A 60948-nucleotide genomic window follows, 5' to 3' on the forward strand; every position below is an offset into this window, starting at 1 on the left:
CTGACTGCCACCTGGCCATTTCGGGTTCCTCATGCTACTGAACCAACAGGAAAAGAAGAGTTACTCTGCTGGCTGGGGTGACTGATACTGATTACCAAAGGAAAATTGGGTTGCTGCCACTCAATGGGGACAGGGAGAATTATATCTGAAATACAGCATGCTTCTTAGTATTTTCATGTCCAATAGTAAAAGTTAATAGAAGATGACCATTTTCCCACCCCACTGCCAAAGCCATAACCAGTGATGATTCAGACCCTTTAGGCAAGATAGATTACCCCATCATATTAAAAAAAAAAATCAACCATCTTAGGTACTGGATGAAGACAAAGGAAATATGAAATAGAATATGGAAGAAGGAAGTTATAATTATCAGTTATGGCCTGATGACCACTTATGTGCTCGCTTATTATGTGAATGTGTGTGTATATATAATTGTATACATTACCATTTTATTCTTCTCTCTCTTTATTATTTGGAAGGATAAATTTATTCTTATAAATGTGGTTTTTAAGAAGCATATATTCAGATGAGATTGTGACTGAATTTGAGAAATAATGGATGCTGCTCAGAGATGGGTGCAATGACAGCTGGGACTTTACAAATCTGAATTTGGGGAGAAGGCAACACTGTCTTGGTTTATATGCAGAAAAGTTGCATTTTGAGGAGGAAACGAAGAGTTTTTTTATGATTATATCAAAGTTCAAGTTTTTGTAGAGTGGTGTTATGGATGCTGAATAGCCAAAGGTGGGCTGTATCAGTTATTAAGTTATTGTGTCTCAACTCCAAACCTTTTTTTTTTTTTTGAATGTAACAATAACTTTATTTTGCTTGGGGGAGTGGGCAGGTGTCCAGTCTGAGAGCTTCTGGAATTGTTTCTTGGTGCCAGTGGCCTTGGTAACCTTGAGTACAAGGATCCTAGAGCCAGGACTCTGAAAATCACAAATTTGCTTTTCTAGTTGACTCTGTTGATAGGAACACTAGATGGAGACTGCAAGGCTGAAAGAGGAACAAGGGGTTTACTCCTTGCTGTGTATTTCTTGAGGGTTTCCTGTCTGATTGTGGTTCCTGCGAGTATTACCCCAGAAAACTTCATCATAACATAGGCATTTTCTTCTTGTAGCAGCAGCTGAATCCAGTTTATAGTTTTTCTAAAATTTGCAGTATCAGCCTCATTTGGTCTCCCTTGGGGATGCCAGCAATAGCCAGCCAGTGCCCCTTCTGCAGAGATCTGGGTCCCAGTCCCCTGGGTCCCCTCTTCTGAACTCAGTTGTTTAACACTGGCTGAGCAATGCCTCCTACTAAGAGGTCTGAGTTTCAGTTCCTCAGGGCCTCTCTACTAACTTTTAATAATTTCAACCTTTTCTCTATGCATCCTCAGATCTTAACCATTGCAACTTCTATGATATTTCACAGTTACCTTTTAACCCTTTTTGTTACTGTGATGGTTAGTCTTATATGTCAACTTGATGAGTCTATAGTACCCAGTTATTTCATGAAATACTAATCTAGGTGTTGTTCTGGAGATATGCTGTAGATTTGGTGAACATCTATAATCAGTTGACTTTAAGTAGAGATTACCCACCATAATGTGGGTGGTCCTCATCCAATCAAGTTGAAAGACCTTGAGAGCAAAAACTGAGGTTTCCTGGAGGAAGAAAAAATTCTGTTTTAAGACTGCAACATTAGCTCTTGCCTGAGAATTATCAGCCTGCCAACCTGCCCCACAGATTTCAAACTTGCTAGCCCCCATAATGGTGTAAGTCAATTCGTTGAAATAAATCTATTTACATTGTAAATCAATTATATTTCAATAAAATAAATAAAACTAATAAAATCTATTTATATATTAAAAGATTTTGATTCTATTTCTATGGAGATTCCTGATTGATATAGTTACATATTTTTGTATCTTTAACTTTATATCTATTAACTTTGTATCTATTAGTCATGATTAGCAACATGATTCTGGGGATTGGAATCAACAAAATGCAAGCAGCACAATCTTATGTAAAACATAGTCTTAGCAAAAAAAATGACACCAAGGCAAATCATAAACATGTCTTAGAAGCATTCAGATAAAAAAGACACATTGAGTACAGAAGAACAAAGGTAAGGTTGATAGCAGATTTCTCATTGGAAACAATGCAAATGAAAAGACAGAGGGGCATTATCTTTAAAGTACTGAAAAATATCTGTCAATCTACAGGTCTACAACTAGTGAAAGTATCATTTTAAAATGAAGGTAAAGGGACTCCCCTTGTGGCGCAGTGGTTAAGAAACTACCTGCAAATGCAGGGGACATGGGTTCAATCCTTTGTCCGGGAAGGTCCCACATGCCGCAGAACAACTAAGCCTGTGCGCCACAACTACTGAGCCTGCATCTAGAGCCCGCAAGCCACAACTAATGAGCCCAGGTGCCACAACTACTGAAGCCCACATGCTTAGAGCCTGTGCTCCACAACAAGAGAAGCCACTGCAATGAGAAGCCTGTGCACCACAACGAAGAGTAGCCCCCACTTGCCGCAACTAGAAAAAGCCTGTACGCAGCAACAAAGCCCCAACACAGCCAAAAATAAATAAATAAATAAATTTAAAATAAAATGAAGGTAAAATAAAGACTTTTTTAGGTATACAAAAGTTGAAAAAATTCATTGCCAGGAGGACCACACTACAAGAAATGTTAAAGAAAATTCTTTGGCAGAAGAAAAATGATACTAGAGGGGAATCTGAATGCACACAAAGGATTAAAGAGCACTGGAAATGCTACTACATGAATAAATTATCAGATTTTTTTCCTTTAAAAATATCTTTAAAATAATAACTGTTTAAAAAATAGAAATAATGTATTTTGCAGTTTATAAAATAAGTATGGGTAAAATATGACAAAAATAGCATAAAGGCTGGGAGGGGAGAAATGGATGTGCACTATTGTAAGGTTTTATACTTAACTTGAGGTAGTATAATATGATTTGGAGGTAGACTGTGATGAGTTAAAGATGTCTACTAAACCCTAAGGCAACCACTAAAATAACAAAGCAAGGAGTTATATGTAATAAGCCAACAAAGAAGATAAAATGGAATCATTATCATCGTCGTCATCATCATCATCATCATCATCATCATCACAAACTCAATGAATTCAAAAAAAGTTAGAAAAAAAGGGGGAGGGAAGCTTTAAAAAACAGATGGTACAAATAGAAAACAAACAGCCAGAGGGTAGACTTAAACCTAACCATATCAATAATCACATTAAATGGCTTAAATACCTTAATTAAAAGCAGAACTCATCAGATTGGATTAAAAAATAAGATTGAACTGTGTGCTGCTGTCTATAAGAAAAACACTTTAAAGGCAAAAAATAAGTTAAAAGTAAAAGAATACAGGAAATGCCAAAAGATATACCATGCTAACACTAGTCAAAAGTAAACTGGCGATTACACACACATACATGTTTTCTGATCACAATGGAATTAAATTAGAAATCAATAGGAGAAAAATATTTGGAAAATCCCCAAATATATGGAAACTAAATAATACACTTCTAAATTTGTGGAATGCTACTAAAGGAATACTTAGGGGTAATTTATAGCACCAAATGCCTGTATTAGAAAAGAATTTCCTCGATCTGCTAAAGGGCAACTATGGAAAACCTATAGCTAACATCATACTTACTGGAGAAAGACTGAATACTCTCTCCCTAATATCAGGAGCAATACAAGGATATTCACTCTCACCACTTGTATTTAACATTGTATTTGAGATCCTAGCTCCACTGCAATCAGGCAAAATAAATAAATACATATGTAAACAAACAAATGAAAGACATCCAGATTTAAAAGGAAGGAATAAAACTATCTTTATTCAGAGTCTACATAGAAAATTTTATAGAATCTACAAAAAGTGGAAATAGTAGGTGAGTCAAGCAAGGTTGCAAAATACCAAATTAATATACAAAAAATTGGTTGTGTTTCTAAATTCAAATTTCAATTACATTTCGATATATAGAAATGAACAATCAGAAATCAAAATTGAAAAGTGCTACTTACAATAGCATAAAAATGTGAAATACCTAAGCTTAAGTTTGATAAAAGATATGAAACATTGTTCAGTGAAAAGTACAAAACATTGTTCAGAGAAATTAAAGAAGACCTAAATAAATGGAAAGATGTACCTTATTCATGTGTCAGAAGACTCAGTGTTGTTAATATAGCAATTCTCCCCAAATTGATCTATAGATTCAATAAATACTGATCAAAATTCCAACAGGCTTGTTTGTTGAAATTGACAAGCTTATTCTGAAATTCACGCAGAAATTCAAAGGACTGAGAATAGCCAAAGCAACTTTGAAAAAGAAGAATACATTCACAGGGCTAACACTTGCTGATTTCAAGGCATATTACAAAGCTATAGTAATCACGATAGTGTATAAAGATAAATAGATCAGTGAAAGAGAATAGACCTGCACACATCTGGATAACTGATTTTTGACAAAGATGTAAAGGTATTCAGTGAAGAAGGGATAGTCTTTCTGCAAATGGTGCTGTAACAACTGGATATCCATAGTTAAAAAAAGTGAAACTTGATCCTTACCACACACCATATACAAAAATGGATCATAGGTTTAAATGTACAACTTAAAATTATAAGACTTCTAGAAGAAAACATGAGAAAAAATCTTTGTGACCTTGGTTTATGGAAAAGATTCCATAGATATCACACCAAATGCACAATCCATAGAAGAGCAAGTTGATAAATTGGACTTGTTGACCTGAAACAAATAGACCACCAGATATTTCTCCAGCAAAGATGGTTTTAATTGGGATCAGCAGAGAATTGCAATTCTAGGTGTGCAACAGTGGAGAGCCACAGGCAAGTCCCTACATGGAGAGGGAAGGAGACCACTTTCTAGGGAGGAAAAGGAAGTTGAGAGGGCTGTAGTAAACAGAGTCCATGGCTTATCATTGGCTGAGTCCTTGCCTGGAAAGAAGAGTCTTCTTTCTTCCTGTTGGGCTCTGTTATCATCACAGGGCATGGGAGCTCCCGCCTCTGGACTCCCAACTCTTTTTAATTGAGGTTTCTGTTTTATTAATCTTTTACAGACTTCACCAGTATAAAAAATTTCGCTCTTTAGAAGTCACTGTTAAAATAATGTAAAGACAAGCCACAGAATGGGAGAAAATATTTTCAAAGTATGTACCTGATAAAAGACTTGCATTCAGAAAATAGAAAGTACTCTCTAAACTTTGTAATAAGAAACAAACAATTCAATTAAAAAAATGGGCAAAATATTTGAACAAACACTTCACCACAAATGTTATACTGGATGGCAAATAAACAATGGAAAGATGTTCAACATCGTGAGTCCTATGGGAAATGCAAATTAAAATGTGACAATAACAAAACAGAAGCCGACTCATAGATCTAGAGAACAAACTAGCGGTTACCAGAGGGGAGAGGGAAGGGGGAAGGGCAATACAGAGGTAGGGGATTAAGAGGTACAAACTCTTAGGTATAAAATAAGCTACAAAGATATATTGTACAATGCAGGAATATAGCCAATATTTTATAATAACTGTAAATGGAGTATAATCTTTAAAAATTGTGAATCACTATATTGCATACCTATAACTTATATAATATTGTACATCAACTATACTTCAATTAAAAAAACTGACATCTTCAACCACACACACACACACACACACACAAAACCCCACAATGAAGTACTACTACATTGGAATTTGTTAGAATGGCTAAAATTTTAAAAGACTGGCCTACTGAGTTTTGGTGAGGATTCTCATTGGTGGGAATGCAAAATGGTGCAACCACTTTGGAAAACAGTCTGGCAGTTTCTTAAATAACTAAACAGACATCTACCACATGATCCAACCTTTTCACTATAAGGCATCTACTCAAGAGAAAAGAAAGCATGTGTCAATACAAAATCTTCTGCACAAATAGCAGCTTTGTTTGCAATAGCTTGAAACTGGAAACAGCCCAACGTCCGTTAGAAGGTAAATGGATAAAGAAGTTGTGAGGACTTCCCTGGTGGCACAGTGGTTAAGAATCTGCCTGCCAATGCAGGGGACACGGGTTTGATCCTTGGTCCGGGAAGGTCCCATATGCCGCAGAGCAACTAAGCCCGTGCACCAAAACTACTGAGCCTGTGCTCTAGAGCCTGCGAGCCACAACTACTGAGCCTGTGTGCCACAGCAACTGAAGCCTGTGCACCTAGAACCCGTGCTTCACAACAAGAGAAGCCATCGCAATGAGATGCTCAGCCACAACAATGAGGAGTGGGCCCTGCTCGCCGCAACTAGAAAAAGCCCGCGTGCAGCAACGAAGACCCAATGCAGCCAAAAATAAATAAATCTATTAAAAAAAAAAAAAGAAATTGTGGCATCCATGGCTCAGTAGAAAAGAGAAATGAACTACTCATACATGTAACACCATGGATGAATCTCAGGGATGCATTACAGTGAGTTAAAGAGGTCAGACAAAACAGACTATATCCTATATGATGGTATTTATATAATATATTAGAAAAGCCAAACTAATCTATGCCATCAGAAAAGCAGACCAGTGGTTGTCTTGGCAGGAGTAGGAGTGGGGACATGAGTAAGAGGGGCAGGAGAGAAGGATTATAATGCAGCAGGATAAAACTTTTGGAGGTGCTGGATAAGTTCATAATCTTGATTGAAATGATGGTTTTATGAGTGTAGACATATATCAAAGCTTATCAAATTGTACACATTAGTCATAATAAAAAGGTCAACCAGTTCAGAAGTTCACAAAGAAAATGAGTGAAGATTTTCTCTTCCCTCCAGATTCGGCCTAGGTTTAGAGTTTAGCATGTCTTAACATCATCGAGACCTGGGCTGTCCAATTTGGTAACCACTAGTCACAAGTGGACAATCAAATTTAAATTAATTACAATTAAAAATTCATTTCCTCAGTGGCAACAGCCACATTTTAGGCCTCAGTAGCCATATGTGGCCAGTGGCCACCATATTGGTCAGTGCAGATTATAGAACATTCTGCCATCAGAGAAGGTTCTCTTTCCTAGACTCTGTAGGGATTTGGGGGTTGCCATAGTTTTACAAACAACTTTGCAAACAACTTAGATCTTTGCTGGCTGTTTATTGAGCAATTAATTTGTACCAGAAACTACCCTTTAAATGAATTATCTTTAATTCTTACAAGGAAAGACTAAGGCTTAGAGAGGTTTAAATAAGTTTCCCGAGGCTCATAGTTACTAACTGTTATAGCTAAAACATAAACCTATATCTCTCTAAGCCCAAAGCCTGCACTCTTAGGTGATTCTCATATATCCTATGGTTAGGCCACCTTTTAAATTCTATACTTGTGAAATTTTCTTTTTAGATTCAAACATGGAGACTTATATTGTCCCTCCAGATGGGCAAAATATCTTAGGATCCTCATTCTGTCACTTCATATGCCCACTAGCCTTCCAAGTTTCATGTCTTTAGCAACTTTGATAAGTATGGTCTCCTAAACTATATTTAACCAAGTGATTGTTAAAAATCAGTGACAGGATAAGGGAAAGGGTGGAGGTCCATGGCCAGCTATTAGAATACCCCATTTAGGTTGACATCACTTTATCAGTCTGTACCCTTTGAGCTATTAGCATGCTACCCCATTCTTGTCCATATATCCAGATTCTGGGGTTGTGCTCTGTATTTGGAGCCTAAAGACCCTTTAGCACCATCTAAAATTATATACTGATATTTATTGGCTGATATAATTGCTTTCAGATGTTGGCAAACAATGTATGCTTCTAACCAAACATGGGGCCTGGGAGGATCAAGATACCGATACCTAATGGTGATGCTTCTCATTTTCCACTTAGCCCTCCTTTTCCTCCTTGGGTACCCCCACCTTTAAAGTGATTGTTTTGATCATCTGTTGTCCAAAACAAACCATCTCAACACAGTGACTTTAAATAATAACAATCATTTATTTGCTCATGAATATGAAATTTGGGCATGCTTGGTGAGAATAGCCTTTATTCTATGTGGCAACAGCTGGGATGGCTTGAAGGACAGGGAGAGACTGGTGCAATAAGGCTCCTCTGACACAAGCTCATTAAGTATAAACTGTGAGGATCTAGTGATCTTGCTTCATGCCTTCTTGTGACCCTCCTTCCCACCCTGCTTTCAAACTCTGCCCATGTTGACCAACATGTGTTTCCTAGTACTTGCCATCCTCAGCCATCTCCAGGCCTCCATCTAGCATGCCTTTCTTTCTCTTTCCTTGGCTAACTCCTATGCATCCTTGAAGACTCAGCTAAGGGGTCACCTTCACCTGAAAGCCTTCTCTGATATCCTTTACCCCATACACTTTGATTTGCATTAAGTACCTCTCCACTGTGTTCCCACAGCACATATGTTCCCCTTTCAAGGCACTTCTGTGATTGATTGTCCTTTTATTTGCCTGTCTGTCCCACTAGACCCTTAGCTCTTTACAGGAAGGAACTGCCGTGTTTTTATATTGCCAGTGTGTGATGATAAAATAAATTTTCATATATTGAGGTACGGGGAAGTCATTCTGGCTTGTACTTGAGTTAACTTGAACTTTATGCTAACTAGAACAGCCTGATTGTGGTCTATCAAAAATATCTTGTACATCTGCTTTAATTATTAAAGAAGAGGACACACTGACCAGAAGTAAAGAATGTCCACGTTAAAAATAAAGATTAACAGAGGGCCCTGCTCGGTTTCAGGGCAATGAGACAAGGAATGTGGTGGTCTCTAGAAGGTCACAAGGAAACAGATTCTGCCCTAGAGCAGCCAGAAAGAATGCAGCCTTGCTGACACCTTGGTTTTAGCCCAACGAGATCGAGGGTGGACTTCTGACCTCTAGAATTGTGAGGGGAAAATACTTGAGAAATTGGGGATTTGCTCCATGCCCAGATTTATTCAGTTTTTGCACAAGAGCGTGAGAATCAACAAGGACCCTGGGCTTGAGGTAACCAACCTGCGTTTTGGGACCATACCCATGAGGCTGTTCCAGCCCAAGGTGGCCTCCCCCAGCTACTGGAGAAGCATCATCTTCTTCCATGAGGGCACCATATTAGGGAACCTGGAGAAAAAGCCACATTCACAGAAAGATAGACAAGATGAAAAGGCAGAGACCTATGTACCAGATGAAGAAACAAGATAAAAACCCAGAAAAACAACTAAATAAAGTGTAGATAGGCAACCTTCCAGAAAAAGAATTCAGAATAATGATAGTGAAGATGATCCAGGACCTCAGAAAAAGAATGGAGGCAAAGATCAAGAAGATGCAAGAAATGTTTAACAAAGACCTAGAAGAAGTAAAGAACACAGATGAACACAGATGAAACAATACAATAACTGAAATGAAAAATACAATAGAAGGAATCAATAGCAGAATAACTGGGGCAGAAGAACGGATAAGTGACCTAGAAGACAGAATGGTGGAATTCACTGCTGCAGAACAGAATAAAGAAATAAGAATGAAAGGAAATGAAAACAGCCTCAGAGACCTCTGGGACAACATTAAACGTAACAACATTCGCATTATAGGGGTCCCAGAAGGAGAAGAGAGAGAGAAAGGACCTGAGAAAATATTTGAAAAGATTATACTCGAAAACTTTCCTAACATGGGAAAGGAAATAGCCACCCAAGTCCAGGAAGCGCAGAGTCGCATACAGGATAAACCCAAGGAGAAACTTGCTGAGACACATAGTAATCAACTCGACAAAAATTAAAGACAAAGAAAAATTATTGAAAGCAGCAAGGGCAAAATGACAAATAACAGACAAGGGAACTCCCATAAGGTTAACAGCTGATTTCTCAGCAGAAAATCTCCAAGCCAGAAGGGAGAGGCATGACATATTTAAAGCGATGAAAGGGAAGAACCTACAACCAAGATTAATCTCCCCAGCAAGGATCTCATTCAGATCCGATGGAGAAATCAAAAGCTTTACAGACAAGCAAAAGCTAAGAGAACTCAGCACCACCAAACCATCTCTACAACAAATGGTAAAGGAACTTCTCTAAGTGGGAAACACAAGAAAAGAAAAGGACCTATAAAAACAAACCCAAAACAATTAAGAAAATTGTCATAGGAACATAGATATTGATAATTACCTTAAACATGAATGGATTAAATGCTCCAACCAAAAGACACAGGCTTGCTGAATGGATACAAAAACAAGACCCATATATATGCTGCCTACAAGAGACCCACTTCAGACCTAGAGACACGTAGAGACTGAAAGCAAGGGCATGGAAAAATATATTTCATGCAAATGGAAATCAAAAGAAAGCTGGAGTAGCAATACTCATATCAGATAAAATAGATTTTAAAATAAAGAATGTTACAAGACAAGGAAGGACACTACATAATGATAAGGGATCAATCCAAGAAGAAGATATAACAATTATAAATATATATGCACCCAACATAGGAGCACCTCAATACATAAGGCAACTGCTAACAGCTGTAAAAGGAAATTGACAGTAACACAATAAGAGTGGGGGACTTTAACACCTAACTTACACCAATGGACAGATCATCCAAACAGAAAATTAACAAGGAAACACAAGCTTTAAAGGACACAATAGACCAGATAGATTTAATTGATATTTATAGGACATTCCATCCAAAAACAGCAGATTACACTTTCTTCTCAAATGCTCATGGAACATTCTCTAGGATAGATCACATCTTGTGTCACAAATCAAGCCTCAGTAAATTTAAGAATATTGAAATCATATCAAGCATCGTTTCTTACCACAATGCTATGAGATTAGAAATCAATTACAGGGAATAAAATATAAAAACCACAGACACATGGAAGCTGAACAATACGTTACTAAATAACCAAGAGATCACTGAAGAAATCAAAGAGGAAATCAAAAAGTACCTAGAGACAAATGACAATGAAAACACGACGATCCAAAACCTATGGGATGCAGAAAAGCAGTTCTAAGAGGGAAGTTTATAGCAATACTCAAGAAACAAGAAACATCTCAAATAAACAATCTAACCTTACACATAATGGAACTAGAGAAAGAAGAACAAACAAAACCCAAAGTTAGCAGAAGGAAAGAAATCATCAAGAATAGGCAGAAATAAATGAAATAGAAACAAAGAAAACAATAGCAAAGATCAATAAAACTAAAAGCTGGTTCTTTGAGAAGATAAACAAAATTGATAAACCATTAGCCAGACTCATCAAGAAAAAGAGGGAGAGGACTCAAATCACTAAAATTAGAAATGAAAAAGGAGAAGTTACAACAGACATCGCAGAAATACAAAGCATCCTAAGAGACTACTACAAGCACCTCTATGCCAATAAAATGGACAACCTGGAAAAAATGGACAAATTCTTCGAAAGGTATAACCTTCCAAGACTGAACCAGGAAGAAATAGAAAATATGAAAAGACCAATAACAAGTAATGAAATTGAAATGTGATAAAAAATTTGAAAAGACCAATCACAAGTAATGAAATTGAAACTGTGATTAAAAATCTTCCAACAAACAAAAGTCCAGGACCAGTTGGCTTCACAGGTGAATTCTATCAAACATTTAGAGAAGAGCTAACACACATCCTTCTCAAACTCTTCCAAAAAACTGCAGAGGAAGGAACACTCCCAAACTGATTCTATGAGGCCATCATCACCCTGATACCAAAACCAGACAAAGATACTACAGAAAAAGAAAATTACAGACCAATATCACTGATGAATATAGATGCAAAAATCCTCAACAAAATACTAGCAAACAGAATCCAACAACACATTAAAAGGATCATACACCATGATCAAGTGGGATTTATCCCAGGGATGCAAGGATTCTTCAATATACGCAAATCAATCATTGTGATACACCATATTAACAAATTGAAGAATAAAAACCATATGATCATCTCAATAGATGCAGAAAAAGCTTTTGACAAAATTCAACACCCATTTATGATAAGAACTCTCCAGAAAGTGGGCATAGAGGAAAGCTACCTCAACATAATAAAGGCCATATATGACAAACCCACAGCAAATATCATTCTCAATGGTGAAAAACTGAAAGCATTTCCTCTAAGATCAGGAATGAGACAAGGATGTCCAGTCTCACCACTATTGTTCAACATAGTTTTGGAAGTCCTAGCCATGGCAATCAGAGAAGAAAAAGAAATAAAAGGAATACAAATCAGAAAAGAAGAAGTAAAATGGTCACTTTTTGCAGATGACATGATACTCTACATAGAGAATCCTAAAGATGCCACCAGGTAACCACTAGAGCTAATGAATGAATTTGGTAAAGTTGCAGGATACAAAATTAATGCACAGAAATCTCTTGCATTCCTATACACTAATGATGAAAAATCTGAAAGAGAAATTAAGGAAACATTCCCATTTACCATTGCAACAAAAAGAATAAAATACCTAGGGATAAACCTACCTAGGGTGACAAAAGACCTGTATGCAGAAAACTATAAGACACTGATGAAAGAAATTAAAGATGATACCAACAGATGGAGAGATATACCATGTTCTTGGATTGGAAGAATCAATATTGTGAAAATGACTATACTGCCCAAAGCAATCTACAGATTCAATGCAATCCCTATCAAATTACCAATGGCATTTTTTACAGAACTAGAACAAAAAAATCTTAAAATTTGTATGGAGACACAAAAGACCCCAAATAGCCAAAGCAGTTTTGAGGGAAAAAATCGGAGCTGGAGGAATCAGACTCCCTGACTTCAGACTATACTACAAAGCTACAGTAATCTAGACAATATGGTACTGGCACAAAAACAGAAATATAGATTGATGGAACAAGATAGAAAGCCCAGAGATAAATCCACGTACCTATGGTCAACTAATCCATGAGAAAGGAGGCAAGGATATACAATGGAGAAAAGACAGTCTCTTCAATAAGTTGTGCTGGGAAAACTGAACAGCTACATGTAAAAGAATGAAATTAGAACACTCCCTAATGCCATACCCAAAAATAAACTCAAAATGGATTAGAGACCTAAATGTAAGACCAGACACTATAAAACTCTTAGAGGAAAACATAGGGAGAACACTCTTTGACATAAATCACAGCAAGGTCTTTTTTGATCCACCTCCTAGAGTAATGGAAATAAAAAAAAAAAAACAAATAGGACCTAATGAAACTAAAAAGCTTTTGCACAGGAAAGGAAATCATAAACAAGACAAAAAGACAACCCTCAGAATGGGAGAAAATATTTGCAAATGAATCAACAAAGGATTAATCTCCAAAATATATAAACAGCTCATGCAGTTCAACATTAAAAAAACAAACAACCCAATCCAAAAATGGGCAGAAGACCTAAATAGACATTTCTCCAAAGAAAACATACAGGGACTTCCCTGGTGGCACAGTGGTTAGGACTCTGTGCTCCCAATGCAGAGTGCCCGGGCTCGCTCCCTGGTCAGGGAACTAGATCTCACATGCATGCTGCAACTAAGAGTTCGCATGCCACAACTAAGGACCCTGCCTGCTGCAACCAAGACCTGGTGCAACCAAATAAATAAGTAAATAAATTTTTTTAAAAAAAAGAAGACATACAGATGGCCAAGAAGCACATGAAAAGTTGCTCAGCATCACTAATTATTAGAGAAATGCAAATCAAAACTACAGTGAGGTATCATGTCACACCAGTTAGAATGGGCATCATCAGAAGATCTACAATCAACAAATGCTGGAGAGGGTGTGGAGAAAAGGGAACCCTCTTGCACTGTTGGTGGGAATGTGAATTGGTTCAGCCACTATGGAGAACAGTATGGAGGTTCCTTAAAAAACTAAAAATAGAATTACCATATGACCCAGTAATCCCACTACTGGGCATATACCCAGAGAAACCCATAATTCAAAAAGACACGTGCACCACAATGTTCATTGCAGCATTATTTATAATAGCCAGGTCATGCAAGCAACCTAAATGCCCAACGACAGACGAATGGTTAAAGAAGTTGTGGTACATATATACAATGGAATATTACTCAGCCATAAAAAGGAACGAAATTGGGTCATTTGTAGAGATGTGGATGAATCTAGAGACTGTCAGACAGAGTGAAGTAAGTCAGAAAGAGAAAAACAAATATCGGATGTTAATGCATATATGTGGAACCTAGAAAAATGGTACAGATGAACTGGTGTGCAGGGCAGAAATAGAGACACAGATGTAGAGAACAAATGTATGGACACCAAGGGGGGAAAGTGGCAGGGGTGGTGGTAGTGGTGTGATGATTTGGGAGATTGGGATTGACATATATACACTAATATGTATAAAATGGATAACTAATAAGAACCTGCTGTATAAAAAATAAATCAAATAAATTTCAAAAATTCAAAAAAAAGAATGCTGCATAGGAAATTATTAGGTCAACTAAAAAATTGGCATATGGTTGTTTACTTGGATAAAAATATTGTATCAACATTAAATTTCCTGAAGTTGAAAACTCTACTGTGTAAACATAAGAGAATATTATTATTTAGAGGAAATGCTCACTGAAATATTTGGGGGTGAAGGGCTTTATGCAAGTAACTTACTCTTGAATCATTCAGAAAAATGTTATGTATATATATTATTTGTGTGTGTGTGTGTGTGTGTGTGTGTGTGTGAATACATGTCGATCTAGATGTATATGGAAGAGAAACAGCAAACAATAAAGCAAATAGAGTTAAGTAAATAAATAAATAAAAATAGTAAAGACTAAATGCCTCCCTTCCTGGGATGCCAATGCTGGTACTCCTTTAACAGCAAGACTCCCTTCCCAGGTGCCAAGGCCATACTGACTTGCTGTGTATGTGCCGATCTGTTTTTTTGTTACCTTGAAAGAATGTACCCATGATTTGTTTGATGTTCTTTGTTCTGACAAGATATAAAACTGCTAAAAACCAGGTTCCTCCAGAGCAGTTCCTCAGAGTTATCTGAGAGGCTGTCTTCCAGACCATAATACTCAGTTTGCCTCAAATAAAACTCTTTTCAATTCCTATTATAGATTGTTTACTGATATTTTTGTCGACAGTGGGCTATAGTAGATATTTCCCAGCTCAGTATGTTGAATCAATGAATGATGTGATGATAAAGCAGATTTTGTAAGTTAAAATGATGTTGTCAGAATACCAGATTAGCAACAGGACCCAGCACCTGTAAAGGGCCTCAGTGAAGCAGGTTCTCCTGGAGCCAAGATTAAATGAGTTCAAGTACGTAAAGCCTTTTAGAGCAGTTGCCTCACACTTAGTGTTTGCTGCTGCTATTATTACTGCTACTGCAACAACCATGACTTCTTCAGCTTTCAGAGGGAGAGCTGTCCTTGTCAGAAGTTCTTTTTGCTCTCACATCAGGCTTTTCCCGTGAACAGGGCCTTGGATGACACCACTGGCCCCCTCCCAGCTGCTCCTCCCCCACCCCCAGCCCCCCAGTCCCAGGCTCTGGGAGTTCCCTGAGGCTAGAATTCCCGAAAGAGGAATCCTGTGGAAGAGGAAGTATGTTCAGGGCTAACAGAGTCTGGGTGTGTCTTCCTTTGGCAAGAGCTTAATGCCTGCTTCTGTGCCATCACTTCTCCCCTGTTGGCTTCTGTTACAACAGGTGGACACAGGTATTGCCACTTGCCAGGTGTTTCTGAGCTCCCCCAGGCCTGGCGGAGATAAGGAGAGGCAGAAAGAAGGAATTGAGTGACAGGCTCCTCTGGTATTTGCCTCCTTGGGATCCTCATCCACCTCCCCTTTGCCCTGGGAACCTGGGGTCGTTTGGGGGAAGCTGGCGGGAAAGTGCGCCCATGGCAATGAAAGCTAATTGCACTTGGGGAGAAGGCTTGGTCTGCACCTTAATTTGGGCGAGGTGCCCAGGCTCTTCAAGTTCCCTCAGGCCTTGCTCTTGCCCTGCCTTTCTGAGGTGGCTGGAAGCTGAAAAGTCCCAGATTTTTTCTCATCATGTCCCTTCCGTACCCTGCCTGGAATTTGCGGGAACTTGAGCTTGGCAGTTTTAGCCAGAACTGTGATTAATAATCGGTGCTGGGAAAACTGGGGTTCTGAGTAAACTTGAAAATTTTGTGGGGAGGGGAGAAGGGAAATTTCCAAGATTCCCCTGAAAGGAGGAGACAGGGCAGGGTCCCTGGGAAGAGGCTTGAGAGCAGTGGGGCACTGAGGAGGACTCATGCGGAACACTCAGGACAAAAGGGCTGAAAAGCGAGAGATGTAAGGATGGCAGGCCCTTGAAGAGCCACAGCTTGGGGTGAAGATAGGGCGGGACTCCTGGGGGAGGACATTGGAGTCTCGTGGATGATCTGCAGGAAAGGATGGATTTCCTCCATCAATTTTTTCTGGTGCTCCTCCACCATGTTTCCAATTAAATCTCACTTCTGTCAGGAGGCATTCCTTGATTGTGCACCAGGTTAGGCCCCCGTACAGCTTCCCACAAGGCAGCACTGTTATAACCCTTGCCCCAGCCCAGAGTCAGATTCTGTGGTCCAGACCCCATGTCCTCCCTTCCTAGCTCTATGGCCTTGTCCAAGCATTCAAGCTCTTTTTACCTAAATGTTCTCAATCTGTAATGTGGCTGAATATGGGGCCTCTTCACAGGGTTGTAAGATGAGATGAAATAACACATTGGAAGGGTTTAGCACAGAGGCCAGCTCTTGAATGGTAAGGGTGATGTAGTGACCATGGCTGGTTGATGGCTTGTCTTCCCTACTCCTCCGAGGCCTGTGGGGCAGGACTGTTTGTGTTGTCCACCATCGTATCCCCAGAACCGAGCACAGTGCCTGGCAAGTTGTAAGAGCCCAGTGAGTATTTGGTGAGTGAATGTACCAGTGACTAAGGTGAACTGGAGTTAGGGTCCTTGTGGGATTAGGGCCTAGGTTTACCTAGGCTGTGTGTACCCCCAGAGTATTGTTCTCTAGTGAGCCCAATTTAAAGAAGACACCAAGGTTATTCTTGGATAGAATAACTACAAGTGACCATTTTCCTTTTCTTCTATTTCTCTGTGGTCTCTACAATTTTTCGGTACCAAAACAAGGATGACTTTTCCAATGGTTAAAAAAGAGAAAATTCTATTGAGCAAACACTCTGCACTGTCTGGAACGGAGATGTGACAGCAGGATAAGAATGGGAAGGTGATGCAGGGGATGGCTTGTGTTTCTGTTCTCCTTCCCATCAGCCTTCTCAGCCCTCCAAGGCCCCTTGGGGAAGCGGGGGGGTCTTACAGCTTGATTCCTGCCCAGGGAATTCTCAAAGCACAAAGCCATGGGGATGAGGTTCCTGCTTTTCTTTTCTTAAGAAGGATACAACTGAAACAAGTTTGAGCTCTAATAGGATTTCCATGTTCTCAGAGGGAAAGAACATTCTCAGTCCTGAAGTCTTGTGATGCCAAGAAGTGATCATGAGTGTGTGTGGTGAGGGGTGAAACATCTTCCCCAGGGCTCACCCTGGCACTGCCTCTTAATATCAACAGAGTATTTGTCTCCAGAGGCCTGGGGCCCCCAGGTTGGGGAAAGGGCTAGCAGCTGCTCCATGGAGGAGGGGAGGAAAGTGGTCTTGAAGAAAGAGGCCTAGACTAAGAGCCAAGGTGCTTAGGTTGGAGTTCAAACTCTACCTGGCTGTGTGATCCTCTAGTCACTGAGCCTCAGGTTCCCCATCTGGAAAAAAGAGATGAGGACATCTCTCTACTTACATGGAGTTTTGAGTATAAAGTGATACCGAATGTGGAAATGCTTTGGAGAGCATGGAATGATGGACAGATGCTATTTGTGAATAGGAGGATTATTATTATTATTATTATTTTGCAGTACACGGGCCTCTCACTGCTGTGGCCTCTCCCGTTGCAGAGCACAGGCTCCAGACGCACAGGCTCAGCGGCCATGGCTCACGGGCCCAGCCGCTCCACGGCACGTGGGATCTTCCCGGACCGGGGCACGAACCCGCGTCCCCTGCATCGGCAGGCGGACTCTCAACCACTGCGCCACCAGGGAAGCCCCAAATGGGAGGATTATTGATGGAGAAGAGGAAAGCATAGTGAGTTATGTTCCTATTGCTTGCATTTTCAGATTTAAAAGCACTTATTGAGTTTCCCCCTTCAGCTAGGAGTTGTCCTATATATCATATTGTCAGTCTTCAATTGCCCCATCTTACCGATGAGAAAACTGAGGCTATTCAAAGACAGCCATATCTTACCCAATGTCACAAGTCTAGTAAGCGGCAGAACCAGAGCTCAGATCCAGCTCTTCTTTCTCAGTCCAACTCGTGGTGACCAACTTGTCTCGGTTTGCCCAGGATTTTCTGTCTTTAAGACTGAAAGTCCTGTGTCCCAGGCAACTCCTTTGTCCCAGGCAAACTGGGATGGTTGGTCACTCTAAGACCAGGGCTCATTCCATAAGTCAGCATCATTGGCTTTGCCAAGCGTGGTGGAGGCTGTAGAGCTAAGAAGAGTCCGAAGTTATTCTCCCCGGCTTCTTCCTAAGGAAGAAATGGCTCCAGCCCCCAGCCATGGGCAGATCCTTCTACAGGCAAGACTATCATGAACAAACCCAACAGAAAGACTGGGTGGGCAGCTCCCGTCTAGCATCAGATCAGTTTCTCTTTCTGTGACTTCCATCACTGAGCAGATTGTAACCTGCTCTTAGGTAAACAGGTAGAGAGAAAAGGCACTTCTTCCGTTCTAGATGAGCATCCCTCCCTGTTGTGCTCATCAGCCCTCACACATGCATACAGCATATGATTTGTAATGCAGGCAGGCAGGCAGAAAGTATCACCCCCATTTCTCCAGATGAGGAAACTGAGGTCCAGAGAGGTTGTCCTGTCCAAAGTTATACAGCCATCAAGTGTCAAAACTAGACCCAAATCCAAGTCTTTTAAAGTTTTAAATTTAGAGTTCACGGACTCCTGAAGGTCTGTAGATGGGCATCAGAGGAAAAGTTTGTGTGTATGTGTATCTTGGCGGAGGGAGGGGGGATCTCATATATTTCACCAGTTTCTCAAAGAAATGAATTAGACATCTTGGATCTATAGTTTGTGTGTGATTAACTTTTTTCTGTGTTTAAAGATTGACTTTGTTACAAGAAAAGCTTTAAGGATGGCAAGTTACTCTGGTACTTAAAATGTGCTTAAGTGTTACTGTGTTTCAAGTGCACAAGGCAAAAATGATTAATTTTACTTTGACACAGCTGGTGAAATTGAATTTTTTCTCTCTTCCTATTTGAAAATTCTTCACTGTCTATAAAATGTCATGTTCAGAATTTTTTCTTCTGTTACCACATTTTATTTAATTTCTCAGCATAGATGCACACACCAAAAGAAAAAAAGGCCTATATAGTTCATCTCTTCAATAGCCAGGGTTTCCTGCCTCCAATCTGTCCTGGGGTCTGGTTGTTTTGGACACTGAGAGAGAAGCATGCAAACACTTTGGGCCTGGCTTCTCTGATTTTTCTATGGAAGCGCTTCACTTAAGGGACCCAGAAAAATAGTGTTTCTGTGGTACAAATCCACAGGTCCCTTCCCACCAGGTTCCCAGCCTAGCAGGCAAGCTGTTCATGTTGAACTTACCAAAACCCCATGCGGGTGGATGTGGGGAAACACCAAAGAACCATGCAATTGTCTCTGTCTTTGGGAGGTCCCATTCCCTCTCATTCATTCATTCATTCATTCACTTAAGAAACGTTTATGGAGTGCCTACTACATGCTACATTTTGGAGGTAAACTAGTGAACAAGACAGAGAAGATCACTGCTATCATGGAGTTTATATCCAAGCAAGAACTTGACCTCAGTTTCTCAAATTAAAAAGAGTCATCTGGTCACTAACTTGAACATGCTCTCTGATGGGGAGATACCATCTCAGTCCTTCTCAAGTTTCAAGTCTTTTGGGAGAGAGATTTCAGGATGGCTCAACCAACCTAATGTGAAAGTGACCAGAGCACATAAGTCCCCAAGTGCTAAGGGGGGACCAAGGGGAAAGAGTGCAGGGAGGATGGTGAGAGAAATTCCTGGAGGAATTGAGTCTTGCTTTAAGTTTGGGCCTTAAGCTGAAAATCCTAGCTTACGTCTGAGACAAGCCACAGCTGGCTCCCACTCAGCATGCCAGATTGAATGAATCTGTATCTGAAATATGATGGAGATTTAGCCAACCTAGGGGAGAAAGTCCTCTAGGAAAGGAAATGTAAACAGAGCCTCTGGCTTTCTGAATGGACAGAATCCTAAGAGCTAGGATGATACCATGGCAGAGTTCTGCTGGTTGGGTTTCCTCCAGGAAACAATGTGAAAGCAAGATGCAGTTCTCGTGCCCGACCTGCTCTGACACCGCAAGTATTTCAGATCCATCAGCCTTCTTTCTGCTGCCCACTTAATATACCCGTGCAGCAAACCAACAGCCTCCAGCCCAATGTCCTCCTCCTCCCAGGTGTCTTGAGGTGAAGCTCTCCTCAGGAACCCCTTGGTTCCCAGTGCCCAAGGGAGCAGCTCTTTTCAGCTGACAGATCATTTTACCAGTAAGGGAAAAACCACATCCAGTTTCCACAGAATCACGGTTTCTGCTGACATGCCTGGATTTGTTGGTTGGGAAGGGCGCTCTCAAGCCAGACTCTGTACCATTTGTTGCTCTGCTTTTCCTTAGCTTCGAGAGAAGAGGTGTCTTTATTTCTGTAGGAGGAAGGTTTGAAATCAGAAGAGGCAACAAAGGGCATATGAATGAAAAGAGCACTGGACTGAGAGTTTGGGGATGTGGGTTCTGGTCCCCACTCCACAACTACTCAGCTTTGGGCAAGACACCTCTTCTCTTTGAGCCTCAGCTGGTTCCTCCTCTGTAAGTGAGAAGGCTGGACCAGCTCCTTCCTGTCTGGTAGATTGAAGTGGTTAAGGAAGAAGGTGCTAGAGTCGGGTTGCCTAGATTACATCCAGCTCTGCTGCTTACTCCCTGGGTACCCCCAAGCAAGGTTCTTCATAGCGCCTAAGTCTTAGCTTCCTTCTCTGAAACAATAGACACAAAAATATTACCCACTTCATGGAGCAGGTGTGAAGAGTAAAAGAGACAATGCATGTAAGTGCTTAATACAGTGCCGGGGCTGATCAATGTGCTCACGACTTCTTAGCTATTGCTGTCAGCCTTGTTCCTTCAGCCTATGAATGTTGAGTTTGTGACGATGAGTAACACTAGATAATGGAATGATAAAGAAACATAAAACGTTTGACCCTGATAGCATTCCTCTGATTCTTCCTGGAGCGAGTTGAGGCACAGGACAAGAGAGCAGGACTTTGCCTTTTCCCAATGGCTTTGGCCGCCCTCGGTGGACTTGGATTGAATGATGTGTTGCCTTGGAAGAGGAGCTCTGATGATATGTTTATGTTGGCAGGATGGGGAAGGGAACTGAACGTGTTTGTGTATGGTATTATAAAGAAACTAAATCTTTATCTTCTGTTGTAGTAAGCCAATAGCTCATTTCTAAAACGAAGAGTTCAGAAATAGCGGTAAATGCGTGTTCTGTAGAATTATGAAGCTAAATAGCAAAAGGGGAAGCTGAAGGTTGAAAGCTGTTGCCTACAGGGCGTAGGAATGGTGGACAGGGTGGACTGGGCAACGGCCTGCAGGTTTGCATCATATACATGCCTTCTGAAGTCACATACCTGGAAATCCTCAATTAAAAATAACATTAAATTAGAAAATACAGATAAATGCAATATACTATCCTAGGGTCTGTGGTCAGGGGGATTTATTGTTTAGCTAAGGAAGTTTATGTGTTCACATGTCATATGTTCTTGTAAAATTCATAAAAATAAGGTATATTCACCTTAATCAGTTAAGATCAGTGTTCGTTTCTACTCTGGCCTCCCCTCAGGTGACACTGGAGAGGCCACAATATCTAGGGGATCTGAGTAGGGAGCAGTTGACTTGGAGATGTGTTTGGCCCTTAGAGAGATGTATTTCTATGTCTTGTAATCACATCTGTGTGTGGTTAAGATATTGTTACCCAACCTGGTGTAAGAATCGCATCCAGGAATATCCCTTCCGCCCACTGTACTGACTTTTACTACTGGAAGTCTGTGGATATTGGAAGAGAAGCATGGAGCCAGAAGAAAATGAGTTGAAAATTCTTCCAGGCACCAGACATCTAAGGCTGTAAGCCAAAGATTTGGTTTTCATTAAAATCTAGTAAAAATGGAAACATTTACTCAATAATGCAATATATATGATTAGAAATGAATCACATACTTTCTTCTTTTCTGATGGGGATCTCGTGAAGCAGAATTTATCAGAACTTCTGTGTTTGTAGGGCACCAACCTATAGCATCTTTCATGCATGCCAACTATCAGTGACAAAAACCCAATTTTGAACAACCATACGTAAGGAAAGACTAACTTTTCTTTAATCCTCTTTATAGAAAATAACAGTTAAAAATCATTGTCATAGAAGAAGCAAAGAGTTGTCAGACTTCTGAAAGTGTTGGGCTATCTTTCCGGATTTTGTGGTGTTTTTGGTACTTGCCAGCTTTATAAGATTTGTCATTTTCCATGATTTATTTCTGATTCTAAATAATTATTCAGTTTTTTATTTTTTTTAACATCTTTATTGGAGTATAATTGCTTTACAATGGTGTGTTAGTTTCTGCTTTTTAACAAAGTGAATCAGCTATACATATACATATGTCACCAGATCTCTTAATTATTCACTTTTGTCCCTAATTTTCTGTTTTAAAATTCCTTTTCTTAAAGAGCTACGCATGAGCTACAGGCCCCATACAAGTTATGTCTGGCCATGGCTGGGGCTGAAGTCTGTAGAGGGTCCAGTGGAGAGTTGCCAGATTTAACAAATGAAAATACAGGATGCCCAGCTGACTGTGAATTTCAAATGGATAAGCACTAAAATGTGTTTATCTGCAATTCAAAGTTAACTGGGCATCTTGTATCCATTCAGCGGTAATAGGAAAGAAACAGGAGTAAATTCAACCAGGGTGGGGGTAAGAAGGTGGAGGGGAGGGGGAAGAGGGAAAGGAAGAGGGGAGAGACTTCACGAGAAAGTCACACTGGGCTAAGTCTCACAAGCTGGGTAGGCGTTTGCAAGGCAGAAGAGCAAAGGGAGTGCTTTCTAGGTGAGAAGAGGTAGTGAGGTATGGGGCTCATCAAGAGGGGTGAGGTTGGAGAGGTGGTCAAGGTCCAGGTTGTGATGGGTCTGGAGTGCCACAGGGAGCATCTTCCTTTACCCTGGAAGCCCCTGGGACCATGTTGGGAGTTTTAGGCTAGAGAACACTAAGATTAGGTTTTCATTTTAGGTAATCTGGCACCTGGGAGAGGATGGGTTGTCGAGAATGAGACCAGGTCAGTGATCCAGGAGAGGAATAGGGAGGCAGTGCTTAGACCCTTCCCATTACCCATCCCTGGCTCTCCCTCGCCAGTCTCCACAGGGGCTGTTTCATGGCATTTGAGCCACAGAACCCATTGACGTAAAGTGTCAAAGAGGATCTGAGGCTCTAGGCCACCAGGCTGTGACTTAGAGCCCTGAGGGTGAAAACGGAGAAGGAAAGGCCAGGTTGATGTAGCATAGGTGCCCAAGGCAAGTTTGTCTTTCCCTCCCCACCAGCACAGGGGCAGCCAGCTTGAATTTCCTCAGGTCATTAACTTCCTGGGTGAAGGCAAGTCAGAACAGCTTGGCTTGGGGGAGTTACATCACCTCCCCTGCTAAACAGGCTTGATGTTCCCCACAGATTTATGTTCCGTTCCACTGCACCTAGGCCTGAGATGGGAAGGCAACATGGGGTTAGAAAGGGCACTGAGCTGGAAGTCAGGACGTGGAGATTTGAGAACAGTATGCCGTGTCTTTGCTGTGTGATGGGAGGGCTGGTTCACGTCTCCATTTGTTCACGGCTTCAATGGGAACGTTGAACCGGTGCTCTCTGCTGTCTTTTCTGACTCTCATTTCTAAATGCCAAATAGAGGAGAAACATTTCATGTTTAAAGTCCCCGGAGGGGCTGGCCAAGAAGGAGGAGTAGGAAGACCCTGCGTTCACCTCCTCCCACTGGCACACCAAAATTACAACTATTTACAGAGCAACTCTCAATGAGAACAACCAGAACTGGGAAATTTATCTTTTTTTTTTTGCTTTATTTTAACAGTTATATACAATTCAAACATATTATTACAATCCAGATATATTTAGCAAGACATTTAAACATTTCTATTCCCAGGTATGTTTCCCTGTGCTGCACAGTAGGTCCTTGCTGGTTACCTATTGACGCTTTATATACAGTAGTGTGTACATGTTAATCCCAAACTCCTAATTTATCCCTCCCCCCTTTCCCCTTTGATAATCATAAGTTTGTTTTCTATTCTATACTCAGTATTTTGTGATAACCTATAAGGGAAAATAACCTGACAAAGAATATATATATGTCTGTATGTATAACTGAACCACTGTGCTATACACTTGAAACTAACACAACGTTGTAAATCAACTATACTTCAGTTAAAAAATAATAAAAAATAGAAAGACAAAAAAGTTAATAAACATTTATATCCTTTCTGCTTTTAAGTCCCATTTACTTCCCAAATGAAATATCCATCCACCAGTATCAGTATTTCTTTCTTTTACAAATTCTTTCTCTATCATATTTTCTGGTGTCATATAGTCCTCACAACTATAGGTTCTTCCTCAGATCGAACTGAAATTATGCATATAAACCTAATCCATTTTCTCCAGGTCACTCAGTAGGGCTGCACTTTGCTCAGCTCCATGGAGCCTCATTCCCGTAAAAGGCAATGGGCATGGTGCCCTCTGGAGTTGCACAATGCCTGGCTCACGTTCTGCTTGAGCTCCAGGACTTAGCACTTAGGAGTGGCAAGCTCCATTCTTTTATGGAGAAGAAATTGCTTTGGCAGCATCATGAATGGTTCATGGAGATGGAGTGGATTGTGAGTGGGGATAGGGGATTGGAAAGTGTGAGAGAGCTGTGTCCAGCACACACCAGACTCAGAGCATCTCCATCCTGGCTCTCTGGTTTTCCTTCAATCTGTCTGTATTCTCATTTATCAAATGGGAACTTGAGCTCTGGTATCCCAATGGTGGGTCAACTGGCTCTAGAAGACCCAATTCTAAGGCTAGGCATAACCCACATCTATGGATCAAATACACCATTTGATTGCAATCCTGGGAGGAATGCCATTCCATCTCAATCCCTATGCTTATCTTTTTATATTAGATGCTAGTAGCAAGGCTTAGGATGGAGAGAAATCATTTCTTGTTGTCTCTCCTTCCTCCCAATTTAGGGACTTAAAGGGGGGCTGGAACATTAATAAAAAAGCTTATTATTTTCTAATCTCTTATTATGTGTCAGGCACTGTGCTGAAAACGTACATTTAATCATTTAATCTACACACCATGCCTACATGGTGAGTATCCGTTAGGCATAGTTAGCACCATTTTGCAGATGAATAAGCAGAGGCACAGAGATTAACTGGCTTGCCTTTGGTCTGACAGGTGTAGGGAGCACAGGCAGTCAGCCTACGCTTGGCTGACTCCGGAGGTACAGTCCCGGTCACTATGATGCAATGTATGCTGGAGGGGAGCTATAAACATGCTAACGTAGTTTTCCTTTCTCTGCAAGCTTCCTGATGTGAAATCTTTGTCCTGAAATGAAAGTTGAGTCAGAACACACCATTTGAGTGCAAGCTGTTGAATGCAGGCTGTGAGTCAGCACAGACAGTTTTGCAGTCCTCTCACATATGGGGCCACCATCTGTGAGCTCTGAGCCAGGCAGCTCAGGCAGTGCTGGGAAAAACAGCGTCCACCCCCCCTGCCCATCTCCCTCTCCGCGGAAGCAGGAGTGGGGGAGCCGAGATCTCTGGACTCAAGAGTAGCTCATTCTCTCCTCCCCAGAAGGAGGAAAGAGACACTTATTAAGTCCTAAAAAGGTGTCTTCTCTTTTTCCAGCTGTCTGGCATACAGCATAAGAATAAATAATATTTACGGAGTACTTACTATGGGTCAAGTCCATTAGATCATTCAAATCCTCATGGTTTATTTTTATCTATTTTATGTAGCCTCAGAAAGGTCTTGAGTAGCTTGTCTAGTGTCTCACAGAGAAGAGGGAGAGCCTGGGTTTAAATCCAGAGCTACACTGTGACCACTACAATCTATTTTCCCTCAACATGTACTATTTCATTATGTCCAAGATGCTGAACAATAAGGCTTCCAGCCCCTGTGGCTCCCTTCCCTTGCATCTATGCCCATGAAAAGTTTTCAGTCCCTCTGTCCCTCTTCCTTCCTTGCTAGTGCCCTGCCTACCACTCTGTCTCCCCAGTCTGGCTGCAGGGCAGATTTTGTTCCAACCCGTTGTCCAAAGGGCCCATGGGGTCTCTTGTAATTGCACCCCATCCCCAAGTTGTTTTATTTGGTAAAAACAAACTCTGTTTCGGGAATTTGTGTTTGGAGAGGAAACTTTTTAAGCCCTGTCTTTTCATCACCATCTCTCCAAACCTCGATTCTTGAAGAACATGGTGGTGTAGAGATTGTGTAAAAAAGTAATTTAGATAGAGAGTCTTCCAGCCCAAGAGCAAGGATTCCAGGCTCTGTTCCTGGCTCTGCCACGGACTGCTAAGCCTCTCTGACTCCCAGTCTCATTTTCTCTCTCTGCATTAGTTGAGAATGAAAGGGCTGTCCAAGGGACAAGATGGAGAGGAAAGAGATGATGTCCAAAGATATCCTTGCATTTCTGAGAACGAAAGAAAAAAAACTTCCCTATGAAGTTAAACAAAATAATGCATGTAAAGCATTTAAGCTATTGCCTGGCACATGTTAGGTGCTGAGTAGCTCAGGCAGATGGAGCGTGCAGGGGCTGGGGCACCCGCAGTCTCAGGGCTGGCTGCGTAGGGCGTGGCTGTCAGAAGAGTGCTTCCCTGATTTTGCCTGCAGGGTACGACTGGTGACATCTCACAGCTCTCAGGAAAGTGACCTACTTGGGTTTTTCTGTATGGACACAGGATTACAAGAAATTCTCATTTGCATAGAGATGGGGAGTTTATTTTTACTAGAAGCTGCATGTCAAGACTGAGAAGAAAGAGGCATTTCTTAATAATCATTAATCAACTGTATCTGAAAAGAAAAAGAAATCAATTCAGGAAATGAGATGCTAAGGAAATGAGGGGGAAAACAATCTCCCCCTACATGGACCCACCCAGTGAGCCTTGACAGTATTTCCTTGTATCCACCTGCATAAAAGTGACCAGCCCTCTACAAGTGGCAAGGAACACAAAGAGCGGAGACACAGGAGAAGCCCAGGAGCACCCCGTGAGAGGTCGTCCTTCCTCAGAGGATTTGTTCATCAACCATCCCAGCCCTCGTCCTTTACAGCTGCAGAGAGGTGATCTGCTGTCACTGTGGGTGGCCTATTATATCCCAAGTGCTGGGCATTTTGTAGAATGGGGAGGGGTATTCTGTATAGAGGCTGAACTTTCCAGTACCTTATTTTCAATAAGAAACAGGGAGAGTGGGAAAGGAGGAAGGAAGAAAGGGAAGGGGAAGGAATCTATTTTTTTTAGAAATATGATGATTTTATTTTTTATTTTATTTTTTAAATTTTATTGAAGTATAGTTGATTTACAATGTTGTGTTAATTTCTGCTGTACAGCAAAGTGATTCATTTATACATATTCTTTTTCACATGCTTTTCCATTATGATCTATCACAGTATATTGAATATGGTTCCCTGTGCTATACAGTAGGGACTTGTTGTTTATCCATCCTATATAATTTTGCATTTGCTAGTCCCAAACTCCCAGTCCTTCCCTCCTCTCTCCCCATCCCCCTTGGCAACCACAAGTCAGTTCTCTATGTCTGTGAGTCTGTTTCTCTTTCGTGGATATGTTCAATTGTGTCATATTTTAGATTCCACATGTAAGTGATATCGTATGGTATTTGTCTTTCTCTTTCTGACTTACTTCACTAAGTATGATAATCTCTAGGTGAAAGCATGTTACTGCAAATGGCATAATTTCATTCTTTTTTATGGCTGAGTAATATTCCACTGTATATATGTACCACATCTTCTTTATCCATTCATCTGTTGATGGACGTTTAGGTTGCTTCCATGTCTTGGCTATTGTGAATAGTGCTGCTATGAACATAGGGGTGCATGTATCTTTTTGAATTATAGTTTCCTCTGGATATGTGCCCAGGAGTGGATTGCTGGATCATATGGCAACTCTATTTTTAGTTTTTTGAGGAACCTCCTGTTTTCCATAGCTGCTGCACCAATTTACATTCCCATCAACAGTGTTGGAGGGTTCAAGGGAAAGGAATCTAGCATTTACTATAAACTTTTTGTTCTAGGAACTGTGCTGGGCACTTTAGAATATGTGTATTTTTAATCCTTTGGAGTATTAAATATCTTTTTAAACATAAGGAACGCCACTGTTTCAGTGGGATCCGATCAGAAATGTGTTCCTTTTTGTCTGCTGTAAGGAAATCTGCTGGATCTCCAGTTGCGATCCCAGGAGGAACAGACCTGTAGGTGGGGGTGGTGCAGTGGTAAGGGGAACAGGCCACCTGCCTTCACATCCTGGCTCTGCCACTTGTTGGCCATGTACCTTGGGCAGGTTTCTCCACCTTGCTAAGTGTCAGTTCCCTCTTTGGTAAAATGGGGATAGAAACAGAACCTGCCACATAGGATGGTTGTGAGCATTAAATAAGATAATTGTGGAAAATACTAGGCATGGAGCTCCAGGCACGTGGCACGTATGATAAACGTTAGCTACTACAGTTACCTGAATCAGCCGAGATGTCTGGAATCGCCTCACCAAACTAAGGGGGACCTCTTTTTTCTCCACATCTTTCTCCTCTGAGGCTCCCAGCAGGGGATGAACCGGCAATGCCCCACTGCTTCTGAGAGTTGTCAGAAGAAAAACTGTGCCCCCTTTTAGTCACTTGGCTCTCTAGAAGCACCTTATTTGCCTTTCGAGGGGATAGAGCTCTGGGGGACTCTATAGTCTCGCCTGTCAATGGGGTTTATTTTTCTGTTTTGTCAGAAAGAGGTTGGAAAAAGAGAAATCAAGTTCTTTAACATAATGCCTGCTCTACAGTGAGGTCTCAACCTAAACCTATCCCTCACTGAGAATGATGCTGAGTTAAGGAGAGAGAAGGAGAAATGGTTTTCTAAGCAGGGTTTGCTGTTTCTCAGAGAAGAGCCTGGGATTCCCAAGGATGATCGGGGTGGGGAGAGGGGAGCGGGGACAGGTGTGGCTCATGCTCTCACACGTGTGTGCCTAGAGCAGCTCTAACTATAGTTAGGAGTGGGGGCGTCCACAGCCCCCTCAGCTGGCTTCCTATGCGTGCTGCCTCCCTCTCTTCCACTGCTGCACCCACTACGCTTATGCAGCACACACCTGGCTGAGAATGAGTGCTCAGTCTGCACGTGGAGGAGGCTGGGCAGAGGCTGGTCTATTCCCACAGGTGGCCCTCTGACTTACCTTTAACGCTCAGCTCTGTTTGTGAAACATGCTAGTGCTGGAGAAAGTCGGAGAAGGAGAACTCAGCAGACTGTGCAGTTATGCTTTGGGCACTTTTCTCAAGGTGCGTTACACGACACTACTGAAAGCCGTCCAATGAAAAGAGGCAGAGAGAAAGGCAGGAGGGGCGCGAGAACTAGAAGACGCAGCAGGCATCTCAGGTCTGGCCCTGCCTAGAGGCTAGCGAGGTGCAAACCTGTCCCTGGTGCCTGCTGGCTCAGTGTGTGAGGGGAAGCCGCCTCCTTGCCATCTGGGGGTCTCTCTCTTCACTGTGGCTAATTAGTTATTAGATGCCCCACACCTCCCTTTCCCATCTCCTCCAGAAGGTGACATCTTCACAGCTGACTTCAAAGGAATGATTTTAAGCAGATACACAGTAGAGGTTTATAACAAAAGGGTGTCGCCTATTTGGGGGGCAAACATAAAAACCAAATGTGCTTACAGCTCTATTTACAATAGCCAGGACATGGAAGCAACCTAAGTGTCCATCAACAGGTGAATGGATAAAGATGCAGCACATATATACAATGGAATATTACTCAGCCATAAAAGAAATGAAATTTAGTTGTTTGTAGTGAGGTAGATGGACCTAGAGTCTGTCATACAGAGTGAAGTAAGACAGAAAGAGAAAAACCAATACCATATGCTAACACATATATATGGAATATATATATAAAGGTCATGAAGAACCTAGGGGCAGGATGGGAATAAAGACGCAGACCTACTAGAGAATGGACTTGATGCAGGGAAGGGTAAGGGTAAGCTGGGACAAAGTGAGAGAGTGGCATGGACATATATACACTACCAAATGTAAAATAGATAGCTAGTGGGAAGCAGCCGCATAGCACAGGGAGATCAGCTCGGTGCTTTGTGACCACCTAGAGGGGTGGGATAGGGAGGGTAGGAGGGAGGGAGATGCAAGAGGGAAGACATATGGGAACATATGTATATGTATAACTGATTCACTTTGTTATAAAGCAGAAACTAACACACCATTGTAAAGCAATTATACCCCAATAAAGATGTTAAAAAAAAAAGAAAGAAACAAACAAAATGTGCTTTTATAATTTTTCAGATCTGTTGCCTAACTCCTAGGGCATATTACCAACACTGTTTTTCCTATTTAATTTATTAGAAACAATGCTTCTCACCCCTGTTGAAAAGTGAGCCGTGTTGAGTCATGAGAGTGATTTACACACGAATTTACTCCCTGGGAGTTGGGAGAGCACTGGATCAGCCTCTCTAGGGGTGGAGCGGGGGCAGGGGGGACAGGGAAGGGCTCATTCAATTGATTAAAAAAAAATCCAGAGAAGGAGACACATGCCCCAAGGTCCACAGGCTGAGGTACTCAGTCCTGTTTTCTCGGCTGCCATCTGGCCTGCCCCGCGAGGTCCACAGGGGAGCTCAGTTGGGGTCTCTTTCCTTGCTTTTCACTCTTGGCTGGGAAGCTGACTTTATCCCTTCCTGTAGGACATGCAGGCACAGGGTGTTTCTCTCTGCCTCCTGGGTGTGATGCTCTTTCTGTGCTCAGCGCATGCCCGAGGTCTCAGGAGATGTCTGATTTCCATGGACATGCGCCGTATGGAGGAGAGTTTCCAAGGGATCAAAAACGCCATTGTGAGTACGGGTTTGGGGTGAAGGTGTGGGCAGGGGGGCGTGCCTCACTTTACATCTTAACGTGGAGAGCCAGTTCTTTCTCATTACCTTTGTGTCTCTGAAGAATGTGGAGTACTCACTGCTTGTGTCTGTTCTTATGTTTTCCTCCACAGCAAGCTAAGGACACCTTCCAAAATGTCACCATCTTGTCCACATCGGAGACCCTGCACAGCATTAAGGTATTGGCCTGTGTCTGCTCATTCCTCTATTGTCATTTTTACGGTGAAGTGGTGCAGGGCTGAGGGAGAAATCCTCACCCTGTGCTCTTCTCTTTCCTAACCTCCAGTGAACTCTGATGCTCCGGCTTCTCACATGTGAACTGATGCGTGAGGGCGCACTCGCGTCTCAGCGACCTTGAACCCCATGGGAGGGTGTTCACCCAGGGAGTGATTGGAGTGCCACACGCTCAAATGGGACAGGATGTCTAGGGCTTAGGGTGACTCTGGAAGGTTTCATGGGGAAGTTGAGAAAATGAGCAGTGACTTAAAACCTGAGTAGGCTTGGGGTTAGTGGCTAAAAGAGATGGAAGGGTTTTGGGGAGAATGGGTATGCAAAATCAATGGATACATGTTAGGGGACATAGAGGCAACCAGGGGGAATTGACTGGCATTGCAGTGGTTAGGACTCTGTGCTTTCACTGTTGAGCACGCAGGCTCAATCCCTGGTCAGGGAACTAAGATACTGCAAGCCGCGCGGCACGGCCGAAAAAAATAAGAGACAACCAGGCTCGTGGTGTGAGGGACATGAAGGCAAGTGGAAGAGAATGAAGTATACAAATACATTGGAGTCATTTTACCAAGAACCTTAAGCCAGGCCAAAATGGAAACTGACTAGCTGAGCCTCGGCCTTCTTTTTTTTTTCTTTTTTGGCTGTGCCGTGCAGCCATAGGGAGTCCCTGCAGGTTTTTGAGCCAGAGACTGTATGGCCACAAAGTCTTTTAGACAGTCGGGTGATGTTCTTTACAACCGCCAGCTTGAGGCACGAAAGCAGGGAGGGGATCAGTCTACTTGTCCAGAGAGAGGTGGTGAGAGTGTGTTACAAAACTGTTGGCTTACGAGGTGATAATTCACTTTACAGAAGGGGCCACTGAGAAGTGCCTTTAAAAGTGAGCTCCTCCAGTCCTTGTAAGCATTCTAGAAAGATCCAGTTCTTTCAGGCATTTATGTGACAGAGTGTAAGGTACATTCACAAAGAGTTACTTTTTCCTTGGGCTTCTCTGCACGAGATAATTCTTCTAGGCAGTATTAGGCCTGATTTATTTATGGTAAACGCATGGGTCCACTTCCTAAATACTATTCCAGCCAATGGTATAAGAGACTCAGAGGATATGATAGCTGGAAGGGACCCAAAAGGCCATTTGTTCCCAAACCATCATTTTCAAGTGACCAAATTGACATCTTGGGAGAAAGAATGACTAGTTAGTGGTTGAGCCAGGAATAGACCCCCCAAGTCTCATGCCTCTGTCTCCAGATTCTTTGTCCTCTCAAGGTCTAGAAATAGCTGATGTGGCATAAGGAAAGGGGTCAATGAGGATGCAGGTCTTTGCCATATTTCTCCCCTCCCCACCCTCTCCCTCCTTGATAAAACAAAGGTTGCAACTTTTTGCCCGGTTGGTTAAGGGAATTAGCAGGAGCAGAGGAAAAGGAGGGTTTTTGTGTTGCAAGGTGAGTTTCCACGTCAGAAAATCTGCCTGTCGGGCCAAGGAGGCTTTGCTGCTTTAATGCTAATGAAGATAAGTGCACCACTGGCTGTAGCCACTTCCCTTCTCAGACTGAGCCACAAGTCTCCTGCTCTGGCTCTCAGGGCTGAGTGCAAACTGCTAGAAGGAAACTCTGCCTGGCCAGCTGCTTTAAACTGTGCCTGGGGAAGTCAGGAGCTTTCCCTTAGGGAGAGCTGCACTCTGCCCGAGGAGGACCTGCCCAGATGTGTGCATTTCGGCAGCTGTCAGTTTCCACTCTTGCACATCTCAGCTCCATCCAAGTGATCCCTGAAGTTTAAAAAGGACAGACTGGGGGCTTCCCTGGTGGCGCAGTGGTTGAGAGTCCGCCTGCCGATGCAGGGGACGCAGGTTCGGGCCCCTGTCCGGGAAGATCCCACATGCCACAGAGCGGCTGGGCCCGTGAGCCATGACCGCTTAGCCTGCGCGTCCAGAGCCTGTGCTCCTCAATGGGAGAGGCCACAACAGTGAGAGGCCCGCGTACTGCTAAAAAAAAAAAAAAAAAAAACAGGACAGACTGGAGGAGGGCTGAGCAGGGTGGCCAGGATAAACACAGTGCCATTACACAGGAAGGAATATGCGCCCAGCACAGGCCTGACATGCAATAGCCATCGAATAAACACATGTTGGTGGCTAGGAGATGTTCCAGAGAGGCAGACTTCAGCACAATGTAAGGAAGTACTTTTCAAGACAGCTGCTCAGACATTGGTCCTTTCAAAAGGGAGGTGTCTGATGGAAGCGGTTAAGCCGAAGTTAGGGACGACTTGTTGGAGATGCTGTAGAGAGAATGCTAGTCTCTGACTGGGCTCCATCCCTTGTGAATATATCTCCTGGCCATGTAAAAAGAGGGTAAGAACCGCAATCTCTCCTTGGTGCCTTTGTCATAAGTAGCTTTGGTGTGGTTAAGAGGACCCTCTGAGACCAATATGAATTTAAAAAAATGACTTCTAGTGATCTCACTCCTTCTTGCCCCTACCCAAGCAGGCTGCTTTGATCTCTAAGATAGTGAGAGAAGAGGGCCTCTGGGGCTTTCCCTAATTTGTGTCTGTAGCCCTTAGATGTGTGCTGCGTGACCAAGAACCTCCTGGCATTTTACGTGGACAGGGTGTTCAAGGACCATCAGGAGCTGAGCCCCCAGATCTTGAGAAGAATCAGCAGCATTGCCAACTCTTTCCTCCACATGCAGAAGAGTCTACAGCGATGTGTGAGTCACCAGCAGCATCTGCTGTCCGTCTGCCCCAGGGAGAGCCCAGGACATGCTGGCCCCAGTCAGTGTTCCGAAATGGATCCTGGACTCAACGGAAATTCCCGGCCTTGTCGCCCATGGGGAGAGCTGTTGGGAGCCTCTTCCAGTGGTCCCTCCTTGTCCAGGGCTTCCTCCTCACCAGACCCAGTTTCCTCATGGATAATCTTCCTGTGGTGACCGACTTATGTCAAAGCATCTCTTAAGTGATGCCGGGGCTGGCCTGTGAGAGAGGCATACTGAGGATTCTGGGCTTATCACAGGCGTACCCCTAGTTTCTTTGTTTCTGGCCCTTTGGGGTTTCCATACCGATTAACCTCTGGGTGGTTCCCTGGTATAGCCTCTCCTATTCCTTCACTGTGATCTATTAAAGACAAACCACAGAAATAAAACCAAACCCAAACAAACCAACAAAAACTTAGACCAGGAGAAAGCCTGGACTCTGGCCCCATCTCTGCTGAAGATTTCCTTTGTAACTTTGTGGCAAGTTACTTCACCTCTCTGTGCCTTGGGTTCTAAAATTGTTAGAAGAGGTCATGACCCCTATCCCACTTACATTAAGATTCATTTAACCAATTATTTAATTAACTGGCCCAACATATTCATTGAGTGCCTACCTAACGCTGTACTGGGTGGTGACACACAGACTTGGAACCTACTCTCCAGGCCTTTCCAGCCCTGGGGAAGTGCAGGGTGACTCTACACGCAGACCCTACTGCCCCCTTCTGCCCCAACCTGGGTTTACTCACCTGACTCTCACCTTGGGAGGAAGGAGAACTATCACTCCTCATGCGGGAGGTGGCGGTGAGAGTGAGCTGGGGTGGAAAGGTCCTCTGATGGGTGCTGTCTCTGCTTGATCACAGCAGGAGCAGAGGTTGTGTCACTGCAGGCAGGAGGCCACCAATGCAACCAGAATCATCCATGACAACTACCATCAGGTAAGGGAAGGGAAGAGGATGGGGAAGATGGAAATGGGATGTCAGAGCCTGATTGGGCAGCCTCCTCTCCATTCAAATTCATTCATTTACTCACCAGTATTTATTTATTTATTTATTTATCCTAACATCTTTATTGGACTATAATTGCTTTACAATGGTGTGGTAGCTTCTGCTTTATAACAGTGTGAATCAGCTATACATATACATATGTCCCCATATCTCTTCCCTCTTGCGTCTCCCTCCCTCCCACCCTCCCTATCCCACCCCTCTAGGTGGTCACAAAGCACCGAGCTGATCTCCCTGTGCCATGCAGCTGCTTCCCACTAGCTATCTATTTTACATTTGGTAGTGTATATATGTCCATGACACTCTCTCACTTTGTCACAGCTTACCCTTCCCCTTCCCTGTATCCTCAAGTCCATTCTCTAGTAGGTCTGTGTCTTTATTCCCGTCTTGCCCCTAGGTTCTTCATGACCATTTTTTTTTCTTAGATTCGACATATATGTGTTAGCATACGGTATTTGTCTTTCTCTTTCTGACTTACTTCACTCTGTATGACAGACTCTAGGTCCATCCACCTCACTACAAATAACTCAATTTCAGTTCTTTCTATCGCTGAGTAATATTCCATTGCATATATGTGCCACATCTTCTTTACCCATCCATCTGTTGATGGACACTTAGGTTGCTTCCATGTCCTGGCTATTGTAAATAGAGCTGCAATGAACATTTTGGTACATGACTCTTTTTGAATTATGGTTTCCTCAGGGAATATGCCCAGTAGTGGGATTGCTGGGTCGTATGGTAGTTCTATTTTTAGTTTTATAAGGAACCTCCATACTGTTCTACATAGTGACTGTATCAATTTACATTCCCACCAACAGTGCAAGAGGGTTCCCTTTTCTTCACACCCTCTCCAGCATTTATTGTTTGTAGATTTTTTGATGATGGCTCTTCTGACCAGTGTGAGATGATACCTCATTGTAGTTTTGATTTGCATTTCTCTAATGATTAATGATTACTCAGCAGTATTTATTGCGGGTCTGCCCAATTCTGTGTCTGCAAAGAGTGTGTTGGTCTTACCTCATCTGCTGGTTTCCTGGGCTCCCCTTCCCTATCATCCTTCCAGCATTTTCTTATGCCCTCACATATCAGACCTACGTTAAGTTTTGAGGGAAAGCACATACTGTTTAAGATGGGGGTGATAACAGAGGGAGCAAAGATCTCCAGAGAACTGTAAGCTGTTATACATGAAACATGCTACTTTCTGGGTGTCACTGTGGCCAGTAACTGACATCAGCATCCTGTGTGGTGACGAAGAATAGTGCTTCTCGTGTAGGTGCAGATGTTGAATGCACACCTCATGTAGAGGTGGAGTTAGAAGCAGTGTTTCTTATGTGCATCATTTAGAGATTCTGTTAAAATGCAGGTTCTGGCTGGTAGGTCTGTGTTTCAACCACACTCCCAAATTATGACAATGCTTTGAATAACAAGGAGCTGGGGAGTCCGTTCAGACCTCTGCTTCTCTGTGGAGAGGCTCCATAGGATAATATAACAATGGCTGAAACGCACATTGCTCTTCCTATGAGCCAGGTATTGTTCTAAGTACACTAAATGTATTAACACACTTATTCCTCACAACAATGCTATGAGCCATTATCTGCATTTGATAACTTAGGAAAGCAAGGCACAAACAGGTTAAGTAACTTAACTAAATTTATACTGCAGCTAAGTGATGGAGGTAGGGCTCAATCCCATGCCATCTGGCTCCACAGGACATACTTTTGGATCTTACCATCTCCTTCTATTCTGCTGAGGAAGAGCTGGAATAAGTCAGGAGACTTGGGTTCCAGTTCAGCTCTTCTACCGACCGGCTGTGTCACATTGGGTAGGACACATCCTTAGGGGTTTCAGTGCTTTAATTTGTCCAGTGGAAGCACCACCTTCTCCCTCCCCACTGCTGGGCACCTCTGGGATTGAGGCTTTCTGGGAGAACAGAAGCACTAAAGCAAACTGATGTGAACAGGAAAGTAAGCAGAACTGCCAGAGAAGCAAGTTGTTTTTTCCTGGGAAATATAGGAAAAAGAAAAACAGATGGCAAAGAATGAAGACCTTTTCATTTTGTTTATAAGTTGCTGACATGATTTAACTGCTTGTTTGTGGAAAGCAATTTAGGTCACCTATTAAGAAAATAATTTGAGGTCTGTATGCCCTGCAGATATAATGGTTCAATAAAAAGCAAACCTCGTGGGGACCAGAACGTGGGGAAAGTGATTTGAAAACTATGACACGGTCTAGAAAGGCAGGTTCTTATGATGATTTCCATGGTTTCAGTTGGAGGTCCGGTCTGCTGCCATTAAGTCTCTGGGAGAGCTGGACGTCTTGCTAGCCTGGATTGACAAGAATCATCAAGGAACTTCTGCTGCCTAAAGACAAGAAATCTAAGTTTGGGGGATGAACAGCCCCTGAGAGGTTTCCAGTGGGAGACAGCCAACTTTGAAGGGGAGGGAGATAGGGAAGGCTCCATTTTTATGCAAATTGGGTCTTTTTGAGGAAACCTTCCTGCCCATTTGGAATTCTCTTCTTTGGGGCTGAGGTATTGTAGGGGAAAAATCTAGGTTTGAGCACATCTTACCCTGTAGCTACAAGTCTCACTGGCTCGGCCCAAGCTGTCTGATTCCACCTGAAAGTATCCAAGCAGTCTACTGTCATATTTATATGAAATATGTCTGTCAAAAGGTCCTGTGGGCCATCCTGTAGGGAGAGGGTGAGTTTCCCCCTAATTTATTGTGAACTTGTCTATCCCGTGTCTGTGATGTGATCTAAGTGGTATTCTGTAGTGCATATTGTACTGATTGATTTTTTTAATAAACTCTGTTCTTTACCAATGAGTGGAAGTGTCTTCTGATCCAGGGAGAAGGAACCATAAATGGTGACTATTAGAATTAAAAGGGCCTTAAAGAACAGAAACAGATGGGGAAACTGAGACCTAGAGAGGAATAAAAATTTACTCAGAGTCCCAAAGTGAGTTAGTGCCGAGGGTTTCAAACTGGACTCCATCCAGCACACTGTCCTCCACACAATGTTCAAGAGGATGAACATAGGGCTTCTGATCATGACTCCTTCTTGCTACCACTCCATTTCTGATCTCTCTTTCTCTGTGTTTCTGTCTTTTCTCTCTGTCTCTCTGTTATTGAAATTGGGTCCCACAGCTCTACAAAATCAATACTCACAAATGTTGATAGAAAGGAAATGTGCCTTCAGTCAGAATGCTGGCAATCTGGGGAGATGGACTCAGCATCCCCCAGAAACCACCTCCAAAGATTCTGCTCGGACGTGAAAGCTTCTAAAGGGAAACAGGAAAGTAATCTCAGTTTATCCCTGAGTTAGGGGGTCAGAGTCACCGCCATCCCCCACTGTGTGCAGGTTCGTCGACTCCTTCTGATTTTTCTTTAGATGCTATCTTGTTCACAAAGTTTGTTCACAAGATTACTGGAGGGGAAGCTGGGGAAGAGATCTGGTCATCTGTTGATTACCTATTCTTCATTTCTATTTCTTTGATCTACGGAAAGGATCAACAAGTTAGGCAAAGTACTGGGTGATCAAAAGATTTGAAAGGTGTGCTAGGGAGGAGATGAGTAGAGCATTCGGGTGCCTGGGTTAAGGTCGGTGACAAGACAAAGAAGACAGCTCTTTCCTGCAAAGAGCTTTTTCCTGCCCAAAGCTGCTTACATCTCTTTCTCTCTCTCATTCCTTTCTAGCTGCCTCCAACCTGGATGTCTTTTCTGACCCTGAGTTCATCCCGCATGGCTATGTATGTGGGGTTGGAGAGAGGGTGTTTCTGACAAAGGGATGGTTGTCATGGTGACAAAGCTGAATGAGTGCAGCCCAAGGCAGGGGGGATTCTCGGTAGAGGGGTTCTGGCCAAAATGGGCACTAATTTCCAGGTGGACAGTCCTCCGATGGTTAATGACAATAACAACTGGTACTTACTGAGCACCTGCACGTGCCAGATGCTGAAATAAGTGCTTTACATGTACCATCCTGGGTCACTATCTATACTGTAACGGGCTGGCTGAAGCAACTTTTCTTTATTCCTACCTGGGAAAGAGATTTCACAGAACGTGCTTTAGTGGACAGAGCAGGACCTCTGAAGTCAGACAGACCTGGTTCCAATCCTATGTGACTTTGAGCGAATTACTTAGTGTCTCTAAGTCTCAATGTCCTCTTCTGTAAAATGGAGATAATAGCACCAGTCTGCAGGTGTTGCTGTGAGTTACAAGTGAGGCGAAGTCCCTTCTAGCGCCAGCAGGGTGGGAGGCTGCACGTGTAGTGTAAAGAGTGCCAAGTCAGGAATCACAGTCTTGTTCCAAGTCTGCCATGACTTGCCCGGGGCAGGTCACTACATTTCTTTGACCCTTAGTTGTCTGTAGTGTGGGTACTGACCCCTGTGCTATCATTTAAAAGCCAGAGCATTACGATGGCCTAAGAAGCCCTCATATCTGCACATACCGCCTTCCCAACTCCCTTTCCTCTTACTGTGTCCCCTACTTCTTGTCCAGGCTCAGTACCGCCCTACCACACTGGCCCACTTCGTGTTTCTCAAACATACCAGGCATGTCCTCACCTTAGGGCCTTTGGGGTTTGTGTGTATACACACGTAAGCTAAGGTAGGAGTAAAAAAACACTCCAATGTTATGCACGAATGGGATTAATAGACTATTAAGAAGAAGCAGAGTTGTTTTCAGAGGACTCAACCTTCCCAAGGAGACTTGGCTGGATGTCCATCCTAAGCCGGCTGGATGATGGTAGGACCAGTTTCATTAGAGCATTTCTCATTATCTGTGACTCCCCAAGGTGTGCTTCCCACAGACACCTACGCGGCTTACACCTCCATCTCCTTCAGGCCTTTACTCAAAAGGTATACTATTTAAGCATTAAGACCTGATTTCCGGGGCTTCCCTGGTGGCGCAGTGGTTGAGAATCTGCCTGCCGATGAAGCGGACGCGGGCTCAATCCCTGGTCCGGGAAGATCTCACATGCCACGGAGAAACTAAGCCCGTGCGCCACAACTATGGAGCCTGTGCTCTAGAGCCCATGAGCCACAGCTACTGAGCCTGTGTGCCACAGCTACTGAAGCCCGTGCGCCTAGAGCCGGTGCTCCACAACAAGAGAAGCCACGGCAATGAGAAGGCCGTGCACCAAAGAAGAGTAGCCCACGCTCACCGCAACTAGAGAAAGCCCGTGTGCAGCAACGAAGACCCAACTCAGCCAAAAATAAATAAATAAAATAAATAAATTTATATTAAAAAAAGATCCCCATTTCCACCTTCAGCCCATCTTATACCCCTTTCCTGCTTCCCCAGTATCCTATTTTATTATTATCTGTTTCTCCACTCAAATGTAACCTCCATGAGGATACATGGAGTTATCACTGCCTGGCACTTAGTAAGTGTTAAATTCACATTTCATGAATACATGATCTGGATGCATTAAAACGATAATAACAGCAAACATTCATACAGTGCTTTCCACATGCCAGACAGTCGTCTAAGAAATATACATAATGTAATATATTATGAATATATATTTCATTTAATTTTCATGACAGTCCTATAAAAGTGAGAATGAAATAAAATGAAAAAGGCCCCCTGTTTGAATGTTAGCAATACAGATCATTAAACCTTAAGGAAGAACCTGGGCACAGAAGTTAACACCTGAAGTCACACAGCTCATAAGCAGCAGAGCCAGGCTTCCAATCCCGGCAACCCGGTTCCAGGATGAACTTTAATGTCAACAACAGTGTACAGGTGTTGAGCACTTATTATGCGCCAGGCACCGAGGTGCAAACTTCTTTCGTTTTCTCCTTTCCTCCTCACGATAATCCTCTACGGGAAAGATTATTAACAACACAATTACACAGATGATGAGGTCTGAAGCTTAGCGAGGTTCAGCAGCACACTGAGGGTCACGCAGTTAGTTGTGGAACTGGGATTTGTTTAATTAAACAAGGAGACCGTTACCCTTAGGTGGCTGTAATGCCCTGGTGGGTCTGTGTAAGCAAACCAAAATCTAAGCACGTAAATGCTTCAAGGTTATGAAATCAAAATGCTAAGGACCAATCATAAACAACAAACTAGGCTTTAAGCTGTAGCCAATCAAATAGCTTCCTTTCTTTGCTTCCTCACCTTCTCTATATATGTCCTTCCAGGCTTCTGATCGCAGAGAGCTCCTAACCACTTCCAGTTTGGTGCTGCAGATTCCAATAGATTTTGGCTCAAATAAAATGGTAAAAAAATTTTAATATGCATCAGTTTACCTTTTAACAATACCCAACGCAGGTGTTCTACCCCACCTTGAATGCATGGTGGACAAGAGAAGAGGAGCTTTACTGGCATAAGGAGCTGTACCTGAAGGAAATAAATATGTTGTATCAATGCTTGTAAAGTAGAGGAGGAGGATATAGGGCAGGAGAGGGAGGGGGAAGAAGCACTACTGACGGGGAAGAAGCCCCACCCCCATATCTCCTGCCTGCTTACTTTACTTTCACCACTTCACTCGTCTACCTGTCCTTGCTCTCCTTCCGGACTTGAAGAATGTGTCCTGGCTCTTGTGTAGTCCACAGAGGGCCTGGCACAGAGTTGTGTTTTTTGTTCTTGATATTTTTTGTTCTTGTTTTCACAGAGCTGGTGCTTCATAAATACCTGCTAAGGAACCAAGTATAAGATTCACTCCCAAACCATACCTTCTGATCCTTGATTAGCCCCTAGGAGGAGCCCTTGAGAAATCTAGGGCTCATCTTCCACCGCTCAGGTGCAAGGGGAGGGAATCCATAGCTTGTGGCAGGACCATGCGTGTACTTTATGTATATGACCTCACTTAAGTCTCAGAGGAGCTGAGGAGGTCGTAGGTCTCATCCCCATGTGACCAGCAGAGGCATCGGAGGCTCGGGGAAGTGGGAGGACTTGCCTGAGGTCACATAGCTGAGGGACGGCAGGTCCAGAAAGTGAACCCTGGTCTGATCTTCCTGGCTCCAGTGCTCCCTCCTTGCTTTGTTTGGGCCAAGCTCTCTAACCCAGAGCCCAGGTTGCTACACTGCATGCCAGCAACACAGATCTTTAAACCCAGGTGCATAAAAAGGGGCCTGGACTTGCCAGCAACAAGTCTGTGAAGTTACACAAAAATTTATTGACCAACACAGAGCAAAGAAGCAGAGGCTGACTTCTGAATGTGTCACAGGATATTCCTGGCCCAGACGAGTCTGGGCTCCTCCTGGAGGACATTCTATCCCCCTTCCATCTTCCAGAGCAGATCACTGACAGCCACACAGGCTCAGGGCAGCCTGTCTTTTAGAACCATGGACTTGCCCAGAAGTTTGGCCAAATGGATAAGATAGGTTTGTGTGAAATCCTGGTCCTGCCACTTATTGTGTGATCTTGGGCAATATACTGAACCTGAGCCTCCCTTTCCACATGGGCACAAATTAAGGAGATAGCTGCCTCATGGATTGTTATAAGGATTCAAGGTACCATTTATAGTAGCTGTGTAGTAGGTGTAGAGTAGGTGCTCATTAAAATGATGGTTGTTACTATTTAGTGATTTTCAACTTTTCTAATCTTATTTCCCATAAAACACTGTTGTTTTGGGAAAGCCTTCCTCTTACGTGTTTTTTTAAACTAGCAAGTGAGACAAGGCAAACTGTGCCGCCTTCCGGGTCTGCACCTCCAGGAGGCTCTCAGCTGAGCCCCCGCACAGGGGTGCTTGCAGTTTCTGTGCGGCCAGGCTCCAGGCAGCCTTCCTGATTCTCCTGCTACTCAGCCCACCCCCTGAAGGCTCTTCTGCCCGTGCCCTCCCTCTGTCACAGACTCAGGCCAGTGTGAAACTCTTCCCTTGACTCTATCTGAACCTTGCTTTGTTCACGCCTAGCACAATCCCTGTTGCATCCAAATCACTTGACGTCCCCTGCAGTTGTGAATAAATGCCTCTGCTCAGTGGCAGAAGCCAACTGATCCTTCCTGGAGATAGACTCAGGGGTCAGCAAATCATGTTTGCTCAAGGAGTTTCGGGGAGGATATATTCTTAAAAAGTCATTATGAGTTCTAGAGATAGTGTATACTTGCAGTTCTCTTACGGAAAGATATTCAATTAGCCCAGTCTCAGGCCTCTACCATGGAACCACCGTCAGTGGAAACTGAATGTTGTGAAAGAGACATTTTCTGTGCAGGCACAGACTTGATCCAGGCACCAGGACTGGGCGAGGGTTCAAAATCCAGCTTTCATACCAGGAGATAAGTTTGACTTAGCACGCCTTTGGTCTGGATGTCTCTCTCTGGTCACTTTCTAGATGCTCTAAGAAGACTCTATGCCTCAGTTTCCTTATTTTGGAAAATGAAGGGAAAAATCATCCCTACCTTAAGGGTTGCCTGAAGATCAAGTGAGTTAATATTTCACGAAGTACTTAGTGCCTGGCACGCGGAAAGTACCATAAGCGAACAACAGAAGAGCCTGTGGCCACATTCTGCTGCTCTCCTAGCTCTACCCCAGCCTAGACTTAACTTCCTGAGAACCATAGTCCCACCGCCAGGGCAGAAACAGTCTTCCTCCTGCTTCTTCCTATTCACCTCCACCCCCATCCTCATTTGTGTTCCTGGGACCCAGAGTGATTTTCCAGTTTTTGACAAGTCAGAGACATCTTGCTTCCATCTCCTCTCTCCAGACTGAGCTCCTCAGGACAGCTACTTTGTGAATGGCTGCACTCAGTAAATAAATATTCTTTGAATGAATGAATGCATGCATGCCACAAAGGCAACCCCAGCTGTCCTCTAGGCAGCTCACTCTTGGCCTCTTGGAGGAAGCCTACGGCTTTGCCGTTTGGCTTTAGGAATCTCCCTGGCTTCCTCTTATCCTCCAGGACATTCCTTGCTAATGTCCCCGTCTCTAGCCCATAGCAAAGATTCAGTTTTCCCCTCTGTCTGGCCTCCATGGCTTGGGTTTCAATTTTGCCCAATTGTTGTTTTACGGTCCTTAACTCTATGTCCTGAAGCCTGAAGCATTAGTGCCTCCCATTCCACTCCTGCGCTACCAGCCCTTTGGCTATCGTGCTAACCTGGACCCAAGCTCTCTTGGGAGCCATGTGGTCCTGCGGCCCTGTGGGTGGGGAGAAAGAACTCAAGAAGTACCAACTTCTCCTCCTCTTCCTCACCTACTCGACACCTCTAAAACATCCCTCACACCTAGTCCAAGGAGAGCAGGTGTACTCTACATGAGGAACCCCTGAGGCAGGGTGCAGACGACATCCCTCTGTGGTCACACCTGGGGTGGTGGGATTATGCCTGGGTGGCTAGAAGTGGTGTCTTGTATGAGAGTTGTTGGCAGTCAGAGAGCTCAGTCTCTCTTCAGGGAACCAGCACATGAAAAAGTGCCTTGAATTTAGTTAGGGAAACACATCAGTAAGCAATTCTGTTGAGTTCCTGGGATGCATGTGATGGTATCTAGATCCTGAGCAGCTTATCAAAGGAAAACACTCACTGATTCTTCAGAAATGAAAAGTTTCAGAGTGGAACGTCCTCAGATTGATGCTCACAGTTCATTGCATTTTGACTCTTTTCAACCTTTTTTTAAATTACCTACCTCCCTTCCCTACCCAACACCCACAGGAGCACCATCCTCCAGGTACCAACTGGCTCTCTGGTCTCAGGAGTTTTGTTGCAGCTTTTCTTACTTTAAGGAGCAAGGGTCCTTCTGCTCCTGACACAGTCTCTCCATCCCCAAAGCTCATAAATTATTAGTTCTTCAAAGTGTTGCTCAAACTGAACTTTCTCCAAGAAACCTTCCCAGAGATACTCCTTATCCCTCAGAAGTCATCTCAGCACTCCCTTCCCCCAATGCCTATGATGAACACAGACGCAGAATTGTTCCAGGGAAGTCCTGGTAACAAACACTCCCATCATCCCTATAAACAGCCTCATTCTTCTCAGACTGCATGTCACAATTGGGAAGATATGGTTGCAATACCCCTGGGCCTTTGCGTCTGCCATGAGAGCAAGGGCTATTAACCTTTCATGTGCCATGGCACACCAGCAAAGCCTATGGACCCTCCTCAGGATAATGTTTCTAAATGCATAAAATAAAATATATAAGATTGCAAAAGAAACCAATTTTATTAAAATACAGCTATCAAAATATGGAAATGACCATGGGTATTATATAATAAATTGCTTCTTTATTAATGCACTAATTAAGATCCAACAGTGGGCCTGCAAATTACTGACATTTCTAAGTTGTGAAGATTGTAAATATGTTGAGATATCTGAAACGACCATAATGGGATACAAAATATCTGTGATTTGTATCAGTGACAAAGTCACAGGCACCATTAATACTATTGTGGTCTGTATTTGTTTCCTATCCTTTTAATTAAAAAAAAAAGTTAAATTTTGATTAGAGGTTATTGCAAAGCTAAGATGTGGCTTTTTCCCATCTGCCTTCTGCCAGATTGGGAACTCCTACATTAGAACATCTGTTCCCCTCACCATGCTCTGAGGTACCCTGAGAGGTCCCAAGAGACCAAGCCTGTTCCTTCTGGCATTCTTGGGTCATCCAGCTCGGCGCCTGCACACGGAAGACTCCACGCTCGTTCGTGCAATTAAAAGGAAAAGAATTGAGTACATCCTTATTCTCCTAGGTGAGAAAACTTAATTCAAGTTCATGTCTGGAGTTTTGTTCCCAGACTCTATGTCCAGGAGAGGGTTTTCCCAGTGGCTCCCACTTTGTAGACAGGGGATGGGAGGGGTTAGCTAACTCTGGGGGACCCAGGTACGTCAGAGGAAATACCAGGAGAGAGGATGGCAGCAAGTCGGGCTGATTAAACAGACAAGATGGAAAAAGCAGGAAAGGGAAATGATGTCACTCATTCTGTCAGCTTTGAGGAGACGGAACTGAAAATGCACTGCTTCTGAGGGAATCGGCTGCGCCGCCCATCCCCACCCTGCAAGGGGGTAGCAGGGGCCTCAGGTGGGGCGAAGCTTCTAATACTGCAGGCCCGAGAATGGGAGCTGAGGTCTTCCTCCAGCAGAACCCTAATGGCTACGTGTTTCCCTGCAAAGTGATGCATCTGGGCAGGAAGCCCAGATGCCAGCAAATATGATGTCATCATAGACAGGGAAAACCCTAAACTGCCAACTCAGGACTTGCTGTGGGAGAAGAGGAGTGGCTGGGTTTTTTTTCTTGGTTTCTAGAAAATTGTTTCCTGCCCCAAAATGGCTTGGTTAAGAAGCCAATTTTATTTCATAAGAAAGAATTCGTTTTCTCTCTCCTCTGCCCAGCTTATCTTTTCAACTACACAGGCACTGATTACATGCTGACCCCTAGTTTTGAAACCCTACTTCTTAAAGTTAGATTGATGTGCTCATGAAATGTACCCTCATTTCTCTACCAGAGCCGCATCATCCCCAACCATTCCATTTGAGCACTGACAATGTGCTATATGCACTGCGCCGCCCTTGAAAATCTCCTGGTTAGTGCACAGCTATTACTGTGTCTCTCCCCCACTATAAGACCCTTCATGGCTCCCTATTGCCTCAGGGCAAAAACAAAGAATTACAGAATCAAAGGGTCCAGCTGAAGGAGACTTAAGAAGTCATTTAATTTATTTCCCCGCAATTCACAGATGAGGAAACTGAGGCCCAGAGAAGGGAAGTGATTTCCCCAAGAACACACAGTAGGATGAAGCTGAATCCAGAGGTAGAACTTAGGTTTCTTGTCTAAATTCACATTCCTTGGCATGATATTCTTGTTCCTTGATGATGCGGCCATATTTCCAACCTGATCTGCCACTGCTAGTTCATTTGCCTGTCCTCAAATACCTTGTGAGCTTTGCTGCCCCCTCATCCCTGTCCTGAACGCCCTTTGCCGGACTTCACTCCTCTTCCCTACCTCTCTCCAGAGTCTTTGTCCGTTTAAAGGTTCAGTTCAAACCCTCGTCAGTGTGAGCCTCTCTCCTCTGTGCTCCTCAGCACGTACCTTCTGCTCATGCAGAAGTGTTGACTTTGTGGTTCTGCAAGCACGTGCTTATCCCCTCATCGAGGCTATAAGCAGCCAGGGACCAGAGATCCCCTGAGGCATCACTAATCCTCACAGCCTTCAGCAGCGTCTTGCAGATAGCAGGCATTTAGTTAGTAAATGTTTATGGAAAGAACGACTTAAAATCTATTCTATCAGACATAAGGAGTAATAAAAATCTACTTTTGAGCTTAAAGATTTGCATAACTATGCATATATTTAAATATTAGAACTGGGTGTCCTGGCTCTCAGTCCCATTTGGTGTCCAGTCAACCCCCTCTATGTTCTTTCCATAGAAGAGTCATTTCTTCTGCCAGAATTATGATGGGAAAAGCTTCTCTCTTGGTCTCATTTTCAAGGGATGCTACTTACTCTAGAAGAATAGTTCATAATGGGTTAAAAGTGTCATTTATTGGAAAGATTACTTGATTGATTTCAACTTCTGAGTCTTTTACCAGCTGAGTGACCTTGGGCAAGTTACTTAACCTATCTGAACCCTAGTTTCCCCATTTGTGGAATGAGGGAATTGGACTAGATGTCCTTGAAGTCACTTCTAGCTCTAATACTAGAGGAGTGATATTGTGGCAGGGGTGCCCCTGGGCCCCGCACAAATTAAATTATGAAACGTATGCACTGCAGGCCACTGTCTTCTCTAAAGGATCTGGGATTGTACCAGCAGGCAGGGGCCAGCTTGCAAAGGGAAGAGATTCACAACAAAACTCTATTTCACTTTTCTTCTCATGTGACAACTTAAGGGGGTCATGTTACAGAAGGTGTGGCAATAATTTGCAATTATTTCCAGCAATTATTTGCAATACTGAGCCAACATGTTCTTAGAATGATATGATTAATATTAATGCTCCAAGAAAAAGTGAATTTCATTGTATTGGGAAGTTTGAAAACCTTCTGATTTTAGGACTTGAGGACGGGTTGCAACAGTTCCTTGCTTGTTTCATAAACTGGGTAAAAACACCCATCCTGTTTATCGCCTGTGAGACAGGTCCTCAAGCAGCTGGTATTGCCTACGATAGGATGGAATTATCCCAGTGATTCAGGAATCCTGGGAGGGATGATGGGACATGATAGAATGAGAAAGATTGTTTCTATTATTGTGGATTCAGTGTCTGGAAGGTTCTCAGACAGATGAGATGGGTGATCTGTTCTTTTAACTGAACATCTTGTCAGGTCTCTCCCTTGTACATAGGGCCAGAAGTAGAACTGGGAATCCTATCCCTTGGCATATTCCCCTTACTTTTCCTGGGCCTCCTTGCCTCTGAGGACACACAATTTAACACAAAGAGTAATAAATTCCAAATTAGGAGACCTAGGTTGATGTCTCCATCCTGCCACCAACTGTCTCCTTGATCTCCATGTTGCTTCCCTGGGCCTTAGTACTCACACATCAGTAATAACAGTAGAAAGAGATACTGTTTTTTGAAGAAGATCTGTCATTTACTGGCTGGGGGAACTTGGGAAAACCATTCAACCTCTAAGCTTAAGTTTCTTCATCAGAAAACTGGGTTATAAGACCTGCCTCAAAGAGGTAATAATTTATCCAACACATACTTATTAAAAGCTTACTATGAACTGGGCTCCGTTCCAGGCATGTGTAATATAGGGGTAGATAAGACAGACAAAATTCTTGCCCTCAAAAAGCTTATATTCTTAGTGGAATTTTATGAGAATTACATGACAATAAGTATAATATATATGTATTAGTATATATATAACATATGTTATATATATTATGATTATAATATATAGAGCATTTAATATCTAAGTCCAGGTACTAGGCTTAGGATACGCTCTACATTATCATTATAATAGTTATTAGGTTGAATTATAAGACAAGGCCAATATCAGACCAGTCTTAATTTTTAATTTTTATTTTATTGAATTACAGTTGATTTACAATGTTGTGTTAGTTTCTGGTATGCAGCAAAGTGATTCAGTTATATATATACTTTTTCCTATTCTTTTCCATTATGGTTTATTGATGTTGACTATAGTTCCCTGTGCTATACAGTAGGACCTTGTTATTTATCAATCCTATATATAATAGTTTGCATCTGCTAGTCCCAAACTTCCAATCCCATTCTTCTCCCACCCCACCCTTTTCTCTTGACAATCAAGTATGTTGTCTATGTCTGTGAGTCTGTTTGTTTCATAGATAAGTTCGTTTGTAATATCAGACCAATCTTGACCTACACAGATGGAAATTGCATGTGGTTCAACCTAGCAATATTTTTACTATCCTTGATTCCTCCTCTCCCTAACCTACACATTTAATCAGTCTCCAAACATTTAAAAAATGTATTTAGATTCTCTCAAGTCCACACACGTCTCTCTCTCTCTCTCTCTCTCTCTCTCTCTCTCTCTCTCTCTCTCTGCTGCTACTAGTTCAAGCCAAGGTTAAATCTCTTCCTGGGACTACTTCAATGGCTGGATTCCCCGTCTCCAGTCTTACCTGCCTCAAGTCCATTTTCAAGTGTGCCTCTCTTATCTCATTGCTTCTTGCTAAAAGCTTTCATAACGCCTTGCTTTTGGATAAAGTCCTAACTCCCTAACATGACCAATCTTACTTCTGACCTCCAACCAGCTTATCTTTCACTCTTGTGTCCCCATTCTCCTCTCTTGCTCTAATTTTAGGCCATTTGGTAATTACTGATTGGTTTGTATGTCTCCATTTTCAGGTACAGCTAAGCCTGAGATCCTGTGGTTTTAGGATACAATATAAAGAAGGAACAATTTGAAATCAACATGTTCATTCAATAGTCATCAAGTGTTTGCTGAGCACCTACCAGGAACCAGTGAGTGTTGGGACCATGAAGTTGAACAAGGAGCTCTCAGGCCAGGGGGAGATACAGATATTAACTCAAAAAATTGCAATTCACTGTGATAATTACACAAGAGGCACAAAATAAAGGCAGCTCCAAAGGTGGGAGGGAGGGATAAATTTTGCCTCGGTAAGTGGTGGCATAGAGAGAGAGAGAGAGGTTAGGGTGAGACAGAGGAAGCTTTTTATAGCAGGTAAGTTGAATTGGTGTCTGTGCAGAGTGTGGGATGGGATCTATTCAGCAGATTTAAAAAAGAATAAAGTATTCTGATATAGGAAAAGCAGAGTCTTCATTATTAAAGGAACTTGGGATTGCACATGAGCTAAACTTACTTAATCATTACAGATAACTTAGAACAAAACAATTGGATTCTTATTGGTTAATGAGAAGGAATGGACTGACACGGGTACAGCTTATATTCCCTGAAAGTCTTGTCAGAGCATGTTTCTCAATTTTACTTTAATCACAGTTATGGATGAGAAATTGTTTACTTACTAACAAGGATGGAAAAACAGGCATAAGCGCAAGAGATATTTAGATTAGATATTCACACGTTTTCAGCATTTATCAAGTATTACAGTGAAAAATTACAGTCCTCATTTTCAAGGAACTTTAGGAAGACATTAAAAGACATTAAAAAGGAGTGTTCTGATCAAAAGGTAGAAGAGCAAAGCATCATAGTGACATTGAATGTCAGAATTGGAAAAGATCTTATACATTATCTATTCTATTACTCTCATTTTACAGATAATGTAAATTGACATCCAGAAAGACGAAAGAATATGCCAAACTTATCCTAGTAACTATGGAATCCCTGAACTTAAATACAGGACTTCAGAGTGTCAGATATTGAATAGGAAAAATGTTGCAAAGGAATATGTTACAATCTCTACCATCTTGACGGTTTCCAAAGCACTGTTGGAGGTTAATCTCAGGTGCCTTAATTTAATCTTGCCTGGAGGTGTGTCCTGCCTAATGGATTAGTCCATGTCCAAGAAAATATTCCAGTATCACATTAGGGAGAAAAAGCAAAGACCCATGAAACAGAGGGCAACGTTAGACTCTCATGTGCCAAAGAAAAATCTGCTGTTGGAAGTTAGAGAAGAGAGGAATTGCTTTGGACCAAAGTAGTTCAGGAATAAAGAATTGGGGTCCACTCTTCAATGATGAGTGGAGGGAAAGCAGGGTAGCCATTGTTGGAGAGAAATGGTGGGAAGAGCAAAGGCAAAGGAGAAACAGCAGGAGTGAGTCCACAGTGTCTGGGTGTGGGGAGAAAACTGGTTAGGAGAACTGGATTTAGAGGAGGGGGAAAAAGCACCTCCTGGAATTCTCTTCCAGTTCTGTAATTCAGTGATCTTTTCTGTTCTGATTACCATTTTACCTTCCTTCTGGAAGGAAGCCAGAAAGAAAGAGGTTTCCTTTAACCAATAACTAAACCAGTAATCTCCGAAGAAGTGCTTCTTAGAGAAGGAAGGTGTTGAGGTAATCCAGTCTGCAATTAAACTGCCTCAGGTCGGGAGGAAGTCCAGTGCCACCAGAGAAATTCCAGGGGAGTTTTAGCCCTCACCTGTGGGAGCTGACTTCCTTCATGGGATATATATATATATATATATATATATATATATATATATATATATATATATGTATATATATATATATATATATATATATATATACACATAATTGGAAACCTCTTAGCTTGAGACAGACTCCTAGGAGATCACAAGTAGCAGCCCTTCCTGAACTCAGGTAAGAGAGCTCCCTCTCTCTACACTATTCACATGGTTCTGGGGATGAGCCCAGTTCTCCTAGTCATCTAGCCAGGTGTGTTCAGGGCCATGTCTAAAGGAGTCCTTTGCATCAGGACAAAATATCCTAGAGAATAGGGAATTGTCATGTTTATCTTTGTATTCCAGTACCTAGCATGATATTCAAGACAGTGGGTGCTTAATAAATGCTGATCGAATTGTTGAATTTAACATATATTTACCATATACCCACTATGTTCAAGGCAACTAACATCATTCTCTATTTAAAATGAGTTGATCACTCACTAGATGCTAGGTGTACGAATCATGCATCATTTTATTTAAATGTCAAAACAAATTTCTGGGGTAAGTTTAATTATAACCATTTGGGGGCTAAGAAAACAAAACTCAAGAGAGGTGAGTTGACTTGTCCAAGGTCACATAGATGGAGAGTGACTAACTCATCCAGATTTACCTGTGACGTTTTCAGTTTTGAAAGTTAAAGTGAGGCTTCCCTGGTGGCACAGTGTTTGAGAGTCTGCCTGCCGATGCAGGGGACGCGGGTTCGTGCCCCGGTCCGGGAAGATCCCACATGCCGCGGAGCGCCTGGGCCCGTGAGCCATGGCCGCTGAGCCTGCGCATCTGGAGCCTGTGCTCCGCGGCGGGAGAGGCCACAGCAGTGAGAGGCCCGTGTCCCGAAAAAAAAAAAAAAAGTTAAAGTGCTATGCCCTGGATCCCCCCCTAGTCTTGGGAAAACTGGGACAACCTACACCGATGGGGACTTGCAAAGCAGGCATTTGGACCTAGTTCTCAAACCCAGAGTTCTCTCTGAGGGTTTGGTTTGTTTATTCTTTTTTCCTACATGTGGCAGTATCCCAGGTGAATATGAATGTAAAGTATACCGAGCCTATTGATTGGAACGTAGGAAAAAAATCAGTAAGCAGTAATGATTATCAGTGCTGTACCAAGGCATCCTGGAACCTAAGGCAAACAGGAAAGATGTACACCTCTCTATATATGCTTTTTTTAAATTTTTATTGGAGTATAGTTGATTTACAATGTTGTTTTAGTTTTAGGTGTACAGCAAAGTGAATCAGTTATACATACACATATATCTACTCTTTTTTAGATTCTTTTCCCATATAGGCCATTACAGAGTAGAGTAGAGTTCCCTGTGCTGTACAGTAGGTCCTTATTCGTTATCTATTTTATGTATAGTAGTGAGTATAGGTCAATCCCAATCTCCCAATTTATCCCTCCTCCCCTTACACCCTGGTAACCATAAGTTCGTTTTCTACATCTGTGAGTCTACTTCTGTTCTGTAAATAGTTTCATTTGTACTCTTCAGCATATGTTTTTATTATTTTATGTGTATTCTTTTCCCAAGACATTAAGGTAGTTGAAAATTATTGAAAAATTGATAATTAGCTGCATTACAACTCACATTATTTTTAAGTTTAAATATGTTATTTATGTCCCAAACAGAATTTATTATAATTTTACTTTCCTCGTTTTAAGGGAAGAGAACTCATCACTAATATTTTCATCATATACTTCTGATACATAAAAACATAGATATGGATATAGATACATAGATAGATATAGACGGATGGATAAACATATGTAGATATACATGGCTAGATAGATGATGTATAGATAGATAGACAGATAGGAGCACTCATTTCCCCTTTTGTTCTGGGTTTCCATATGGCTCAGCATGGCCCTGTCAGATTCTGTCTTTATTTAAATTGTTAATCTTTTGTTCATCATGGATTGTTTTCATTAATTTTGCTACTGCATTAAAATATTATTTATCTTGATTACTGAGACTTTTGTCTCCTTAAATTTTTTGCCTGAGGTGAGTGTTTCACTCTCCTCTCCCTAATCTCAGCGCGTTATCATTTTACCTTAAAACTCAGCAACTACTAGAGAGTACCCTCTTACAGAGCAAGCCTCATCCCAAGAAGAAATGAGTTCCTTCCCACCTTTTTCCTCTTTCTTTTGGGATCGCTTACTTGATCCTCAGCCTGAGTTACAAGGCTAGGAAAACGCATACTCTTGGATTAGTCCCAGGTATGCCTGAGTGCTGCCTTCCTGCAGAGGGCGCTGTGGAGTCCAGGTACCCCAGGAGGGTGGAGAAGTGCTAGGTGGAATTAGGCTGATTGCCCATCAGAACTTGCCTTTCCCTGGCAGAAGGACTGTTATGAAATCATTGACTTTCTATTTGTCTTCGGGGCTGAAATAAATCTACTATCCTCAAATAACCAATCTGATCTCAGACAAATGCCAAATAGAGCTAAGTTCCCCATCCCTGGGGATGGACATAAAATCCAGACAATTTCCCTGAAATGTTTTTGGTGGCTTGGCAACAGCTTCTATGAGGTTCAGTTTTCCTCCAGTCCCTCTGTGGGTCTAAGGGGACCAGAAGGGTGAGCTACATTGGCATTCTGGAAGGGAAGACTATACACGTCAACTCGCAAAAACAAGTCCTGACATTTTCCCTGAAATGTCATCCTCTATCTACTCATTGCAAGTGCCTGCTGCTCCAGGCCTTTCCTGCTGGGCAATAACGATGGGGCTGGGATGGGGAGAGAATAAAGGAGCCAGGACCTGTAGCACCAACTCATACTCAGACCCTGAACAAGCACCCAAAGCCTTCTCTTCTCTTTTTCTTAGTAAGTTGGATCAATGTGCCAGACCATCTGAAGTCAGATGAAGCTATTAAGTTTCACCAGGGGATATCGGGGACTGGGGGAGGCATGTCCCTGGTGACAGGACTGGCTTCTTAAGACATGAGATGGGGAAATCAATAAGTCATGCTCTTTCCTTTGAATTCTTAGCTCCTGTGGTCTCCAGAATCTGGCTCCAGAATCTCCTGGTCTCCAGAATGAAAGGCTCTGGTCTTCCCCTCTGCCTTCTTTCTGCTGTGTTTTATGTCTTCTGGACACCTTCTGCCAGGCTGAAGACACTCCATTTGGGAAGCTGTGTGATCACCACAACTCTTCAGGCAATTCGAGGTGGATTTTCAGAGATACAGGACAGAGTGCTATGTGAGGGAAGGACCCCACCTTTCACTTTGTGACTGCCTCCCCACTTTTCTTCTTATTTTTCTCTGTCCCCCAGCAGTGGAATCACAAAAAGAGGCAGGCTGGGGACTCCTTACCAGGAGGATGTGTTCCCAGGAAATATCTGTAGTTCATAATTCAAAAGTGTTTTGGAGAGGGACTCTGTCCACTGTGCCATGGCAGGGAGGGGATGGGAGGTCTGGATGTCTAAGATCCTGGCAACAGTTACTAACCTGTACTTTTTCATCTTGCCTTCCTCTGTTTAGCAACCCAAAGATGAAATCATTGACCTCAGAATCTTGAGGAAGACTCAGCCTTTGCAAGACACGAAGGTACACGCTTGGTCTGTATGAGTTCTGGGAGGAAATATGAGTCGGGGGAATCTCCATCACCCTTGTCCCTGGACACCCTCCGCCCACCAACACGCCAGTCTTCTTCGTAGCCTGCAGGTCAGTGCTGCCTCCTCCGCCATATACTGAGACTCTACCTGGACAGAGTATTCAAAAACTAACAGACCCCTGACCACCGTATCCTCCAGAAGATCAGCGGTCTCGCCAACTCTTTTCTTACCATCAAGAAGGACCTCTGTCTCTGTGTGACTAAGGGTCTTGGGTAAAAGGATCCACCTCAGCACATAGCTTCAAGGACTTAGCAATCAGGCTCATTCTTAGCCCCATTTAATGGATGGAAGAACTGAGTCCAAGAGTTCTAATAATCTGTGTTGAGCCATGTGACTAGGTAATAAGAACTCGGTTATATTTACTTTTGAATACAAGCTTCATGCAAAATGTCTACAGAACTATAAAGTGCTACCTATTTGATGTCACTGATAATTTCCTAGTATCCATGAAATTATGCTTCTTCTGTAGGTGAGTTATCCTGCGGCATACTAGTGCATACTGAGTCCAGGCAGCTAATCAGCAGACAACCGGACTCAATCTCAAGATAGGACCTAGGAATCCAATTCTCTTTCCCATGGGGGCTCTCTGGAGGGAGCTAGACTAGAACTGGGTTGGGGGGTGTAGGCCAGATGGGATACAGTGATCACAAACTCTTTCAGTGCTACCTGTTTCTAAAAAGAAACAATGAGCTCTATATGCTTCCTCTTCTAGCTGGTGATCAGTTTAATGATCCTAAATAAGGAGGTCTGAAAAGACTTCTATAGGTGAAAGAATAGAACTTCCACCTACTTCGTGTCAATGGCAAGGGCAGAAAATCAGAATCTTTAATAAAATTTATCATTCTTTGGTATTCTTTTCAGCATGCCCATATGACATGCCCTAGTGGGGAAGAAGCAATGGAGAAATACAGCCAGCTTATGAGCCACTACGAAGAGGTATATGCAGTTTTGGCCTTGGTTGGGATGAGTGTGTTTTTAGAACTGAGATCATAGATGGGTGTGATAGATGTTCATACTCAAAGAAATGTTACAGCCCTCAGGTTAATGGACCTCTGTGGTCATGTGGACTGTCCCTCTTCTTTAACCCAGGGGATACCCATTCAGGCTCTAGAAAGGTGCTGTCTCTGCAAGATGCTCTGGGAGTCAAGAAGGAATAACCATGATTCCATCAAGTCACTCCAGAGACATCTGAACTTTTCAACTACACAAACTAGAGGCGATAGTTTTCCATCATTCATACGCTTGTACATACCCTCAAAATAGTCACTCACAATTTCACGCATGCCCGTGCCATGCTGTTTCTCACCTCAATGCCTTTGCACATCTGCCAGGAAGGCCGGAGTCTGCTCCACACTCACTAATTCCTACTCATCCTTTAAGACTCAGCCTAGGCATCACCTCCAGGAAGGCACTGGCTACTTCTCTCAGAGTTAAGTGCTCCTGTCATCCTGTGGGGACCCCATCATCTATTTCCCACACTACATTTTAATTGCCTGCTTCTGCCTGTCTCCCTCACTCAACTGTGAATTCCCTGTGGGTAGTGACGGTGTCATTCATTTCTGAGTCCCTAGCCAGCCCAATGCTTACTTAGCACAATAAATATTTGTTCCATTGAAGGATGCACAGCAGGCAACCCATACACACACACACATACACACACACACACACACATCTTTCTTTAAAAAACAGCCTAATTACTTTGATCTCTGTGATTCAAGAGGCTTGAGTTGTAGTTCCAATTCTGCTACCCCCCGGGCCTCAGTTTCTCTATGTAAGACTAGGGTGATTGGACTCAATGATTTTTCCTCCCTCTTGTGAGATCTTGAGGTTCCATAATGTCTCTCGAGCTCTTCATTTTGAAAAAGATGCTCTGTTTACAATCTCCAATAGACCTACCAGTGAAAGGAGAGGATTAACCTTGGAGCCCACATTGTCTCTTTATGAGCTGCTCACCACTTCACTTGGTATCTTCCAGCTTCAGCCTCAGGCAGCAGTGGTGAAGGCTTTGGGGGAGCTAGACATTCTCCTGAGCTGGATGGAGATGGACTAGGAAGAAAGTGATGCTTCTGAGAGTATTCTGGGCCCAGACTCCCAGCCCTCAGTACCCAGGAGGCATGACCCCAAACCACCATCTCTTTTTGTATAATTTAGTGCTGGTCACTGTGTATATTATTTATTTATTATTTGTTTCCTTATTGTGATTATCTTCATGTGTTCCTATTCTTAATCTAGAGTTTTATCAGATTTTAATAAGATCTTTTTTACTGTTGAGTGTATTTATTAGCTAATATATTTATTTCTGCTATTTAACTTATTTATTTTTATATTTGAAGATGAGACTTTTAAAAACAATTCACAGATTGTATTTATAGCCCAACTAGAGCAGGTTTTTCGTAGAGTAAACAAACCTTCTAAATTCTAGAGGAGTGGCTAGAATTTTATTAAATTAAGGACATGTTTACTGACCACCAGTGTTTTAAGAGATACTTAAAACTGAACCAATGACTACTAAGCGTGGGTTGTGGAAGAAGAACTTCTGATGTGAAATTACAGGCTTGTCTTACAATTACTGACCACCCCTACTCAACTCCCAAACCCCAGACTTGTGTATCTTCCATTTATGGAATCCTCTGGGGCCAGAATGTATTTTTACAAATAAAGTTTTCTCCGTATGATATCTGCTTGGAGTTTGAAAATGCTTCAGGAGTAGAAACAATGGTGGGGATGAGCTTGAATCTCATATTACCTAGGGACCTCTTGCTTCTCCGGGGAAGGAAGATGCCAGTGAGAACCTGGGCCTTCTCTCCCCTGCCAAATGCATCCCCAGCTCTATCTCCTAAATCACCCACGGCTCTGATCCCATGACTCTGCCCTCCACATAAAGGGACTGTGACTGGGTGAGGGGCATCAGCCCTCCCTGCTTCCTCCTTGCTGGTGTTGAGCACTCTCCCCTCTGTACCACTGTTTTCCTTCTCATTTCAGGCTCTCATACTTCTGTGTCAGAGGTCTTCATTGCAACACAAATTATAATGGGCAGGAAGCTCTATTATAAGGGCTAAGAATGCACAGGGGCAAAGTGTACTTCCCGAGCCCTGCCCAGGGAGGTGCATGAGCCCTCTTTTGAGGTCCTTCCATTTTGGATTCTGGCCAGCCTCATGGTATAGGTTGCTCCTGGATTAAGTCTTTGAGTTTGGAAACAACGATTAAGTCAGTGTTCTCGTTCCAGGCCCCTTTCATGCTGAGCTTCCCTGGGCTTGAAGGAGCCACAATTCTGGCCTGGATTGCTTGCCTCCTTCCTCCCCAGCTCACTCCGAATAGCACCTCAGCTTAGCAGTTTAGTTTCCACAGTTTCAGAAACAGCAGACTGATGCTCCTATAGTGAGCTTTCCCACTGCTTCTGGTTTCTGCTCCCAGCCCTCATCCTCGGCCCTGATGAAGTTTAAATAATTTTATTGATTTTTTTTCTCATTATTAAGTAACAACTACCCAGTAGAGAAATTTTGGAAAATACAAAAAATATAAAGAAGAAAATGAAAATCACTCATAATCCTATCACCCATAGATAACCATTCTGAAATGTTTAGGGGTTTTTTTTAAATTTATTTATTTATTTTTGGCAGCGTTGGGTCTTCGTTGCTGCACGCAGGCTTTCTCTAGTTGTGGCGAGCAGGGGCTACTCTTTGTTGCGGTGCGCAGGCTTCTCATTTCTCACTGAGGTGGCTTCTCTTGTTGCTGAGCACAGGGTCTAGGCGCGTGGGCTTTAGTAGTTGTGGCACACGGGCTCAGTAGTTGCGGCTCGCGGGCTCTAGAGCGCAGGCTGTAGAGCGCAGCCTCAGTAGTTGTGGCTCACAGGCTTAGTTGCTCCATGGCATGTGGGATCTTCCCAGACTAGGGATCGAACCTGTGTCCCCTACATTGGCAGGCAGAGTCTTAACCACTGCACCACCAAGGAAATCCCTAGGTGTGTTTTTCTCCAGATCTTTTATCTTGGATTCAAATCATGATTCAATTCTGGTTACCTGATTGATTTGGGCTGTAAAATTTAACCTAGGAACATCTGGAAAACAAGATGATAATATCTACTTTTCAGGGTGATGGAAGAGATGGTCTTTTATGTTCCTTTGAAACAGGGCATTTTTGCTTTTATACTCTCCATTATGATCACCCTTCTTCTATCAGATTTTCCAGTTGCCTGTCTTCTGGTTTCCCTGACCAGTCTGACAAACGACTCAGCTTTAACTCTCAAGGCACAGTTGCAAAGTCAACTTCACTGATCTCAGTGTTAAAATTAGAACCAACATGAGACATGCTGAGGGCGTATCTCAGGTTGACCCACAGAACTGAGGATGAAGCTCCTCCCTTTGTTTTCTGGGAAGCATTTCTGATTCTTCCGAGACTCTGGGCCATGGGAAGCCTTGGTCTTTTGGAACTCCACATTACCATGTAACCACTCCTTGCCTGTTTATTCCTCTCCCCTGCAGGACCCTTCTCCTCCTCCAAGTCATTTTTCTGGTCTCTGCTTGAGCTACCACAGTACCAACAATGGGGAATTCAGCAGTGGAGAGTCAAACCAGTTTGGAGACTAAGACAAAACTTCATGAAGGTGGGCCATTAAGGGACAGACTCTAAAGAATAGTTTACAATTGTCACTTTCAATTCTAACAGTGAAAATGATCGTTGTCATTTATTAAGTACTTCTCATGTGCCAGGCACTGTTCTGGAAGCTTCACATACATTATCTTATTTAATCCTTAAAACAATCCTGTCAGGTAGGTTATTATTACCAGTTTGCAAGGGAAAACGTGCTCAGAGATGGTAATTTGTGCAAGGGCAGAACCAAGCTTTGAGTTGAGACATCCTGCTACCACGGCCCTCTATGCTTTCCCACTCTACTGTCTCCTTTCCCAACAGTGGCATCTAGTGTTCAGAAGCTCAGTGGGAAGGAATAATAAGTTTGGGCTTCATAGAGACATGAGTGAAAATCCTGATTCGGACACTCACTATCTTGGACCAGTGACATAACTATCCTTAGTACTATCCTTAGTTTCTTCACCTGCAAAGTAGGATTATACTACTTATCACGCTGAATTGATGTGAAGACTAAACAAGATTGTCATATCTAACTTGTACAAGCACATATTAAGTATCAGGTACTGTTTTAAGTGTGTTGCAAGTGCCTGCTCATTTAATTTACACAAGAGCATGATGAGCTAGGTGTCCTTGTTATCCCCATTTTACAGATGAGGAAACTGAAGACCAGAAAGGTAAAGTATCTTGTTCAAGTTTACAGCTAATAATGGTGAGGGTAAAATATGATAGAATAGGCAGCCTGGAGAACCGTGCATTTAACTACTTCACTTTGCTGCCTGGCTGGAATGCCCAGTACGTAGAGAGCACTTGATCAACAGAGGCTCTGGATATAGCAGTGCTTCTGCCTGAAGGGGAAAGTGATGAGCCTTCCTGCCAAGCTGTAGCACTAACTATTAACTTCCTGGTGCAACTTATCTCTGTAACATCTGTACTGAACTTCATTTTTCCATGGATCTGAACCTTGTTTCCTCAACAAGCAGAACAAGTTCCTTTGGAGGTGATAAGATAAATATGTTAAATCTCAGGTTGACCTATCAGTTCTGATTACTCTTAGCTCTTAGACCTTGGATTAAGCATCTTAGACCACTCTACTTCTCTGGGCCTCAGTTTCTGATGAGAGATTGCATATAGTAATAGACAATGGCTAGACCATGTATAAAAGTAGAACTCTGATCCACAGTCCG

The 60948-nt window shown here is 42.8% G+C and overlaps 2 protein-coding genes across 3 annotated transcripts; both read left to right on the plus strand.

Annotated features, from left to right (window-relative positions):
- The first annotated feature begins 26846 nt into the window (after nt 1-26846).
- On the plus strand, nt 26847-37952 carry IL19 (interleukin 19). 2 transcript variants are annotated; one of them, XM_033410538.2, is made up of 6 exons: nt 26847-27383; nt 30981-31127; nt 31280-31345; nt 33935-34087; nt 34990-35064; nt 37399-37952. In XM_033410538.2, the coding sequence occupies exons 2-6, from the start codon at nt 30984-30986 to the stop codon at nt 37492-37494; spliced, it is 534 nt and encodes a 177-aa protein (XP_033266429.1). In that variant the 5' UTR covers nt 26847-27383; nt 30981-30983; the 3' UTR covers nt 37495-37952. The 2 variants fall into 2 exon arrangements, with proteins under 2 accessions (XP_033266429.1, XP_033266428.1); XM_033410537.2 differs by having other exon boundaries at nt 26856-27367.
- Nucleotides 37953-54555: 16603 nt separating this feature from the next.
- On the plus strand, nt 54556-57834 carry IL20 (interleukin 20). The gene is given in 5 exon segments (XM_004282503.3): nt 54556-54752; nt 55041-55106; nt 55217-55369; nt 56036-56110; nt 57150-57834. Coding segments are annotated over 5 exon segments (525 nt in total). The 5' UTR covers nt 54556-54596; the 3' UTR covers nt 57225-57834.
- The last annotated feature ends 3114 nt before the right edge of the window (nt 57835-60948 follow it).

The sequence above is a fragment of the Orcinus orca genome, chromosome 1 (genome assembly GCF_937001465.1).
Source record: "Orcinus orca chromosome 1, mOrcOrc1.1, whole genome shotgun sequence".
NCBI classification, from domain to species: domain Eukaryota; kingdom Metazoa; phylum Chordata; class Mammalia; order Artiodactyla; family Delphinidae; genus Orcinus; species Orcinus orca.

What these genes read in the sequence shown, in the direction of transcription:
- IL19 (XM_033410538.2), top strand. Translation starts at nt 30,984, where the DNA reads ATGCAGGCACAGGGTGTTTCTCTCTGCCTCCTGGGTGTGATGCTCTTT. An exon ending in AGACCCTGCACAGCATTAAG is followed by an intron (nt 31,346 to 33,934) that starts GTATTGGCCTGT and finishes TTGTGTCTGTAG; the next exon opens with CCCTTAGATGTGTGCTGCGT. An exon ending in AGAAGAGTCTACAGCGATGT is followed by an intron (nt 34,088 to 34,989) that starts GTGAGTCACCAG and finishes GCTTGATCACAG; the next exon opens with CAGGAGCAGAGGTTGTGTCA.